General features: G+C 40.3%; 1 protein-coding gene across 1 annotated transcript; it reads left to right on the forward strand.

Annotated features, from left to right (window-relative positions):
• The first annotated feature begins 8,032 nt into the window (after nucleotides 1-8,032).
• ADAMTS5 (ADAM metallopeptidase with thrombospondin type 1 motif 5) lies at nucleotides 8,033-56,680 on the forward strand. The gene is made up of 8 exons (XM_010956847.3): nucleotides 8,033-9,658; nucleotides 20,710-20,842; nucleotides 31,113-31,280; nucleotides 39,764-40,047; nucleotides 41,878-42,061; nucleotides 42,429-42,604; nucleotides 44,968-45,143; nucleotides 49,990-56,680. Exons 1-8 carry the CDS (start codon nucleotides 8,555-8,557, stop codon nucleotides 50,555-50,557), a joined length of 2,793 nt encoding a protein of 930 aa, XP_010955149.2. The 5' UTR covers nucleotides 8,033-8,554; the 3' UTR covers nucleotides 50,558-56,680.
• Nucleotides 56,681-72,089: the final 15,409 nt, after the last annotated feature.

Consider the following 72,089-nt stretch of genomic DNA (forward strand, 5'->3'; position numbering starts at 1 on the left):
CTTGGGGTCGTGTCTACCCTATATTCCACAGCTGTCTACCTCCACCTTATGTCAGGTGGATCAATATGGCCAGTTATGCCAATGGACTGTCAACAGAAATGAAGACCGCCACTCCTAGGAAGACAGAACGTCTTATCTACTCTCTCCTTCTTCCTTTTCTAAGTCAGTGATGGAAGCAGCAAGTGGAGGATGGGGTAAGACCACAGGATGAAACATGGTTGAATTCTTGATCAACTGCATGGAACAGTGCCCCACGTGCCATCAATCCACAAAGAACTGTGCAATGATCGAAGGATAAAACATGATGATAAAAACACTGAGAATTTGAGAGCATTTACAATAGCAGTTAAAATATAGTTCAATTGTGTAAGACCATTGAGAATTTATGGATATTTCATAGTACTTAGAGTTCCATTTTTAATACCTGATCCTTATATCTTGTGATCAAGGAGAAAAACTAGACTTGGCTAATGACTTCACAAATGTCCCAAGTGGGACTCCAACACACAGAGCTCTTTCTGTCTATAGCTAGATCTCTGGGGTGCTCTGAGTTCCTGGTTTGTTATCAAGTACCCAGCCCTGTGGGAAGGGGACAGAGATGGAATTAGCTTTACTCAAGCACATGGATTGTGTTTCCTTGAAAAGGTGTGGTTTTATTATTAGAGAAAGAGTGGTTAAGAAAGGTGACAGACAAATACCGAACACATGCATAAATACTCAAAAAAATGGTTAACACACACATTTTGCATAGTTAACATGTATCTATTCATGCCTCCCATTTGCCAGTTACCAAACTAGAAACTGGCGTTACGAGATGATAAAGATAAATGTGGTTCCTGCTTTCATTGGAGTGGGCATTTTAATGGACAGGACAGACATAAAGAGAGAGGAGGGGAGGCAAAAAGAGAAAGAAGGATGAAAAAGAGGCCAAGAATAATTCCGAGACATGGAGTTATCTTCAGCATGCTAAATGCCTACTTGTGTCGGAGGGACCCAATCATTAGACTTGTCAACGATCAAAGGCAGAAGCAATGTCTATGAGAGAGACTGGAGAGGGAGGGAAACAAAATCAGAACACCTCATAGTCTCAAGACATTCTTTTGCATTTTGTGGGGAGAATACATTGTTTGGCTAAAAGCTCGCAGAGAGTCCAGTCGAGACAGTTTGCCCTTTAATCCTCTGGCTATCGATATTTTTTTAAATGATTTTTGGATTTTCTGAAAATTCTGTAAAGTTTAGCTGTGAAATATACATGAGAGGCTTTCTTGGTGTCAGACTCGACAAGTTTTCTTCCACGAATGCCTTTGCCTTAGTTAGTTTCCATTTGCACCATTTTCCTCAATCCACTTTTCTAAGAGAAAGACATCTTAGAAGCAAATGGATGGATAAAATAATGACCTGTATCATTACTGCTTTGGCAGAAATAAATGAGGATCTGAAATGCCAAAAAATAGGTTAGACATTATAGAGTTAATTGTAAATATGTGTTTAGTAATTCACAACCAACTACTGGTAATTAATTCTAAAGTCATGAGTCAAAAGAACTCTTTCAGGTATAACTCAACAGTCACCTAAAACATTGGGGCCCAGACTGACATGGACCATCCAGTCTGATACCCTTTGTGGGTAGATCTGGTGAGGACTCCCTGTGGAGGATGATTTTTGAATATAGGTTTGAGTTTCATGAGTGACAGCACCACAGCCTCATTCTCTCCTGCTCAGCTCTGTTCTCAAAAGAATGAGACTCCCCACCTGTGTGAAGGACAAGGGGAATCTTGCTTCATCACTTACACAGACTGGAAAGGGTGTAGATGGATTGGAAGAGGATCCAGAAATCAGGAAAAAAAAAAAAAAAAGGAGCAAAAGTAAGAGTCCAGCTTTGGGGAAAAATAAAGGAAAACGTGGGCCAAGATGAATCCCCTGAACTATAACTCAATCAAATTCCATTTCCTCTTCTTTTCCTGCTGCCTCAAGCCCATGTGCTTATATTTTCAAAGGTGAGAGGTAGCCACCTTGTTGGAACCCTGAGGTACTTCAGTAGAGGTGGAAGGGGAGTTTCCAACAAGCCCAGGACTGGATAATTGGAAGGAAAAAGAGGGAGAGTCAAAGGTGATGGTCATGTAATGGATTCCTTCCTGGGACTTAGAATAAAATCTTTATTCAGTCAGTCAGTACATAAGCAATGGTGGCATTGTTACTTCCTGTTTCTGCCATGATTGAGGGCTTGGGAAGATGGGTATAGCAAGACTCACCAAAGTAAAAGAAAACAAGTAAACACTGCCCAGCTTTTACCTGAACCCCTATTCTCATGTAAGATCCTAACCTGGATGACTGCACTTCCACCTGTTAACAGCTGCCTAGGAAATGTGTGTGTTGGAGCGGTGTGTGTTAGTCCACAGACCGCCGTGAAAAATACTGTGTATCTCTTTCTTAAACCATCTCAGCAACTTGCAGTGACCCCAGCAGCATGGGTGGAAGGTAAGCTTACTGATCAGACAGCCTCTGTCTCCATTTCACTAGCCAGTGGTGAGAGAGGCAGGAACAATTTGATGCTCATCAGCTCCATTTGCACTAACTTCAGCTTCTTACTTCACTGGCCAGAATAACACAAATAAATTTTAATAAGGAGAGATTGACTGGTATCCAGGGAGGCTTTCGACACTGCAGAGCTTGAACAAGGTGTTGTTGCTATTTAACCTTAAAACAAAACAAAACAAAACAAAACAAAACAAAACAAAACAAAACAAACTAGTTCTAGGGCTATGAAACAACGAAGCCTACCTACTACAATTACAATGGCAACTACTACTCATTAAGCAACTTGAAATCTTAGCTTAAATTTACCATCATGAAGGAAAAAATAAAAGCCTCAAATGTTTTGAATTACTCTGGGCTGGAAATTCCTGATTTTCCATGTGTTTCCAGTAATGTTTGATTTTGAGATGATTTCCGGAAAATAAAGGGGGAAAAAAAAAAAAGAACTCGCGTAACTCATAAAAGCACGTAATATGCACATAATTGTGTGAGAAAAGCTAAAACAACATTTCACAGCTGGCCAGCATAAAAACTGACTTGTCGGTCTTACTTTACAGATAGCACCTGTATGTCTTAAATAATACACATGTACATTATTCATGTGAAGACTTTTATACCGTATAAAATTTCTGGGTATAAGAAAAATGAAAATCTAGTTTTCCCCCAAATTTATTTTTTATAAAATTAAGTAAAACTGATTCTGAAACATATGTTATGTATCACAACAGATAGACCGTTCTGTAATATGTCCTAGACAGGGAGCAGAGAACATGGTTTTGAGTTATATTAGGAGTATTTCTTTAAAAACACACACACAGACACACACACACACACACACACACACACACACACACACACACACACATATTCAGATCTCAAGAAAGTTTTCTCTGCAAGGGGACAGGGGAGTTGGCATAAGCTCCTCTCCTATCATCTCAGGATTCTCTGCCCACTCATCACATCAGAACAGCCTAGACGGGAACTGAGTTAGGGCTGAGGGTTGTGTGCACGCGTGTGCGCATGCGCGCCGATTAGTGTTGCGTGTCTAATGTGTGTGCCATCGTGCACGTGCTTTGGCGTGTCAAGAAGCACGTTACATCATTGTGGAATTTATGGTAAGAGGGGAATAAAGGGCTAGGAAAAAAGAGAAGAAGGATTTTCAGGTAATAGTTTCACCCTCTATAATTTAGGATTCCTTTTAAAGCTAGCGTAGTACATAAACTCCCTTCCCTATCCCCAAAGTGTAAGCTTTGGTTTTTGTTTTGTTTTGTGTTAAGAATATTTAACGTAAAATCTACCGTCGATTAAATTTTTAGATGTACAATATAAGATTGTTAATTATAGGCACGATGTTTTACAGCAGATTTCCAGAAAATATTGATCTCTCATAACTGAAACTTTATACACTTGAAGAGGAAGTCCTCACTTCCCCCTCCCCCCAGACACTGGCAACCATCATTCTACTCTCTGCTTTTATGAGTCTGGCTCTTTTACGTGGACAACAAGACGGAAGCTGAAGGACATTATGCGAAGTGAATCACGCCAGTCACAGGAGGAGAAATACGGCATGATTGTACTTATTTGAGATACCTCAAATAGCCTTGGGTTTTGAAGCAAGTCTTCTCAGATCTAGTATTTACAAAAGGTGAGTGGCACTAAAGGAAAAGGCTGACCCAGAATCTTTAAAACATTCATATAGGGCCTTAAGCAGCAGTGAAACTGTCCCGCTCCCAACATCCACCATGCTGCCTCTCAGGGACATGGTACAAAAGGACCTCAGAATACAGCAAGACCTCGGGTAGGGATCTCAATGCGGGAAAGGAAAATTATTGCAGAGTTGAGAGACTGTGATTCTTCTACTTGGGAGGTAAGCAGCAGGTGTTTGGCTGGAGGAGAAAATTTTATTGTCAGTTATTTCCTCGCTCTTAGCATTAAAATCATAGATGGGGGAAGGGGAGGAAATGACACTTTAGCAAATGGAAATTTGAGAAAATACTACTTACAAGGATATACAGATCCTATGGAGTGAAGCTGTACTGGAAATACACAGCTCAGAGCACCTGCAGAAGTTGTTCCTTTGCTTTTTTTCCCTATTTGTATTTTCCAGTTTGCATTCCAAGTATCTCTTGGTACAAATGGCTTCATCGCTGAACTGTCAGTTTCTCTGAACATTAATCATGGCTTATTCATCTTTATACGTCTCCAGAGAACCTCCAGAACATTTTACAGTGGGCCCTCGACATATATTTGTTGCATTGGGTGGACTTTAAAAGATGTTGCAGATTTAGTATCACATTAGGGGGAAGAGATTTAGGTTAGGTTTCAGGAGAGCTGGCCAACAGTGGACTTTTGACCACAGACAAGTCACTGGGCTCTGTTCTTAGATAATCCCCAAGATATTTCCAACCTGTAATATCCTGGAGTGGAAAGTCTCTCTCCCTTTGGGGAAATGTAAAATTACGTATCAGGTGTGATCATATACTCTAGAAATGCAATGGAAAGTTCTCATTAAAAATGCAATAATAAAACTGCTACTTGGAATAATGAAATGATGAAGTAGCAATTAACCCACCTAAATGTTTTATCTTTCTGCTCTAAAAAAGAAAATAAAAACCCAAGCTACCTTCATCCAGAGCAAGTTATTTCTTTGGACTGACAGACATTAATTTTGAATGTTTCTGGAACAGTTCCTCCTAATCTACAAGGGTAATATTTAAAAAGTATTATGAAATGAATGTCCTAAAGTGCCCAAGTTATTCTCACAGCAAAAAAAAAAAAAAAAAAAAAATTATATCCAAGTACAAATTTTCTGAATATGTAAGAATTTACTCATTATATTTATGAGCTGTATTAGCTCCTGTCCTTGTGAATATATGGTTATACTTGATATTCACCTTTGGGGCTTGATCTGTTTCTACCCTATCCTTCAACATATTTCTAAACATCTGAATATTCTATCTGAGTACAAAGATCATTACATAATTAAAATGGAAAGCTTAAAATTTAAAGGCATGATTTATGTAAGACATGTAGTGTTTCTGAGAGAGGAGAAACCATTCACTAAGAAGAAAATTCAGCTGGATTTCTTTAAATGCTAAATAAGAGATCTGCTGTCTGTGAATCCAAATAATTGTAATTCGTAAATTTACACCACTGTCATCTAAAATGCCTGTCTACCAAAATGATCCTTTGAAATTAACAATAATAAAAAGAGTTCAAGTTACTGAATCAAAGTTATTTCAGAGATGGTATTTAGTGATAAATATTGGGCCACTTTTTACTGAAATTGGTAATAATAATAATAATAACAACAACAACAACAATAACAAATGCTACCAAAGGGCACAAGGCAATGACCACTGAAGAGAATGGCCAGCCCAAGACATGGAGGCTTTTGAGGGGACAAAGAAGAGTACAGGACTCTAGGTTCTCCTCCTTTATTTCTTGATCCTGATGTCTCTAGTTCCTCAAAATACTCAACTGGTAGTGTTGCCCTTGGACAACTGACCACTGAGAGACTGAGGGTTATGGAATTAAAAAGCAATGGCCTTCAGCAGTAGTGACTTCCTCCCAAATCTTGAGGTATTTCAGAATCCACCAGAGGTTGCTGGGTGGTCTGGGGACCCCAATGATCGGCTCATTTATAAACGAGAACTAACTCCCAGGACACACATCAGTCCTCGTCCCAGATGACTCCCGAGGGTTCTCCAGGCGCAGGGCAACAGGCATCATTGCTGAGCAATTCTGGGATTCCCTCCCAGGTTCATCTCTACTTCAGGGACCTCAAGCCAGTTCGGGACTCTCCTGATTCCCTGAAAAGTGATCAGATCCCCCAGCAAGGATAAAAAAAACCCACCAGCATCTTGGGGTGCACAGAGGTTGCCCTGTTATCCTTGGTATGCATCCCTGTGAACTAAACAAAGGTAGAAAGACATAAATGTGCTAAGTATGGTGGATTCGTTTTTCCCTAATATATTCATTAATTTGCCTAAAGAATAATGGGGCAGGAAGATGCTCTAGACCCTATACTAAACCTGACCATTACCAGCAGTGGCTAGAAAGGCCTTGGATTTTCCTTTTTTTTTTTTTTTTTTTTCCTTTTAGATTTGATAGTCTGAGGAAAGATAGAGGAGAGAGAAACCAAGGAGGAGTAACAATACCACTCACGTCCTAAAAAGCACCAACCTGCGTCCCCTCTCCTCAAATGTCTTCTTTTTCTCCTAAAAGAAATTTCTAGGAATTGGTCAGGGCCAAAGGTGATGAATGGTTGTTTTAGGAGATATAAATACAAAGGATACGTATTTATCATTTAGGTATCATTTAAGCCGAAGTAAGAAAAGTGTGGGCACATTTTTTTAATCTGGGGGGGTTAGGGGGATGAGCGCAATTCCCTTCAAGAGTTAACTCTTTCCCGCCCTGCCTTCTTAAAGCCAAGCAAAGGAAGTTCCAGTCATCCGGGATTAAGTGACAGATTGTGGGCGCCGGTGAAAGGCGCGCTTGAGAAAGGGGGGAGCCCGCGGCTAGCACACAAAGGCGGGAGTTCCCAGGCCTCCGGCGCCCCTGCCCGGGGACACCGCAGCCCTCAGGGCGCAGCGACGCGCCAGGAAGCGCCCGCGGCTCTCCGTCTGCTCGGCCCCTCCGCTGGTGGCTGGGAGAAGTTAGTCACCCGGAGCCCGAACCTCGCGTGCGTCGGAGCGCGAAGAGGCCGGGGAATGGGACGGGAGGAAACCGGGTACCGGGACGGCCGACGTGGGGCGAGAGGAGCGCGGGGCGAGGGGGAGCACGGGAAGCCGAAAGCCCTTGGCTGGTGGATGCAGTTGCAAGGTCGGCCGGGCCGGAGCGCACCGGCGTGCAAAGGGGCAAAACTTGCGGCAGGAACTTCCTACAGAGGCAAAGAAAAGCCGGAGTGAAGGAGGCAGGGAGAGACTTGAAACGTCTCAGTAACTTAAAAAAACACGCCAAAACACCCTTTCAGGAGATGAGGTAAGCCGAGGTTAACCAACCCCGATTGGTTGTGAAATATCAGACAAACCCCGAGCCACTGTGGCTTTAAATGAGGCCAAGGAAATCTTCTGTTTTTCTTACTCAAACACTTTCCCCCTACCTCGCCCTTGCTCCCTCCTTCGTCCCTCCTTCCACCTCGCCGTGTCCCTTCCTCCTTCGCGGTCTCCCTTTCCTCGATCACCCCCCTGGCCCGCCCTCCCCCTTCTGATTAGGCGCGGACCGGGAAGGGTGGGAGTGGTGGGGGAAGCTCTCCCTTTAAGAGGCAGCTTGCAGTGACGAATTGTTGAAATTGCCATTGCAGGATGGCATGCCGCTATAAATTCATTGTTCCACCTCCTCGCATCTTCACAGCGCTCGCGCTGCTCTCCGCGCTCGCAGCGGCCGACTGGGGATGACGGCTGGCAGGAAGACACTGCATCCAAAGGGACACGGACGCGCCTCTTCACCGGCTCGCCGAAGGCCGCCCCTTGCATCTTTGTTTTATTTTTTATGGCTTTTTTCCCTCTCTTTCTTTCCTTCCTCCTGGTTCCACTAGGGTCAAGGAAACCCACAAAATAAGAGAGGAAGCGGGCTTCGGAGCTTGGAACCCCGGCGGGTCCCGAGCAGCAAGGGGACTGGAGGCAGCCCGCACCCGTTGCCAGCCTGGTGCGCGGCACCTTCTTACTTTTCTTGGTGCACCGATCTTGGCCGCATTTGGGGTTGATTTGGGGTTTTCCCCTTTTCTCGTACTTGCTGAATCTCCAAAACCCGGCTTTTTTCTTTTTCTTTTTTCCCCCTCTTTCCGGAGCACGAATCCAAACATTTTCCAAACCAACAAAGAAAAGTTCGCACGTTGGCACCGCGGCCGGGACAGGCTGGCGCTGCTGCCGGGTCCCCTTCCCTCCGACACTTGACTCAACCTTGCAAGCAAGCAAGTGTATGTGTGTTCCCACCTCCCGCCCCGGTAACTTCCAGAGCGAATAACAAATTCCCATAAAGTCCCCGTCGCGCAGCCCCTCCCCGCGGGCAGCGCACTATGCTGCTCGGGTGGGCGTCCCTGCTGCTGTGCGCGCTCCGCCTGCCCCTGGTCGCGGCCGGCCCCGCCGCGGCACCTGCCCAGGATAAAGCCGGGCAGCCTCGGGCTGCAGCAGCGGCCGCCCAGCCCCGCCGGCAGCAGGGGGAGGAGGCGCAGGAGCGGACCGAGCCTCCGGGCCATCCGCACCCCCTGGCGCCGCAGCGCAGGAGCAGCGGGCTTGTGCAGAACATCGACCAGCTCTACTCGGGAGGCGGCAAGGTGGGCTACCTCGTCTACGCGGGCGGCCGGAGGTTCCTCCTGGACCTGGAGCGGGATGGTTCGGTGGGCGCCGCTGGCTTTATGCCCGCAGGAGGCGGGCCGAGCGCCACCCGGCGCCACCCGGGCCACTGCTTCTACCGGGGCACCGTGGACGGCAGCCCCCGCTCCCTGGCTGTCTTTGACCTCTGCGGTGGTCTCGACGGCTTCTTCGCGGTCAAGCACGCGCGCTACACTCTGAAGCCGCTGCTGCGTGGGTCCTGGGCGGAGGCCGAGGACCGGCGCGTGTACGGGGATGGGTCCGCGCGGATACTGCACGTCTACACCCGCGAGGGCTTCAGCTTTGAGGCCCTGCCGTCGCGCACCAGCTGCGAGACCCCTGCGTCCCCTCCAGGGCCGCGGGAGCGCCCCTCAGCGCACAGCAGCCCCGATCGAGGCAGGGCGCTGGCCCCGCAGCTCCCGGACCAGTCAGCTCCCTCGTCAGATGGGAGTCCGGGACCACAGACGTGGTGGCGGCGGCGGCGGCGCTCCATCTCCCGGGCCCGCCAGGTGGAGCTGCTCCTGGTGGCTGACGCGTCCATGGCGCGGTTGTATGGCCGGGGTCTGCAGCATTACCTGCTGACCCTGGCCTCCATCGCCAACCGGCTGTACAGCCACGCCAGCATCGAGAACCACATCCGACTGGCCGTAGTGAAGGTGGTGGTGCTGGGCGACAAGGACAAGAGCCTGGAGGTGAGCAAGAACGCGGCCACCACGCTTAAGAACTTTTGTAAGTGGCAGCACCAGCACAACCAGCTGGGGGATGACCATGAGGAGCACTACGACGCAGCCATCCTGTTTACTCGAGAGGTAGGTCCGGCCTGGGTGGGTCGATGGGGCACTGGTGTAAGGAGGTGTAGGTCAAAGGGGCAGTCTTGTTGACAGTCTGGTTTCTCCCACGAACCGCCTGCTGCCACGGATCTGCTTACCTGCCTCTTGCAGGAAACCCAGCCAGCCTCCAACTTTGCTCCTGTATTTGGAGTAGAGCCAGCAGCAATGCCCTGAATGACCAAGCACCTGCTTAGACGATCAATCCATCAATCAGGGCGGACACCTCCAGTCTGAGATATGGTGTCATAGATGCATGAATATGATAAAATGTGGCTAGAATGCTTGCGAAAATATGCATCGTTAAATGGGAAAAGGGGGAAAGCCAGTTTGTCTTTGGAATCAGAGATTTTCTACTTGCCAGTGAACATAAAGATAGAACTTTGTCCAACCTAATGGTCACTTTTATCCACGACCTTCCTTGGTAAATGTCCATACCTTCTTACTTAAATCCCCTTCTGTGACTTAAGCCAAAGGAAGAAATTATAAAGGAAGGACTCTTTTTTTTCAGTCTGACTTCCTAATGGACCTCTTACATGTCCAAGTGGGTGGAATCTGGGTTCTTTGGATGGAAGGGTTTTGGGAGGGCCAGGAGGACAGAGAAACCCAATCTTGTGAAGTTCCTTAGCAACTGCTTTGCCTGGTCCTCCAGTGCACAGTAAGCACTGCTCCGCCCTCCACAGCTGCTGGTGAAGGGTCACATCCAGCTTGCACGTTTGGGTTTTGGACAAATATGTTTCTGAAGCCCCAGTGTGGAAAGATCTGGGCAAAGAGTCAAGACATGAAGGAATGTTTTCCCAGGGTTTCCCTCTTTTAAGAAAGAGGGTTACAGGAAGGGAAAGAAACTGATATTTATAGGCCCAGAGGCTCTGGGAGGAACACAATATCCATCAAGACCACCACAGAAGTGTGACATCCAAACACAAAGTCTGGGTTGGTTGTGAGCTCATCTTGCTCAGAGCTCTGAGCCTCACTTTTCACAGCTCTACTTCTGATTGGCAGTCTTAAGTCATGCTCTCAGATGCCTGGTAAAAATGGACTTTTAAAGCTCATTCTTTAAGTGTTTGAGATCCACCCAGGATAGATGAAGGATCAGAAACTTTGAAATATTATGCAAAATCATGGTACAAAAGAGAATAACCAGAACCAGGACGGGAAATTCAGTGACAGCTTACAGGAGGTTTCAGAATCACACAGCTTCACCACCTAATTCTCCTATTTTTACTAAGGCACCCCTGGTATGAAGGAAAAGTGTTGATAAATTTGGAGTGGAGCAACACTTGTGGTTCATGGGGTGGACATAAATGTAAACCACATGTAAATAAAGACACTGGAGGGCAGTAGTTTAGGGAGAACTGGGCAGCACACTTTGCAAGATGGAAAATCTTTCTCCTCATTAAGTGATCTCCTGGAAACCATCCTTTAATTTTTCTGCACAGCATTAATCTTTAAAACAAAAGGACATCCATTTTTGTAGCCTTTCATATGAAGTGAAGTTCTCCTGTAAAACTATCCCTTTCTTATTTGGTTTCCAAGTGGTTTTTTTCTGGAGGGGAGGGTGATTTTCTTCTTCTTCTTCTTCTTTTTTTTTTTTTTTTTTTTTTTTTTTGGTAAGCAACTTTCCATGTCTGGATTTTTTGCTTTGCTACATCACAAGAGGCTGCCAAGAAGGAGGCTTCAGAGAGTTTATGGAAGGAAGTTCTCTAAAGACAGAGGAAAAAATACTTTTGTAGGCATACTACTCAAAGTGTTCACTAGAACACTTTGAACATTTTAATGGTTCACTTTCATTTTTTAATACAAATGCACATTCCATAATTTTTAAATAAATAAACATTAATAGGAGATCCAATTACTCCCTACTTCCTGCCCCATAATTTTCCCAACTGCTCCTTAGAAAAAAGGAAAACTAGTCATTGATTCTAAATGATTTGTCTGTTGCTTTTTCTGGTTTTGTTTTTTGTTTGTTTGTTTGTTTGTTTGTTTAGATAGTTAACAATTCCTGTTTTCCAAGCTCTGAGATATATCAGTAACTTTTAAACAGATAAAGCAAGGAGGAAATAAATTACCAGCTGTCTTAATTTTAATAAGTATTATAAGAACATTCATTTTTCAAACTAGTCCACCCATGGAAAATATTTGATCTGGGCCCTCCCTGGCCTTCTTGCCAAGCAGCAGCATACTTTCAGTAAAGTAAATCTCAGTTTGTCGTTGACCCTTTGTTATCTACATCTAACTTGATGAGAACCAAGTATCTGAAAAGCACATTATTATGAATATATGCACCTAATTTAAAGGAGTGCAATTAATTAGGGGGCTGAGAAAAACACTACGAGACTCTCATGCAATATTCAGGAGTACTTTAAAATGCAATATTAAACTCCACCTAATACTTTAGAATGTGGAAACCAAAAGGACTAGAGGAGGAATGATCTGGGGGCTTCAGTCTCATGGAAGTCAGATAGCTAAGCCCTGAAAAGAAACTTTCATGGCTATATTTTTTTTCAGTGAGAAATACCCAGAGTTGGCACCAGGATGCTACTTTTACAACTCTGTTTTGAATGTAAGAGGTACGTTGCCTAGCAGCCAGACGCCAAGCCATCAAATCCATGTTTTGATGGGCTCCTAGCACTGTTCAAATTCTATGTCCAGATGTCTTCTCCTAAACTACTTGTTTTTCAGGCATGAAGCAAATGTGTGAGGATATGTTTTCCACCCCTGTTTACCAGCCGCGGCCACCTTGAACGTTGTGTCTGGGTGTCAGCAGAATAGCTCTAGTAATTCATTTATCAAACTAACAGGCTTCACTGTCAGGACTGTGCCCCAGTGCTCCGTGCTGTTCTAATTAACGAAACTTAGCACCAGTCACTTTTCTGCAATCCGAGCCCTTTTCCTTCTGCAGTGGCACTTATGCTGGAATTCACACCACTTCTGCCATCAAACAGTAGAAATCCGATCTCCCCAGCATTTATGTTTGCTGTCCAGGATCCTTTTCTGGTTCCTGGCTTCCTCTTTTATTTTAAAATAGTTTCTTTAAAGGCAAACTCTCAGTCCCATTTTGGAGATGATGCACTATTCTTTAAAAACAAAGCACTTACCTGCTTGAGGACAAAACATGAAAATTGTTGTACATTCCCTCACCCCTGCACACCGTGAAGGAAAGCTTTACTTTTTCATGGATGGAAGCATTGGCTTGAAACTGAACCAGTTTAAGAGCTATATAATATAAAAGGTTCATTCACTTTCATTAACCATCCATGTGCCAGTTAACAGGCAATCCTGTCTCAGCTAACAACTCTGTTCTACATTCTGCCTTCTAAAGCTGTGGTTGGGACTCCACCCAGCACCACCAGCTGTTTCCCTGTAGGATTCTGACAGTGGGGGCCCTAGAGGAAGACTGGAAGCTTGGAAAAGGGACAAGGAAGTGCTTTTTCTTATTTGCTTGTAGGCTGGATTGACTAATTCAATCACCTGTTTGAGTTCAAATCCCATTTAAATTCAAAAGCGAACCCTTATCAAGGAATCCTAGCTGATAGGTCAATTCTAATCAATAAATAAGTTAGAAATAGGAAGACAGGGAGCAGATTCATCAGCTCAAGTTGACATTTTAAAAATAAATTGTACACACCAGAAACTGACACAACATTGTAAACTGATTATACTTCAATAAAAATATATGTACATTAAAAATAAGTAAATAAATAAATTGTGATTGAAAATTACTGAGAGTAGGTCGTAAAAGTTTGCATCACAAGAGAAAAAAATAATAACTATGTGTGGTGATGGATGTTAAATAGACTTGCCGTGGCAATTGATTTGCTGATTTCATATATACATACATTGAATCATTATGTTGTATACCTGTGTGAACCTAACATAGTGTTGTAAGTAAATTCTGTCTTAATTAATTAATCGTGAAGAATATTTTGCAAAATTTAAAGTCGATGAAATCAGAGACAGTAAACCATAGCACACAGGACATATTTCGCTGTCATCTTTCTCACATTCAGCACCTGTCTCTGAGCATTTCCTATGTGTGAGACACTCATTCAGGGAGCTGAAGTCAGCAAGATGGAAAATACCTGGTCTCTGCCCACCCCGACTTATTACCAGGGGAGAGGAAACAGATACATGCATAAATCACTCCAGTGTAAGGAAAACTCTCGTAAATGCTGTAATTGAGCTATAAACAAAGTCTGCAAAAGGAAAGAGGAGGGAACGGTCAACTGTGCCCCTGGATCTTTATACAGACTTCATTGTAAATGTAGAATTAAATTGCTCCTTGAAGGGTGGATAGATCTGATTTGGACTCAACCAGCTTTTCCTGAGCACTTCTCAAGACACTATCCACAGTCATAAACCATTTTGTAATTAATTCATTCAACAATCGGCAACCGTAGTAACAGTATTATGATTTGACAGATAAGGGCATTCATACAAAGATAAATGGAGATAAACTTCTGAGTAACAGCTGACAAACAGCAGAGAGGGAAGGTCGTCGTGTCTAGTGGTCTCTAAAGTAAAAACATTACAATGAATGTATTCAAACATTCAATATGTTTCTAATAGGCAAAGAGGGATTCAGAGATTTGAAAAGTGGCCCCTTTCCTAAAAATCTATTACAGGAAACAGACACGGAAATGAGTATTTGCTGTACAGCATGAAGACTTTTATAATAGATGTGGTCATTTGACATCATGGAAGTACATTAGAAGGTAGCCTAGCCCATCTGAGTTCAATCTAGAAGAAAGAGGAGAATTAGCTCAATCAGAAGGAGGAAGTAGGCATTGCAAACATGCCAGACTTCTATGTGCAATGGCCCAGAGGCAGCCTGGTGATTCTGGGAAATATAGAGGGTTAGGTGTGAAAGGACAGATGATATGAGAGTGGAAGCATGATAGATTAGTCTAGAGAAGATAACCAAGTTATAGAAGAAATTGTATGCCACGTGTATTAGTCTTTTTGGACCACCATAACAAAATACCGTAGACTGGGTGATTTAAACAACTGAAACATACTTTCTCAATTCTGGAGGCTGGGAAGTTCAAGATCAAGGTTTCAGCCTATTTGATTTCTGATAAGAACTCTTCCCAGCTTGTAGACTGTTGCTTTCTCACCATGTGCTTACATGGGGGCGGAGGGGTAAAGGGGAGAGGGGTAAGATGAGAGAGAATTCTCTGGCGTCTCTTACGAGAACACTGATGCTATCTGATCAGGGCCTGCCCCCAACTTATGCTTTTACTTAACCTTAATTACCTCCTTATTGGCGCTATCTCCAAACACAGGGACATCGGGGATTAAGGCTTCAACATATGAATTTAGACAGGGACAGGGAACACAGTTCAGTCTATAGCTTAAAGAGTTTAAAGAATTTAAATTGTAAGTTAGATTTAATGAGAATCTATGGAAAGAGCGTTGACAGGAAAACAGTGTGTTCTTAAATGAGCCTTCTGGCCCAAGTAGTTGGGCTGGATCCTGTAGGAAAATCTACAGGCTATTTCAGTAATCTTCAAGGCTTCAAGAAGAGATTCAAGATGGTCTAAACTAAAGCAGTGGCATTAGAAATAGAAAAGCAGGAATGGAGTCAGTAAGTGTTTTAAAAAAAAAAAAAGTGGATATGAGTAAATTAATCCTTTCTAGCAGGAGGAATATTTGGGCTAAGGTTTAGAGCCAAAATGTTGATGAGATATGCTGAAAACGTAGACAAGATGGATCACGAAGGAGCACCGAAGGCTGACAAGAAAGCCTAGTGGAGGGTTTTATATGCCAGGCTAAGGTTGGGATGCCTTTTAAGTTTTGGAGGAATGGTGGAATCTTCTAAATCTGGGCTTTAAAAGGAAACTGACTGCAGCATCTGGGTAGGGAAGTTACAGGAGACAAAAGGACCATTTCAAAGCCTTAGGTGATGGTCCAGGCAGGAAGGAATGAGAAAGAGAGGATAGCTACATGAGACATTTGGTTGATGGAGTCAGTGACCTCAGTGACCAGATGCGGCAAGTGAGAGACAGGCAAGTAAATGATGTCTCCAGGTATCTTATCCAGCCCTTCCAATTTCTTGTTCTATGGAATATCTTTCTCAGTGCATTTGATATTTTCCTGTACCTCTAGATTATTGAGTTTCACCAGACACACCACAGAGATAAAGACCATGCTGTATTGTTTGTGGCAAAAAAGGAATTTGCTTGACCAAGTACAGATTATGAATGCAAAAGATAAGAGTAACGTCGAGAAACATAAATGATGATTTAACAGCACCATGATGAAGTCAGTCCAGGAACTGGAGTGTTTAGATATCAGTCTGAATTTCAGCCTCACCCATCCCAAGTTTGCGATTTGGCCACTAATTGCCCCTGAGCTTTCATTTCTCTGTCTATAAATTGAAGTATTTCCCCCTAATACCAACACATGTGTAGCTGAAACAAACCCTAGAGACCACTTGGCCCAAAATTCTTATGCTGTTGATGAAGGAAGGTTGTCTCAAAGTATGTAAATAGTTTATGCAATGCTTCTTACTAACAGAGTTGAAGTTAAAGCCATCTACCTTCTCATTCACTGTCTCTAATCAGCTTCCATTCCCACTGTCCAAAATGATTCTTCTGAGCATCTGTTCACCTCCATCCCCAACTTCCTCCATCTTTCCTTCCCCTTCTTACTTCACATTTATCAGAGAAAGTTTCCCATCTTGGAACTCTGGGCCCAGACTATCTTTCCAGCTATCCCTGCACAGCTTCCACCAGGCATGTCCTGTCCTCTGGCCACCGCAAAAGTGTGGTCATTTCCAGAACAACCTCTCCCTGCCTTTTCCTACCCTATGATGCATTCACTAGTCTTTCCTTGTTCGAATACCCTTGCTCTTACACTGTCAGAGTTCTTTTCATCCCTTAAGATGCAGTGACCTCCTTTAAGACACGTTGATTCTCACAGGGAGAGCTCTTCAGTTCCTCCTTGCACTCCCTCAACAGTCTGTTCAATTGCTTCTCTCATGACATGTCTTGTTTTGCTCACTAGCTCATGGTGTTTCCTAAGGATCAAGATCAGATCTCATTTTATTTACTCACCGCAGTGTCAACGCTCAGTACAGTGTCTGGCAGGTTGTGGGCGCACAGCAGTTGTCGTAGGAATAAATTCCTTCCCAAGGAAAGCGCCTCCGATCCAGCCGAGCTCTCTATGTTTGGTGTTACCTAGTTGTATCCAGAACCATGGATAGAGATTGCATAACATGCATCATCATTAATGGGTGCCTAACAGACCCAGTCAATGTGGTCTCTGCTGAAATTCAGATCAGGACCTCTGTTGTTGGAGACTTCTGTTTAAGTATCCAGGCAAGCAAATGACACCTCAAAAGTCGGATCCTAGGACACATATGAATTCTGGTGTGTAAGTGTTTGTTTGCATAATACTTATGACTGAAATATGTACCCCACCAGATTCTTCTACCACTAGTCCCTCTTCTCTAGAAAGTGGGTAGACAGATAGGTAGAGACACCCAAGACTGGTTAAACCCTCTTCTCTGCCCTTCCCTTGAACTCCAGGCTCGTCCTTACCAGGTGGTAATGTCTATAGAAACAGCAAGTACTCTTATTTAACTCCAGATGCTCTGGCACAAGGTACTCATCCTTCGTTTTGACTGTGGTTGCTGCAGTTGTGATGATATCTGCTCTTAACAGCCTTTGTGTTTCCTTCAGCTCCTTCTCTCAGTACATTTATGCTGCCTGAAAGACCAATCTCCCAGTCAGGACTTGAAATCCTTCATCTCCTGTTATTTCTCCCACTTTGCACACTCATATCTGCTTAGTTTACTTTCCCCACCCAGTACTGACCACTGGGATTTTCCACGTTGTATGATTTTCTAAGCCTCTGCTTCTCAAGGTAGCGTACTTTGCTGACTCCTTGCCTCCAACTCCATCCACAAGAATAGGCCTGAGGTACCACGAGTCTGTGTAAATTCCATGATAAATCACAGATATTCCCATAGTCATAATCCTCTAAACAGCCACGCCTGTTCACCACGTCAGTGACCTCCCTGTCAACTCTCCGTTGGTCTCACTGACCATCGTGGCTCTATTTTTGAATTAGATGCAATGTCCCAGTCCTGTCTCCTGGCCAGGAACACACCACAATCCCACTAGTTAAATCTCTGCATGCTCTTGCTACCCTGACATTTACTAAGAATTGTACTAAATCTTCTGTTACATTGTTGTCCACACCGTTGTTGTCTATACGATATTAATATCGTGATATGGTATTGATCCTGAGTGAAAAGGACCATCTAACATAACAAAGATGTAACTTACCTTCAGATGTAGATTGACTAAGCAGAAAAATTCTTGTCAGCGCTTTTAATTCATTTGCCTCTTATGTGGATACTGCATGTGATTTACATTTCTTTAGTGTCCTCTGCCTCCAGATTCAGAAGGTAGATAGATAGATGATAGATAGATAGATAGATAGATAGATAGATAGATAGATAGATAGACAGATAGATAGATAGATGCTGTTGCCCCAATATTATCCTTACTCCTGTTCTGAATTAAAAAAAAAAATCCTATAAACTTCAAATAAGGATTGCACCTGTAAATGTCATTATAAATCACCATCAGAAAATAGACATGAGTGTGATGTGATGCACCAGCTGAGTTTTAACACATTGGAGTGAACATTGAATCACAAAGTACTGCAGGCATTCATTGTAAATCTTGAGGAAGAAACCATAACTGGGCTGCCAAGGTTTGAAATTGCATGAGTGAAACGGAAAGGTTGCCAGTTTCCAAAATTACAGTTACAGAAATGTAGACTATGGCTATGTACTCAAGGGGTTTAATCAGTGTCATTAAAAAAAAAATAACTGCTTCTGTTCATAATTTTGTCACATGTACATATTTCCATGGCAAAAGGCCAAATGCATTCAATGCAATTCAAGGATGACAAGGAGGGTTGATGGCCTCTAATGAGCAATTGATTACCAGTAAACAGAGCTCAAGAATCCACATTAAACTCTGTTCTGAGCAAGAGGGCCATTCCCATTAGCTGTGGCTCTTCATCTAAGCTCATTAATGAAGTAAAAAGTAAGAAGGGGAAGCAATTCTTGGGTTTTATTATTTGAAGATAGCAAACCCCAAATTTTGAAGATAAACATAAATCTCGATTTAAAAAAAAAAATCGGCATGTGCAGAAATAACCAACAGTGTCTAACAATTCACTTAAACCATGACCTGGTCTTTGGTCTTAAAGCTACTAAAATGTTTGGGGGTTAAAAATGAATTAAAACATGGATTGTACTATATAATTATCTCAAAGACTGATTGTTATGCAAAAGTGTGTTCCAATTTCAATTTTAAAAACTACTAATTTGTTCTCGACAGTTGCAATTTGAGATCCCACAGGATGACATATGAGGATGCACAGGACACTTTGGGAGGCTAGTATTGGTCTGGTGACTTGATTCACCAAGACTTCTTGGCTGAGATCTCCACTGTCTGAAGCTGTAATGACATGGTGGCCACAGTGCAATTCATCACAGCTGGGAGCTCAGAATATATGGAACACAATAAGGACCTGAAAATGTACTAGAGAGACCGTAGGGTATACCTTTTAAATATTCTTTACCATAGCAGGTCTTTTATGCAATGAAATAGAGAAGAGTTAGAAGAGTATGTTGATGTTGAGTAGGCGGCGTTGGTTATGTAGTAATAATGTCTTGTGCTGGCTTCCTGGAGTCTGCTGAGGTCTTGCTAGCACACAGCATATTAAAGGTGTGTGAGGTCTGCATTGCATCTGCCTGTATGTCATCAGAAATCATCTCAGCTGTAAGCAAATGTTTATTGAGTTCGTATCATGAGCCATAAGATATTGTGATAGCTGGGTAATAGCTGTAATGGAAAGAACACAGATTTCAAATAGTTAACAGTCATCTTTCATAGTAATTAATATTCTAAATTTTTTCTGCAATTTTTTTATTTACTTAAGGCTTACCAGGATAGTGTCATGTTTTTGGCTATAAATATACATACTTTCAATTGCTTTTCACTGCAAAAAGTAGTCAAAAACAAGAAATTCTAATGTTCATGAGTACTCAAGTAGTGTTTAAGAGAAAGTTTATCATTACAAATCTATCATGTCAAAAAATTTGGCATGTATTTTCTCTTTATGCTTCATAATTTAATATTGTCTTGTTGATTTCTCTTTCATCTCAACTGACAATTTGAACCATTTGTGAGGTGCGATAATGTTTCCCTTTGAAAATCTCTTCTTTTAGGGGAATGGAAAGGAATTTATTAGGGGTACGCTGCCATAGACGACAGTGGGCCACACAGTGTGAACCCTCATTTGAGAATCTCTTAAATGCTATGCAACTTCTCACCAGAAAAATGCATACACTCATTTATATTAATATTACACATATTTTCTGAGGATTGAGCAGGTTGAGAAACACTGCCTTCAATGCTACGGGAAAGAGCACATACATTTCTGAAGATACAGACTCTGAAATCACAACTTGATTTGGAAATGAAGAGATGACCTTTTGAGAAATTATCCTTATGGATTAAAATGGAATTTTCTATCCAAATTACTAATAAATTTACGTTCTGCCATAAATATGTAGTTGGGGTTTGCCCCTGGGATGGAAAATAAATTATTAAGCCCAGCTTCCGATAAATTTAGAATGAATTTAGGTCAGAATATTAAGGCTTTCCTAAGCATGACCCGCTGTGAAATTGATCATGGCCTAGCTATCTGCATAGACACCATACAGCTTGGTTAAGGCTGCGGCTGCTACTGCAATGGACAAGCTACAATCTTCTGACATCTTTTAAAGTGTAGTTGAGTCCAATCATCCTTTTTGTGCTTCTGGGCCCCAGAGAAGCTTGGAAGAGTCAATGCCGTTAGTTTGTCTTTGGAACATTTCCAGAGCTGAGCCAGTGACACCATACACATATCCCAGTGTTGACATCTGGGGAGAGCATGTGGCTCCACAAGGTGGCTCCTTCTGGATGGAAGTTGATTTTAATGATTTCTCTCTTTCTCCCGGGCAGGATTTATGTGGGCATCATTCATGTGACACCCTGGGAATGGCAGACGTCGGGACCATATGTTCTCCCGAGCGCAGCTGTGCTGTGATTGAAGATGATGGTCTCCACGCGGCTTTCACCGTGGCTCACGAAGTTGGTATGCGGTGCCCGTTCTCTTCCCTGGCCAAATCAAACACTTGTAACAGCTGCAATAGGAACCAGAAGACTTGGCAGTTAATCCCAGATTTCTCCTGGTTCAGATGTGCCATTGGGGATTACATTTGTTTACATTTGCCCTTTTAGGGTTAACTAATAAGAGAGAAGGAAAGCGAAGTCAGGCACACACAGTCGATATTTCCTTTCCGACAGTGCCTTTAAAAGTTTAAGAGAAATTCGCTACTGCCACTGGCTTTGTAAGCATCCGTAAGTGACTCTTAGAATTTGTTACAGTTGGCTATGGCACGCAGAGATGTTTCTGTTAGCAGTTACTCCATTGACTCATCCAGGGGTAATCAGTTTACACAGAAATGCATCAGGTTTTATTCCACTGTGAGTGAGAACAGTCTGCTCCTGTCAAAGGTAATCAATAGCTTATGGGCAACATTCCTGTCTGGTTTTATAGCAAAGCAAGTGGAACAAAACCTCACAGTCATCGGGGTTTGTTTTAAAATGTCTCTTCCCTGGTTTGTTTGTCATAAGAAACTCACCTAAATCCTAACACTAGTAATTTAGGACGGAGTTGATGGTTGAGAAACATCTCCTCAATTAGGAATATGTATTTCTTAACCATTGACCTAGTCTACTAGGTATGTAAGAAGTTTAGTACTTAGACACGTGAGAATTAGACGCATCCAGGTTCAGCTCTTTCTGAAGTGTCTTCTACCTGTGTCACGGTGGTCTTACTATTTAAACTCTCTAAGCTTCAGTTTTCATACCTGAAATATAAGAATGACAGTGTATATTTCATTGAGTTTTTAGGGGCCATGTGTAGGTTATAGTTATTATTTATATCCATATCCACGTCTGTTTTGGTTTTTAACTAGTTCATTTACTTTATATATTTTTTTAACTATAGTCAGTTTACAATGTTGTGTCAATTTCTCGTGTTCAGCACGATGCTTCAGTACTATAGAAACATACATATATTCATTTTTATATTCTTTTTCACCATAAGTTACTACAAGATATCAAATATGGTTCCCTGTTCTATACATTTACTTTTTAATATATCACCTTTTAGCATTATCTTTTGGGGGCAAAGTATGGTTTGATAATTATTGTACTTTTCTTTGCTATATTTGATTAAACAGATTTAGTTTTCTTCAGCCAAAATCATCATTTTTAAATAGAAATTAAAACTTTTTTTTTCCATATTCCTCATAAGCAGAGAAAGTTTCACAATGTGTTGATTTTGGGCTGCTATGTTTTCTTTGGGGACTTAAAATAACTTCACATCAAAAGTATAATTGCATAAGTCGGTGTATCAGAGCAGTAAAATAGAAATCAGTAGTTAAATTCCAATTCTCTTGTGTTAATCATGACCTTAGTTTTCTTAACTGACGCCCTTGGGCCATCTAAGCAGAAAAAACCACAAACATAACCACAAAACCACCAATAGCATCACTGATAATAATTCAGTTTAACCCTTTATTAATTGAGCACCTTTAGCTTCAAGATGGAGTCCCAGCTCTGTTTCCATGTCCTGTTTTATCAGAGGCAAGAGATTCAGATGCTCCATCTCCATATCTTCCCTAGTAGGTGGAATCAATGAGGCACAGCTCCCTGGTGGCTGCACTAGAAGACCTGGTGTGCCTGGAAATGTTTTTAAAACACAAACCCCATTCCGTGTGAACTTCAGGGTTGGCGTTGTGTCTTCACCTCTCTCTCACTCATGCCTGTTCAACTAACTGATAAAAATTCAGCCTAACTTTGATTCTTCATCAATGTTTATTAGATATCTATGTGTGTACAGGAATGAGTGGGAGAAACACAAGAAGCCTCCAAGACAACATTCCACTTTTGCAGCAAAGCTAAGAATTAGTTCAAATACTCAAGAGCATTGTAATTACGTAGCTAGAGATGATTTTAAAAGTGTGCCAGTAGTTCATCAGCATTATTCAGAGTGGGAGAAGTCCCATAGGAAAAGTTCCCAGCCCTGGGCAGGCAGAGGCTGGTTCGTCTCAGACCAAGCAGAGGAATGATGAGAAAGAAGAGACAGAGAAGAATTGTGGCGTCAACTGTCCATATGATTATGAGCCCTAAATCCTGACCTTCTAAAGAAGAGATTACAGATTCCATGAAGGAAGAGCGATTTTCTTCCTTCAATCCTCTAGTGATTTATTTTCACACATTGACAGCATCTGGGAGCTTTCTTTGTAAGGGAACCACTGTGGCAGTAAATATAGCTTCTTTGAGGCTGCATTGACCCTGAGGGCAACTGGACTGGAATGAAGAATCTTCCAGCATTTCCCAGCCCTCCTGAGTTCCTAAACCAAGAGTTCACATAGGCAGACAAAGCAGTGAGAGAAGTCGGAAGCTGGATGCTGGTGAGAACAGAAGTTTTATTAAAACTATGTACAATATGAACTTTTCTTCATACTATGAGGATATTGGACATAGTTTTAAGAGAACAATGCAGGAGAAATGTCGGTTTCTATGCAGAAAAAAATCTAACCTAAATCTTTGATGTGTAACTACGCTGTGTGCCCTTTCGTTTCTTGGTTGGATCATTTCTATTTACTTCTTTAGAATTCTCTGTCAGTCATTCTCCAGTCAAACAGTGCCTACTTAATGTCCCTTTTTGTGTTACGTATGGCCTAATCTGAGAAGTTTAAGGTCCGGGGATAGGGGATATGGATTTAATTTCCCTTTCATAAAGGGATCTGGCTTTCGTTCACTTCATTTTCTAATTGTTTTATTATTCTTTAATTTCACTTCTTGCCTAAATATTGTGAACATGTGTTATAAAGTATGAGCTTTAAAAACTTTAGAGAAGATAACCTTACAAAATATTTCCCAATCATCTGTATGCGATTACAGAGCTTTGCCTCTGCAGGCAGTGGGATCTTGGGTAATACAGCTCGCTGTTCTGTTTCCAGCTCTTTATTTTTAGCTCCTTGCTTGAAACCATCAGCTCAAATTAACTCTGCTCTGGATTCTAATTCTACTCTGTTCTTATGTAATTTCCTCCCTTCCCTTTTATTAGACATTTACTACTTTCCAGATTTGGAGGTTATATATTCAGGCTACATATGGTGATAAAATGACGTCGTGAAACCTCGATCTTGCTAGAGTGTTTTGAATTTGCTTGTCCCATTCCAAAATGAGCAACTTGCTTCATGCACACAGTATAAAGATGTTACTGTGTTCAATACATAAGTTGTTGAGAAAATTTCCAGACTATTCCCATGATTTTTCTACTTTATTTTTTCTGTAAGCAGTAAAAGGATATATTTGATGAAAAATAACACTTTCATCAGCCAACTTAAGGTTTCTCATAGGATGCCTCATTCCTGGCTTCCTCTTTCTATACACGGTGGTTTGAAATACAAAGTCATTAGAGTTGAATAAAAAGCTCTTCATCCCTTTACTCCCCTTTAACCTGTTCTTTTACTCCCTCCATTTAAAAATATCCCTACCCCGAGAATTTTCACGTAAGGTAGATAAAAGCAAGCCGGAAGCCCTTATCTTGCACCTTGTCTGTCCATGATGTTAAAGTCATAATGAAGTGACTTAAACGAACAGTTCTGAAAAGGGACTCTTCGTGTGCCACATGGCAATGGGAACACATCTCCTTGCCTGCTCACTCTTTCCAAAGGAGAGCTAGATTTTGGAGATACGGAGTCAACTGATGCCAGGAAAGAGACTCTAATGAGTCTAGACTCTGCATAGGGGCGACAAATTGCCTGCCTTTTTGTTACGTTACATGTATGTCAACACTGCGTAAATTGTTAGGACGTTTAAGAAAGCTGTTTTAAACTATCAAGAACACAATCCCCATCCCTGGGCCTTGGGTTGAGGTAAGAACATGGTTATAGCCATTTTACAATCCAAATGTGAACCGTAGCAAGTTTCAAGTGAATGTAAGTTTACATTTGGAGTATATACTTTTAACTTGTCGAACTTTTATTATCTGCTCGTAATAATAAAGATTTCACCTGCTGCCCACATGGTTCTTCAACATCATAATTTTATTCATGTCGGGCCAGCTTCTAACATGCTAGAGGGAACAATCTGATTTTATTTAGACTAATGGAATACATGATTTGCCAACATGCCGAAGCTTGGCTTTAGATTAATTAGAAAATGTGCTAAGTGAATCTCCACCGTGAAAGATTCCAGAATGTCTCCTAAGCTAAAGTCAAAGCCAGGTTTTCAGCTGGAAGCTGAGGAAGTGGTCGAGACACAACAGTATGGCAGCCTGTGTTTTGCTGTGGTTACAGGGAGTTCTCTGGTTGTGCTGATCTACGTGTGACTGCCCCCACAGATGATTAGATTAAACAAGGCCATGTTTTGAAAAGCTGCAGAGGCCCACGAAACACCACAGACCAAAGGCAAGTGCACAGAATCAGATGTCAGGACTGGCTGTGAGATGTGAGGTAAAAGGAAACTCGGATTCAACTGGGTATTTACCTCCAAACCCATAGCTTTAATCAACATAAACCAAACATGTTTTTTTTTTCCTCCAGTTTGGAGCTATGCCACATTCTGGCTTTCTTGGCCCCCAGATGAAAGGCGTTTGCTACATGTCCAGTGGCAGCATTGAGAGATTTGGTGTTTTAGCATCAGTTTGTTTGTTTGTTTTTAAATCAAATCCCAATTTTATTTCTCTAGGGGAGGCCTATAGGTTTTTCTGCCACACGTATAGAAACTCAACAGGTTGAAGATGGCATAAAATAAATATATCACACACTCAATGTGTGATGTTTTTTCCTCTTATGATTAGAAAATTTTCCCTTCTCTCCCAAATCAAGAGTCTCTAATAATATCACAATTTATCAAAAACCACTGAAGACTAGATACTCGTAAGTCAAGTTATAACAAATCCAAGTTTTCAGTGAGAACAATAAAGTCAGCTAACAATCACTGCCCATTTATATTTGTTAAGCATGTATTCTAAGCACTTTGCATCTTTTATATTCTTTAAGCTTCACAAAATCCCAGGAGCTAAGTACTTTAAATGAGTCATCCAAGAGAGGAGGACACTGCCATGCAGAGAAGTTTCTAAACTAATCTAAGGTCAAAAACTAGCATACTGCTTGGGTATAACTGGAACCCAATTCATCTGACTCCATTGCCCAAGATTTGGGTATTATCCTATAATGACTTGACAGTGTTCATTTTGAAGGAGATAATCCTGAATTTGATTCACAAAGATATTGACTCAACTATTTATAAGGTGAAAAAAATGTGTTCTCTTCCTTCCAAATTACATCATTGATGTAAAGTTTTGCTTTTATGTTTAATGTTTTGAAATGAGGGTTTAAGAGTTTTCTCACTTCTACATAAGGACTTGTGTTTGAATAGACGTGTACCATCCAATTGTTAAGAGTTCCTGGTCCACTTCATCGAGGATTCTAGATTCTGATCCCATGTGAGCGTTTGACTCCCTTTTCAACCCCTGGCAAGACCTTCCTGCCCCCTTAATAATCCCAGCTGGAAAATTAGGTAAAATAAAAACATGACCTCATTAAGAAACAGATGTTTCATCTGAGCTGGGCTTTCTTAAGTAAACACATTACAGAGCTTCTTGTGACATTTTTTAAGGATGTGGTGCTATGTCCCCTTGACCATTGGTCAGTTTGGGGTCAGGAGACAAGAACTTGTAATCCTGTTTAATTTACAGACCAAAGTCTAGAAAAACAACCAAATTTACTTCCTGAGGTTAATGTTATAAGTCAGCCCTAGCTGTAATACCTGAAGCTGAGTAAGAAGCTGAACCAACGTTTTCCTCTAAAGTATTGTGCCTTTGCTCGGGGGGCACATTGTCTCAGATTTTCTAACACCAGGTTCACATGTGAATTGAAGGAGGCGAGACGCTTTTTGAATCCACATTGTGAATATCAAAGGTGAAATGTATTTAATGAAACGTCACCCGCTTGCTAATTGAAAAAGATGATTACTGTACTAGAAAAATTATCAGGTGACTAACTGTCTGCTATTTCTGAACTAACAACATGACTCAGACGCTTCCCCTGCAGACTTTTCTGTGACATAATTTACCATGAAATTCATTTCCTTAGCACAATTCAGATAACTCCTTCCTGGTGTTGCTTTGTGTGATGGGCACTCCTTAGCAGGACTGCCGTGTTCATGACATGGTTTAGTATTTATTAAGAAGACATCAGTATTTTCTACAGACACACTTATAATTTACACCTTGATTTTTACTAATGATTTCGAACAAACAAGTTATAAGTTCTGGGGTCTGCATCACTTGAGGAAAATACTAGATTAGAGCCCTGCGTTACTCTGTACATTTCCCTCTGACTTCAGTTGTGCCTCTTTTTTTTTATTAATTTAGTAGATAAATACAAGTGCTGTTAACAAGTGCACCCTCTTCACAACTGTGTTGGGTCCTTAACTGTGTGAGGTGAGAAGTATTTTAGCTGAGAAGTATTTTGCTGAGAATTATTTTCCAATTACAGAAAGATGCACAAAGAAAGGTAGCATTGTAAATAAGATTGCTTAACGTAGCTAAAGCATACAAACCTCTCTTCTGTCTTTTGCATGCCTCCTGATTGCAAATGGTTCCAAATACAAAAGCTAATTCTTCCTTAAAGCCAGACTTTGGCATCTCTGCTTTAAACCCTGACCTTGAACCCTGGTTCCCTGTATCTGTATCTCCCTTATCCTATCACTAGAAGTTTTCCCGTCCTGTTTCACTCAGGGAGCTTGGCTGAACTTCCTCAGATCTCTTCATTTACCCTTCACAGTTGCCTTGACTCCTCTTCACCCTTTTCCTATGCATGGACTTGAGAAAGAAATATCTCTCGGGAGGAGGGTATAGCTCAGTGGTAGAGTGCATGCTTAGCATGCTTGAGGTCCTGGGTTCAATTCTCAGTACCTCCATTGAAAAAAAAAATTAAATAAGTAAATAAACCTAATTAGCCCCCTCCACCCCCCCTGAAAACAAACAAACAAAAAAGAAATCTCTGAGTGCCTTCCTCCGTGGGGTTTTGGATTCAGTCACTCTGACTCCTTCAAAACCTCACCCCTCAACTGACTGTTTTTCATTGCTCTAAAAACTCATCATAAAATACATTTTGATGAAAACAACAATACATTATTTTAGGAATTGTCAACATTTTCTCCAATGCTGTTTTTTATTCTCTGGGGCACGTGTGTTTAACCCCCCACTGCACTAACCCTGCCAGAGTCTGTTTGTGGGAGAAACGCACCATCTCCCATCCACACCTGTAGTTTTAAACATCTCCATGGGTGACTTAGGAACAGACTCTCACTGGTAAAAGGACAAGGTCCTAGGCGATCAGCGACATCATGATAAATTCTGATTCAACCCTTCACAACATGAAATGTATTGTTGTTTTCTGTGACGTTATATTTGACATTTCCTAGATGCTAGATTTTTCTCTGCTCATAAGCTTTTAGTATTATAGCAAGTTGTCTCTAATGTGAGTGTCCCTTTGAAATAGTTTTTGCTTTTAGATGTGTCTTGCCATGTCAAGGCTCAGAGATATGGGCAGATTTCAGCACCATGACTGAGGGATCACATTTGAAAAATCTCACCTCTTCGGCTGTTCACAGCCTTTAGTATGCCTGTCACGTCTCTCCTGAAGAGCTTCCAAACATCCCTCACATGGCTTTTCCATTTCAATTCCTCTCCAGCCCCTGCAGGGAAATCACACAGGTCCCTCGCTGTGCCTGGTTCCAGCTACTGTGGAAGTGGCTGCCAGTTTCTCTGGGCCCTGAAATGTTCCTCAGTGGCCATGACTCTCATTGTCCTTGAGAGGGCACACCTCTCCCAGCCAGCTGCCAGACTTTCTTCATGGAGGACAGAGCATTCATCTTCCCTCCAAAGAGTCCGTCTCTCTTAAGGGACTCTCAAGCAGTCCCTTTCTGACCGACTCTTGGAGGTTCTTCCAAAATTCACATCACCTTTCAGCTCTTGCTAATGTGGAACTAAGATTTGTTCAGGCCCAGAATGGCAATCTTATGGCCATCTAAGAATTTCTTATGTGTCTTTAGTGGCAAGTAAGATATATTGATAAATTAGTGATTTAGGGGCCAAAGGACATGCCAAAAGAATCATAAAATAGACCGAAATATTTTAAAATAAATTGTCTTTGCTTGCAGTATTGATATTTAACATGATAGACTCTACCTTTCTGTATAAAAGAAAAAAAAAATGAGATACTTGCTTAGATCCCTGAAAGAGAATTTAGTGTTTACCACATGGCTTGTATTTTATATCAGAAATCTAAAATTTAGCCTCCAAATGAAGTGAAACTCCCTGGGTACAATCATAAAAATGCATATGAAAAACACTGTTTATTTAGATACACTTGGGGGAAAAAAAAAAAAAAGACTGTTACTCCATTAAATAAACATGAATATCTTATGACATAGAAGGCAAAAATCACAAGTCTTTTAAATAGAAAATCTGGATTCATGTTGCAGAGGTCCCCTTAGGCCACGTTCCCTCTGTCTTCTATGCCAAGGTGGGGAAGAAAACTCAAGTGTGTAATTTCCACACAAATCCCACAGTCAGCTGATCAAGATTTTACCTTCTCAACAAGTGTTTGATGTACTAAGTAACTTTAAGCAGTTTTGACTAGGACGTGAATGAAAGGGTCTATTTTTCTGTGAGCTGTGGATGCCATGAAAATCTCAGCATACCACCCAAAAATTGGAGGATCCCCTGCCAGTCTTCTTTGGCATGTGATATGGGAGCTACTTTACAAACTATCATGCACGTTTATGGTCCTGACCAAATAAAGTGTGAGTGGTGGCGGGAGGGTTTCCCACAACTTGCTAGCCTTGTAAATGCTCTTGAAGTAAATAACTGCATAAATAACCTGAAAATGTGGAGCCTTAAAAGGTCACCGAGCCCTGGCCACTGAATTTCGGCCACAGAAGCAACCAGCTGCTCAGTGGACAATTTTGTTACAAGGTGTTAGTGATTTAACAAGTTGGCCAAAAGCAGTTGGAATTTAGCATACAAAATTTCATCTCTGTTTGGGTTTTACTGTTGTACACTGGATTTTTTTCTTGGTGGAGTGGCCAAAGCTCCTGCCTTTGGCATTCAGGAACCCAGGGGGCATAGAGTCATCATTTTTCTGTAGTATTTCCCTCATACAGTTTTGGTGGTTTGTGTATAATTCTATAAAACTTTGCAAAAAAAAAAAAACACTACTAGAATGACTTGGCTACTTTTTAGAGTCTCTACAAACTGATGTCCTGGATTTTTTTTTTTTAACAGCATTTTTAATATATTGGAGGCTGCATTATCTCCTTAGACTATGTGCAAATGAATCTTATGTAATTAAAACAAATTAGTCAGATTATAAGAATGGGGTTGAGTATTCTGTGAAATAATACCTGGCTTGCTAGAATGGAAACAGCTGTGATGGGTCGCATGTTGAGTAGTCTTAAGAACAAACACCACGCGCCGAGTGGTTTTGGACCATCACTTACCTTCCCATATTTGTTCTCCCTGCAAGCACTAGCACACTAGCTTTGTGTCCTTGACATCTCTTAAGTGTAAATGGGTATGTCTCCAAAATATACCTGTGGAACTAGTAAACATTCACAGCTCACTAAATAACTAAAAGAAATGAAAGAGTGAATGAAACAAGCTTACATTTGCATGGAACCAGAAAGTTACTAATTTCACTTCTTTCTTTTCCTCCCCTGGTCATCTCTTAGATGACTACCTATTTACTTAGCCAAGAAAGTGGAAGTCACTGACATTCAAAAACCATTTATTCAGTGTTTGTAACTCACAGAACACTGAGTTAAATACAGGCTTTTCATACAGTGAGGGGGGGGAGATGCTCTCTGATCTCATGGGGCTTATGGTTGATCAGAGAAGATGGAAAATTAGACAAGCTTTCAAAATAATATGTAGTGAGGGCTATGACATAATCCCACAGTTGCCTTGCAGATTCTAGATTCTAAATAAGGCCGGTTTGTATGTATCTTTGAGCATGTGTGATCCAGATGGATTATGGGAACATCCACTCCAGTGTAATTTTTCGGTTTTCCTCTAAATGTTCACCAGAAGTGACTGCCCTAATTCCATGCGGCTTTAATTTCCCTGGGGGCCCAGTCACTGTGTGAAAATGCAGTTAAAATGAACTCATGTACGATTGGGAGTTAAAAAGCCAAGGGCTAGTATAACTGCCACGGAAAAGGAGAAATGCAGACTCCCTCATTATTTGTTCTTCATATATTCTCTCCCTTAGGACATCTCCTTGGCCTCTCCCATGATGATTCCAAATTCTGTGAAGAGAACTTCGGGACCACAGAAGATAAGCGCTTAATGTCTTCCATCCTGACCAGCATCGACGCATCCAAGCCCTGGTCCAAATGCACATCTGCCACCATCACGGAATTCCTGGATGATGGCCATGGTAGGTAAAGTTCAGGACAGCATAGGCTCAGAAACAAAACTTGGAATTATTACAAGTTACACTTTATTATCTCCTCATGACATCCACCTGGCCCTCTAAGACAGTAGTTACTTGGATAGTATCAGAAGAAGGATAAGAGACTGTCTGTGGGTGTGCAATGCCAACACCCTTGGTGGCATCATAGCAATGGTATTTTTGCTTTTGAATCGCAAAGTTCAAAAGAGAAGCAGTGTGGGAGACCACACAGAATGCCTCGCTAGTGCCCTGAAAGCCTGGCTTTTATTCCCCCTTTCACCACGAGCTTCCTATGAGAACGCTGGCACGTATCTTGCTTCTCTGCTATTAATGTGACTCTCAGAATTATTTGTTACATGCCTATTATAGGGGTGTGGTTAAAATGTAGGTGACAGTTCTGTCGGATTCTCTTTATGGCGACATAAAACCAGGAGAGGAAGCTCTTTAGATTTGCATTCACTAAAAGATTTGGTTTCATCCTGACAGCAGGTTTTCCTGAAAGCGGAGTCAAAACTGCAGAACAGAAATAGAAAATCAATCTGAATGGTGAGAAAACAGTTTAAGAACTTCAAAAGAAAATCTTTGGCTTCACTCTTTAAATACAGTTCAGGAGCATAGCGTACTTTATTAAGTTCTGTAAATCCAGGATTAGTGCTGTAAATTATATAAAAATACTGAGGAAGTCACAGTTTTTAGAAATAATAAATTCTGACCTTTAAGCAATCTTTGAAACAAGCTCTTGCTAATTTCCTAGCATTCTTTATTACCTTAAAATACTAGAAACACAGGAGAATAGTTGCATTAGGGTTGGAAGAGATCTTTGGAGACCACAGAGTTCAAGTTTCTCGTATTACAGAAGAGGACATATTCTCATGTCTTTTTTTCTTCCTCTTAAAATTTACCTCTTTAAAATTGGTGGTTGAATACGAAATTCTTGATCACGATAATCGTTCACAAAATTAGCACATGATGTACAATTCAAAGTCGGATAAAGAAAATCTGTGATAACTGTTTTTTTCCTAGTTCCACAAAGTTTAAAGCTTAATTTTTTTGTAATTTCTTAGTAAGTTGGCCACCTTGAACTTTGGGTACATAATTACAAAACAATTGATAAATTCAATTCTTTTCAGACAAAAAGAAATTTTACCATGCAGTTCTTTGGCATCTGGTAGCCAAAATATTCACTAACTCATTTCTTGCTATGTTAATGGTGAACTGATAATGCTAATTTAGCTACTTGGGGCTGCTTAAATTTCTATTTCCTATTCCTGAAAACAGTCCACACCCAGCTTGCTTTAAAATTTCCCTCAATACAAAATAAATGTTCTCTGTTTGTTGAAAGGATGGCCGAATATCTCAAAGATTCAGAAACAATATCAAGAATTGATGTATGAGGTTTTTCTATTCTACTACTAATAAAATGGTAATTTTCTGTTTTGCTCAGTTTAAAATGCTGATAAAGTCCTGAAATGAATGTTCACCTAATTACCCGCCTATCTACATGGGTCAAATCCCTGTTTAAGAAGCTTCCTCTTGGGTGGAATCTTAGTTTCCACTCTTAATATTACGTTCACTGTTTTTTCCCCCCAGGTTTTCTGAAAATGGAGTAACATTAATATTTTATTTCCAAATCACACATACACATTCCAAAAGGTTGAGCTAAACTCTGAATCTCTAAATGAACGAATTTAGTTGCTAAGGCAGCAAATACTTATGGCTAAAATGGGACCAACTTTTTTTTTCCCCATATAAGTATTAGGTCAGCTAATTACAATGCTGTGCAGAATTCTGTTCCTTATTGCCATCATTCTGGAATGATTCATTTATTTCATGTTTGTGGAATTCACGATTTTACTTTCCATGCAGTAAATAAGCTCCCAATATTGTTTTCACTTTTTAAACATTATTTCTGTATTTAAAAGAGTCTACACTCAGATTTTTAAAAATTTTCCAGCAAGTTTTCTGTGTCTATTCTAAGTGATTTTGTGGTAGATGGCAACCAAGCCTATACTTTTACTAGAAATAGATCTTACTCATTTGCACGGATGAAATCTTATCTGAATTCCCCGTCTGCATGATAAATAAATCAATAAATTCAGTTACCAACGCTTGTTGGACAGGAAATGCTCATCATTAATTAACTAATTAATTGTATCAAACCTAGACTCTCTCACTTTTGAATGTGTTGGTTAGACAGTCTTGTGTTTTAACCACACCACCACCCTTACCCCCCAGATTTGAGTTTATCAGTAGCCCGTAGTGAATGAATTTCAGAATGATGAGAATCCAAGGCAGGCACAGTGGCCATGATACAGTGGCAAAGCTCAGCCGTACTCATTTCAGAAGAGCAGGCATAGACACAGAGCCAAAGGAGCAATAAATACTCCCTGTAGGGCTGTCATTTAAACTCGAACTTACATAATTTAATAATTTTTAGATTGCAACCCAAGACAGACTTAAGTCAGTTTAAGTAAAAGTGTGGTGATGGGAACTAGTTGACATGACTTTGAGAACGGTGGAGGTTCTCACATTGCAACCTCCGAGCTTAGGAGAGAACCAAAGGGAAATCAAAGCCCAAGATGATGGGAAAGCAAACAAACATAAGTCTTTGTTCGAAGGTCAGCCTGATGTCATGAAACCGTGTCATCAAACCTTTTCATTTTTACTCACCCTTTCGAGCAGAGCCCATGCATTCACATTTAGTAGAAATAGTTCTGCTCTTTTTCTGTTCGAATTTTCTAGGCCCCTCACAATTTAGAGCAATAAAATGGTCATTTTGGTGGGTAGGGCACTTCAGAAAGGTAAGCTGAGAGCAAGAAGTAAACTGACTTGACAGTGAGAGAGAAACCAGAACAGCTGGAAAATGTTAGCCCTAAAACAGTAAAAGCACAGTGGTCTGGCCCCATTTCCCAGAAGGTCAAAAACTCTCTCCCACCATCACAGTCCCTCAAGGAACCTCTCTCTTTCAGCATGATACAATACTCAGAAAACTGATACTCAGTTCAACTGATACTCAGAAAAAAAAGTGATTTTCAGTTATTTAGGAAGATTAAATTCTGACACGCCCATAAAAGGCAACAAAGCCATTGCTGTTTTTAAGCAGATAGTCTCACAAAATTTATACAATATTTAGGTCGTTCTTAAAGAATACCTTGCCTAGAAAATCTTTGTATGGAATAGCTCGTCGGTGGCCTTCCCACCTCCAGCAGTGCTGGAGAAATGTGACCTTAGGGTACAATTACATTCAAGTCATTGGATTTGTTTTTTACATTATTAGCCATAAGTAGCTGGACATTGTAGCCCTTTATCACTGCCAAATTTAAATTTATTAATCTTGAGTGTTTCCTGATTTAGGTCCAACAAGAAGTAGGCAACACTTAGGTTATGGTGGAAAAGTCAATGTGCACACTCGAAAATCACTGTGCCTGCAGATTTGTGATGCAGAAAGGAAAAAGCCAGGTCTCACAGGGAATTCTCTCCCACCCCAGCCTGGCCAAGATACTTGTAGACTTTCTGCAGTGTTTCTACAAGTTAGCTCTAGGCAAGCTGGCCGGGAGGATGATCCCCCAAAATAAAGGTAAGCACTTGGCAGAGAAACTGCTCAGCAAAAGCAGGTTATTAAATTTCCTTTCTCAAATGCTTCATAACCTTGAAGCCAAAAACAACAGCTGTGTCCCCTGGATCCCAAGTCCTCAGCACCGGTTGATAAGAAAGGCCACTACCTACGTAGACACAGCTCAAGAACACCCAAGACACGGGCTGCAAAGGAGAATCTACAGACAGCTGTGAAAAATTAACAGGTAGCATATTTAAAGAACTAAGTTTACAGCCACTTGCTAAACACAGAACTTTGGAGATAAAATGGTATTAGAAAACCAAGTCTCTGAATCCTTGGTAAGTGTAGACAAGAGAGCTAGTGATATGACCTTAAGGTCCAGTTTTCAAGGTCATACTCATAAAATTCAAAGCTCCTTGTGGAGTGTCTTGATTTTTACAATAAATAGGTTCTTTAACAGAGTCTGTCAGTAAGATGTATATTTGAAGTCCACGGTGACCTGTATGTTAAAAAACTATGCTTTATCTTTTAACACAGAGAATTTTTAACCTAATTTCCTTGGCATGACACCTGCTAAACTGTACCGATCTTCTAACCGTTTCACAAAGAAATGCCTTGAATTACTTTGGTCGGCAGCAGTCGTCATGGCCCGAGTTAGTTCATCCATCCCTGAGCCCATAAGGCATCAGTGTCCCTTCTAATGTTAGACGTTCAAATAAAGACCTAAAAGGAGAATCGCAGGGCCAGAGAGGTGGCAGGAGGAAGTAAAAGAAGAGACTCTGCCGTGTTGTGAGGCATCTTGGAACGAGTTTCATTAGGAATATTAACTGATATCTCCTGAGCCGTGGCTATTTGGGCCAATGCTTCATTTCATTCCTGTGTATTGAAAAGGAAGAGGAAACAGAAGTAACTATGGTGCTAGAAATGGGAGGGGAGGCGGAATGAAATGAATAAAGAACAACCAACTTTAATCCGATAATTTTCTTTAATCATTAATATGAAGGCAAACAGGGCTAGAAGTCAGATATGAAAAACCAAAGATTTTTCTGCTCCATTTCCTGGAGGCAGGGCTTACTGTCCATCACCCCTTAGTGTACTTTTGGCCATGGAGAGACTACCACATTCTTTCTTTATTTGTCCATCACAAATCCCTGGGCCTTACTTTTTAAAAGTAATTTTTCACCTTACTTATAGCATTTATCTTAATTTAACATGGGTGGTAAAAACAAACAGGTGATGTGCACACATTTCTATTGTCTTTCTTTTGGAAACTCTCCATCTATGTACACAAAATGCTGAACAAAAGGAAAGACGAAGGAAAGTGGGGAAAGAGAAAGAGAGAGGAAACGGAAAAGAACTAGGCAATTGTGTGGACCAGGGCAAACAGACAAAATGTCGGCAGTGAGGCCTAGATAGGAGTTCAGGCTGAGATAAATTTAAAAATACGTGAGTAGATGTTAAGAAATGGTTGAGAGTAAAAGGAAACAGATTAGGAAAGTGAACTAAAGATTAGATGCTTTTAGAGGTCAATATAAATGGTGCTAAAAGATTGATCAATTTCTTCTCTCACCCTCCTCCCCAAATTGTACACCTTTTTTTTTTGTAGATGGACAATGTTCATCCAACCCACTATTACTTAGATCTTAACTATTTCATATCATGAGATTCAGAATCAGGATCTATACTGGGTTTTGTTGTTGCTGCTCCCTGGCACAAATCTGCCACTGGGTAGCGATCTCTGTACCTATTTTATTGCAAAAGGACATAATTCAACACAGAGATGAAATCAGCAGACTGTCTATTTCAGGGTTCACTGAAACTAATGCAGCAACAAACCTTAATGTTGAGAACACTGAAGTGAAAAATCAATGGCAAATCTGAAAGAAATAATTTTACTTTCAGTGATAAAAGATCGTCTCCAGATAACCTCTGAGGGAAAACCATAGCACTGAGATAACTTTTTTTTTTAAATAGAGAAGCAAATGTGGTATTCATGTTTAAAACATACTTTGGTGTTGAGCTCTGTAAAGAGATGCCACATCTTGAAGTCTACTTGTTGTAGGCTGATTGCAAATTGCATTACACCTTTCTTTTCCCTCATCATCGGCCAGTAAGGCAGAAAGAATCCCGGTGACCACATGTCCAGGGACAGACGGTGAGTGATTTGGGCTGGAGATGATCAAGGTAGACCCAGGCTGCGTGCACCCACACACGTTAAAGACTTCAGCTAATATTTAGTTACACAGTTTCACAGTCTGTGCTTTTCAGTAAAATTAAAAAAAAAAAAAAAGTTTCTTAAAACAGCACTTTTGAAGAACTGGAAAGCGTTCTTGCTGCCTCAGAGATTTGTTGACAGTTTTCTACCATCAGCAGATCTGCTAAGCGTTCCCTGGTTTATACAAGGTTCTTTTTTTATGGAGCAAGGAAGATAATGCTTTTCCTGGAGTTCTGAAGTGCCTCATCTCGTTTTATCTTCTAAACAAAGCTTAGTGAGCTTTCACTGTCATTCCTTCCTATTGCCTTGGTGTTGATGCTTTTCTTTTTACTTGATGTTTTTCTCCCAAAGTTCTCTTTGGCCGGATACTTATTTTTAATGCTTTTTCTGGCTGGCCTTAAGAAGCTTTACCTCTTCAAACGTTCTGGCTAAGAAGTTAAATAGAAACTTTTGCTCTTTATTCATTTTCATAGAATGCCTCCATCACAGATTGACAAATTTTAAGGCATTCATTTTGAAGAAACTTGAGTGTCGTTTTAAAAACATTTGCAGTAGGCTGTGCTGACTTAAAATGTGCTGAATATTCCATGTCTCAGTGGAAAATAGGATTTAAATATGCTTTTTGTTTGTTGAATAAAAAGAATAACTTGAATACATCTGAAATGTTGTTAAATATGGGAGTAGTCCCAACTAGGATTGTTTTGTGTATTTCTGGGTTCCCCTTATATCTCTGTGAGCTGATTTTGCCCTTACAGTGTCACAGTGAGGAGAGAAACATTTCACAGATCTTGAAAATAAATTAGGGAGCAGTTAACTAACTTGGCCAAGCACTCAGCCATTTAGTGTTTTGCCAGAATTAGACTTTAGACCGGGTGTTTCTACCATGAGGCAAGCTATCTACCACTTAAAGGATCCTTCTACGTGCCTGCGCTGGAGCAAGAAAATAAGAAATCTATCCACGTTGCTAGGCAGAGGCAGGATGGTATAAGATGAGGAGGGGAGGCTCTGAGTGGAAAACCCTGACAGCCATGTGACTGACCTTGGGTAAGTGGTTCATCTTTATGTGCCTCAGTTTCTGAATCTAGAAACTAAAGAAAATAATAGAATTCACTTCATAGAGTTCTCATGAAGATTGAATAAGCTAATACATTTAAAGACCTGAAGGTAGTGTAAGTGTGTAACAAATATTAGTTATTTTTAGCATCGTTCATAATCAGCGTGTCAATTGTAAAATCAAATAAACAGAAAAATACAGGAACTGATGGGCAAAAAGCAAGCTCCCCTATGAAGAGAGAAAATTAATGGCGTTAACTCACTGGATAGGGACTCTTAAGGAAGCGTTTTGGGAGCACCTACTTGTTTGGGGCAGACCCACTCCAAGGACCCAGCACGTACCAGTTAAATTCAACAACTGACACAAAGGGAAGAAAAAGGAAGAGATGAGTAAAAAAAAAAAAAAAAGGGCCTGATCCCAAGTTTTCAGAGGTGCTTTCTCCCACTGCTCCTTTATTCTGTGATGCTTGAAAGCTCTTTATTAAAATTCTTTCAGTCTAGGAGAAAGACTTCATCTAGTTTATTGGGAGTCCTTGAGAGGTAGAGCTGGATCATTTTTCTATATTCCCAAAATCTAGTACCTTTGCTAGAACATTGTAGGTGCTCAGCACATGCTTGTTGAATGAGTGCAAGGATGAACGAGTCATCGCCTTGTTTATTTTTTACAGAATTAATGAAAAGATGACATGGAAGGGTTCATGAAAAGGGAGTAAAATGGGGCAATGGGAAGTAGAGAACGGGGTATAGAAAGAGTGCAAGGACTCAAAGTTGTATACACTTTATTATTATTATTAATTATTATTTATTATTATATTCACTATCTCATTTTCTCTATGTCCAGCCCAATTTCTTTTAGTCCCTCACCACAATGGCTCTTTTCACAACCAATTATTATAAAATAATTTTATTTAATCAAACCACTGCCATCATTATGGATACCCCAAGCACATCATCCATTGGAAATCCGGGAGGAGGTTGACAAGCTCACGGAGGTGCCCAGCCTGGTCCCCCGTGGAGTCGCTTCTCCAGGACATCACACTGCAGATCTGTCTGGATGCATCGTGTTTCAGCACCAACCCGGGTCTTGCATTTTCAGGTCCAATAATTTCAGAGATTTGAAATAGAAACGCAGAACAGTGGTCAATCTTGGTTATTCTGTTACCCCCAAAAGTAAAGACCCCAGTTCTTGTCATACCTGAAAGACAAGTTTACAGTCGGGAGACGGTGCGTCGTGTAGTGAAAGATTTTTAAGATTTATTTAGAAAAAGGAAAGTGCACCTCCAAGAATGGGAGGCAGGCTGATCTAAGGGGGAAAAGCAGTGGTCTTTGTCTCTCCTTCTCTTACAACCTTGCTTAGAGATGGTCTTTTAATTGATTGACATGATGCTTTGTCATGTTTGGCCCCTTTTACAAGTGTCTTTACCCCTGGTTTTTACAGAAAAACCCATGGGGGGGGGGGGCGCTAAGCCGCAAAGTTAATTATAATACAGTTGTGTTTTAACCAGTTTCTTGCTGGCACTCATTCAGAGGAAGTAAAGCCCCTTTATGCTTATGGGCATAACCCCATCTTCCAGACCACCCTCCCTCTCCTCCAGCTATCTGCTCCATGCCCCGACTTATCTAACCACCTAACACTTCTTTTAGGTAACTGTTTGCTAGACCTACCACGCAAGCAGATCCTGGGCCCCGAAGAACTCCCAGGACAGACCTACGACGCCAGCCAACAGTGCAACCTGACGTTCGGGCCCGAGTACTCCGTGTGCCCCGGCATGGATGTCTGCGCGCGCCTCTGGTGCGCCGTGGTGCGCCAGGGCCAGATGGTGTGTCTGACCAAAAAGCTGCCAGCCGTGGAGGGGACACCGTGTGGGAAAGGCAGGATCTGCCTTCAGGGCAAGTGTGTGGACAAAACCAAGAAAAAATATTATTCAGTAAGTGATTTTCTTGTCACGCAAAGCCTGGAGACCCAAGGTCTGAAGTCTATTCCTGGGACATATGTGGGGCCTGTCACCAGAAAGGCTTTATTCCCTAGTTAGAATATTTTTTCCTGGAAAGATCTATATACAGATTCCTCCTTTACCCACAGGAGCCAACCTCAGTCCTCAAATAGTGGAGAAAATACAGATCTCAGGCTATATACTGAAACAAAAACACAGAGCCCAGATTCTGTCGAATGGAGACCACAAGTAGGGCCCCAAATCAAGGTTTGGGAGTTTACTTTTGACTTCTCTTAAATGTTATGGGAACTTCACTAAGGAAATAGCCATAGACGTGATCCTCACACATACTTGGTGAGCTCCAAAAGGGTCATGTTTTTCCCCTTAGAGCAAGTTAATCTACCTGTAGGAATTGAAGTACACCTGCTCCAGGGAAACACCTCCTGCTGTTTCCAAACCAAAAAGTTCTTGTCCCCGAGGCACAGCAAGGCCAAAGAAACCAAAACGTAGGAGTTTCGAGCAGAGAAAGGTTTGTTGCAGGGCCAAGCAAGAATGGGTGGCTTGTGCTTGAAAAACTCAAACTCTCCATTGGTTTTCTGGGAGTAGGTTTCATAGGCAAAATTTAGGGAGAGGGCTGCAGGGTGTGTGACTGTTCTGATCGGCTGGTGGTGGGTAGCAGAGCAGTGCTCCAGGGATCTTGTGCTCAGCCAGAAGTTGCCATCCTCCACCTGGGTGGGGCCTTAATTCCTGCAGAAGAACTCAAAAGATATTGTTATGGATACTCCTTGACGAGGTACCAGGATCCTGATTTAATGGCAACACTAGCCTTTCTTGACTGCTCCTCCTTGGACACAGAAAAGATTTGTACCAGGGAGGACCCCACAGGGTCCTGCTCCGTTTCACTGCCTCCCTGTGCACCCAGTCCAGCTTCAGGTCAGCCATCGCCACCTTCGTTTTCAAGGCCCACACAAAGCATTTGTTCCCTCTCAATCCAACATTTTCAGAGTCCCCAGAAGAGTGTTGCCATGTGCATGTTTCCTCTGCCCTTCAAGACTGTCATACAACTGAGCATTCTCAGGTACCCTGACCCAGGCAGCCAGAGGAAGTTCTTCAGGAATTCCCTGGACAAAGGAGTTTCCAGTGTGCTTGCTTTTGGTCTCTCAGCTTCCTGCTGTAGTGTTTCCAGAGCAAGAGGCCTGGGGTGTCATAGCAGGGCTCTTCATTCTCTGTGGTGTGGGTGCATGTGACAGGTGCACGTCAGTATCTGTCTGTTTCCTCTCTGTGGGGTATAATGAAGTCAAGCCCAGGTCAGATACATTCATGCATGTGGCAGAGGGTCTGTCACAGATGGGATGTGTGATGTCCACCAGGGGACCGCAGAACTTCAATGCCAAAAAGGGAGAAAATATGTAAGCACTATCAGCTAATGCCTGAGTCATGCAAAACCTTTAGCATCATACTGTTTGTTAAACATGCGAGATTAAGAGTGGACACAAAGTGAACTACGCTTCAGTGGTTATTAACCGAAATGCGCAGTATCAGAAGGCCATAAGTAACCCTTGCAGTGTGCTCAGAGCTTGGGGTGAAGTATTCAGACTCTCTGCTGCTGGAGAATGGAGAGGCAGACAAGGCGAGTTGCTTAGAACTGGAACTGTGTTGTAATTCCAGAGCGTCCAATACCTGTGGCCATGTTAAATTCAGTGACAATGTAACTGTATCTAAGATGAAGTTTCCTCTGAGTCATTGAATGCAAGTGATCTCCAAATGTATGTTTTGAATGCTTTCCTCCCTTCTGAGTTAAAATATCTTCTATTTCTCTTTTAGACTTCAAGCCATGGCAACTGGGGATCCTGGGGGTCCTGGGGTCAATGCTCCCGCTCGTGCGGAGGAGGAGTACAGTTTGCCTATCGCCACTGCAATAACCCTGCGCCCAGAAACAACGGCCGCTACTGCACAGGGAAGAGGGCTATCTACCGTTCCTGCAGCGTCATACCCTGCCCCGCTAATGGTACGCCGCTCCCGAGTGTCAGTAACCACCATGTGTCAGGTGTAATTTGTATTCTACCAGTCATAAATAGGGAGGCCGGAGAAATAGCCTATTCATCTTGTCTGCACATTTCTACCAGTGTGCAAACCAATAACAAATACATGAGTGATTTTTATATTATTACTGCAAACAACTGAGGATTCAGAGCGTAGAAAGAAAATAATTACTGTTTTCGATTTCGATAAAAAATCTTCCAATGCTGGTGTGTTAAGAGACTCTACAAAGAATAATAAGTTAGCATTTTCTCCTTAAAAGTATTTAGATGGATAAGAATATATCTAAGTTTCAGAACAGATCGCGTAATAATGCGATACGTTTGCTTTTTTAGGTAAATCTTTTCGCCATGAGCAGTGTGAGGCCAAAAATGGGTATCAGTCTGATGCCAAAGGAGTCAAAACATTTGTGGAATGGGTTCCCAAATACGCAGGCGTCCTGCCGGGAGACGTGTGCAAACTGACCTGCAGAGCTAAGGGCACCGGCTACTACGTGGTGTTTTCTCCAAAGGTAACTGCACACAGACTGCCACACACAGCAGGTGTCCTTGGTGGAGATTGTTTAAGAGAATGGGCCGTGCTCATACCAGATGTAAACAGTCATTATCTTGGGGGGTGGGGGCAGGATTTGGGGAGGTTTTTATTTTCACCTCTGTCGTTTCTATATTTTCAAACTATATACAATGAATCAAAATCATTTTGTAAACATAACGAGTAAATGTTTTAACAACTATATTTGAAGAGTATGACTCTCTGTCAAGAAAGGTAAGAAGTGACCTTAACGTCACAATAATATTTCCCGGGTGCGTTTGTCAAGGAGACTAGGAGGCAAGGAAGCTTTCTGTTTTTCTCCCATGTAGTTAAGAATTCCTTTGTTGATTCATGAAGATAGATTTCAAGATCATCGTCTCTGACTTAGAATTTTAAATGTCTTGCATCTTTCATATGAATCAGTGTCCCTCTAGTTCTACACATTATAACGTGTGCATGTGACGTTATCCCTTATTTTCCACAGAAGAGCATTTTCTAAATTACTTAAGTAATTCTCACAATCAACATTACACAGCAGTTTAAAATATTGTTTATCTAATTTGTAAATAGGTGCTACATTTGAAACCACCTCTGTAACTTAAGCTTTCAGATATTTATGACATACTATTGAAAAATTAGTGAATGTCTAACTTACACAACTTTTAAAATATTTTATCTTTTTATTGCAAAATAGTTTTTTTTCCAGTTTTTATTTTATTATTTTATTTTATTTTTATTGAAGTACCATCAGTTACAGTGTGCCAATCTCTGGTGTACAGCACAATGTCCCAGTCTTGCATATACATACATATATTCGTTTTCATATTTTAATGCAAAATAATTCATTTTTATTTAAAGTTGTATAGAGAAATAAAAGCAAAAATATTACTCGGAAATATAATCATCTAGAGAGCTGTTAGTCTGTTGCAGTATACTCTACATCAGTTTACACACAGGTACACACACTTGTATCTTCACACACTTATGAAGAGTTTGATATACACACAAATACAAAATACGTGTGCTTATTTGCACGTATGGCTACATATGTTATTTGCACGTATGGCTACATATGTTATTTGCACGTATGGCTACATATGTTATTTGCATTTACCAACATGCACAAATCATAGAGTCCATATACATAGTTTTATAATGAGCTTTTAAAATATATACTAATTCTTTTATCCAAATATATTCAGTCCCTCCCAGTAACTACTTTTCTTTGACTTCCCCAGATTTCTGTTTTACATGAATTTGCCTCTATCTCAGCATCTCACAGTTCGACACAATAGGAAATGCTTTCCAACCATTGTGAGGTTGTGAATGTCAGACGTAGATTTTCAGTTTATTACTGTAATAACAATTATGCAACCAAGGATATCTGTGTCCTTGAGCCCACCCGTATTCTGTTCCCCACATAAGTGACAGACAGTCCCATACATGAAGTGAAAGATGGACTCTGTCAGTAAAAAGGCAAGACTGTACCATGGGAGCTTATCATGCACATGGAAATGGAGATCAGGACCCTGGGTCTCCTAATGTTACCCCACAAGGGGAAGGGAAATACCCTAGTTCTTGTCGTAACCGAAAGATGGGAATACAGATGGGAGACAGAGCGTTACGTCGTGAAAGATTTTAAAGGATTTATTAGTAAAAGGAAAGTACTCTTCCAAGAACAGGAGGTGGGCTGATCCAAGGGGGAAAAGCAGCGGTCCCTGCCTGCCCTTTCTCTTATACCCTCGCTTAGAGATAGTCTTTTGACTGATTGACAGCTCTTGCCCCTGGAGTGCTTAGTCATGTTTGTCCCCTCCGCACATGTCCTTACGCGTGATGTACACAGAAAAACCCACAGAGGGGGCCTAAACTGCAATGCTAATTATATTACAACGAGCACTGGGTCACGTCCGGTTAGGTCCTTGTCGGATTCTAAGCGGTTTCTTGCTGCCACTCATTTAGAGGAAGTAAAGCCCCTTTATGCTGGAGGCAGGCATAACACCATCATCCGGACCATCCTCGCTGTCCTCCACCTGTCTGCCCGGTGCCCCCACTTATCTGCCTACTCAACACTAACACATTCGGAATTAAGCTCAAGAGAGAAAGGGCATAACCCAGATCTATCTCAATTCTTTCTGTCAATACATCAAGGATTTGTCAGTCGATACTCCTATTAACTAGGGGTGTTTTGGGGTTTTTTGTTTGTATGTTTTTTGTTTAGTTTTCAGTGTACTATCTCTTCCAATCAAATTTAAAACTTCCAAATTAGAACTTGCTGTTTTATCAAAGAAACCACGTTCACAAGCACAGGTATTTCCCACGGCTGACGTGTTTCCCATTGTTCAGGTGACTGATGGGACCGAGTGCAGGCCATACAGTAATTCCGTCTGCGTCCGGGGGAAGTGTGTGCGGACCGGCTGCGACGGCATCATTGGCTCGAAGCTGCAGTATGACAAGTGTGGAGTGTGTGGAGGAGACAACTCCAGCTGTACAAAGATTGTTGGAACCTTCAATAAGAAAAGGTAATGAGAGAGAACAATTGTCCTTATCTGACCTCACCAAGGCTTTAGATGCTTGCAAAATTGATAAAGGAGGACTCACGTTACATCATAAGCTATCTGTAGGAGGGGGTCTGTCTAGCTCAGCTCTAGGAAGACATGAATTGGAGAAGGGAAGGAGAGGAGATAAAAAAAAAAGCTCTGGATGCCGACTGGACACTAATGGCACCTCTGAAAGCAGGTTAACTTCAACGGCCATGGGCTCAATGTTTTACAAAGTGTGGAAAAGGAAACAAAAATGTCTGAGACGTTCCACTTTGGCAATATCTTGCAGATCTATTATTCCTGAAACATGATTTAGGAAAGGATGGCTTGGTTCCATCTTAACTACTTTCTTTTACAAATAAATTCTTCTTTGGTTGTCTTTTTCTGGAGAGAACATTTCTCATGGCAAAATGTACATTATCTGCAGTGGTGTAGTGGCAATCCCGTTTTATAGTGAATTATCCTGATTCATATCGATAAAGAGTCATGTCTGCTTCCTGCTTCCCCTCCTGGTCTTTGATTACACACTTGCTTTAACTATGTGAGTTTATAAAGTACCAATTGCTGGCATAAAATATTCTGCTATCAGCTAGGGTGGCTGGGTTGGCTGAAGAGTCTGTTGAAATGCAGCACCGTTTTTCCTCTTCACCAGACCACTCCTGTGCTGAGTGGTTTTGGTCGGGTGCACCCGCACTCCTGCTGTATGTGCTGTGTTGTCTTTGTGGAGGGGAGTATGCAAACTGAGTCAACAATAAGGACTTAGTAAAACAATTGCATGCCATGTTAATGTAAAAAAAAACTAGAAATCATCTTCCGTATGATAAAAAAAAGGTACGGCTGGAGAATTTATTCTGAATTAAAATATGCATTGCTAAAGCCTATTTGCTGGTGATGGAATAATTATTCATCAAATTGTGTTGGGCCATCTAGGTCAAAAATCCTACAAGTCCAATTATACACTGCATTTGAATGTACTTCAGAGATGCATGGCACCTTAGAAATGATTGATCTAAACTTTTGTTTTACAAATGAGGGAACTCGGACTCTGAAAGTTTAAGAATCTCCCAGTTTTACATGGCTGATGAGTGCGGGAGTAGAGGCTGTAGCTTAGGTCATAGGAATACGATGCACAGGCCATTTGTAAAAAAAGACAGGGAAAAAAAAAAAAAGGAAGGGAAAGAAAGAAAAGAACCAAATGAGAAATACCATAATTTTTAAAATAAGTGATAGCTTATTTACTATATAATATGCAGTCTTCCTACATAAACTTCTAAACCTCTTTTTATAATGCTTAATTTAGCATTTTAGGTTTTCTGAGTTTACAACAAATATCTGCACATTTGATGTCACAGGAAAAGATGAGGAGATTCAAGAGAGTAGCAAGGGGTACACAGCGTAGATGCTTGCAGATTGATTTGAGCAAGATTGTATTATGTGGTGCAAATAACCTGTGTGAGTAACCCAGATTAATGTGTGATGGATAAAAGAGAACATTGACCTTGGAGCTGGAATGTTTGCAGTCAAGCTCTGGCTCAGTAATTCACTAGCCGTGTGGTCTTTGCAGAGTCACTCAACTTCTTTACTCTTAAGAATTCTTGAGAGTAGAATGGAAATACGAATACTTACCTTTCAAATTAATTTTGCTGTGTAGGTCAAATGAAATAATGCATATTAAAATATTTCCTTAAGTTCAAACTTCTTTGCAAATATGATCCAATTTTAATTCACTGCTCCCTTAATATTCTTCACGTCAGTAAATGGCAACTCAGTCCTTCTTCTGCGTAGGCCCAAAACTTTGCAGTCATCTTTCACACTTTATTTTCTCTCACACACCCCCTCGATCCATCAGCAAGTCCCGTCAGTCCTTCCTCCAACATAGCTCCAGAATCTGGGTGCCCCTCACCACCACGAGCACTGCCACCCCAATCCAGTAGTCATTGTTTCTTGCCTGGACCAATCCAGCCATCTTCCCAGGGGTCTCCCAGCTTCTTACCTCTTCACAAAGCAGAGAGAGCCATCACCTCATTACCTACATCATTCCTTGGCTCTGTGTCCTCCAACGGCTATCATCTCATTTCGAGTCAGTTTCCAAGACTGTTCTGTAACCTATGAGAGGCTAAAAAATTGGCCCCTGCCCTGCTCTGGGTCCCTTCTACACTGTCGCCTTCTCTTGCCCTGTTCTCAGATACTGGGCTTCCCAGCTTCCTAACATTCCTCCAACAGAGCAAGCAAGAGCATGTGGACTGTTTTCTCTGCCTGAAGCAAACCTTTTTTACAGTTAACAACCAATGCTTCTAGAATTCCTTCCGCTGTCTGTTACATGTCACCCCCTACCAGGCAGTGGTTTCCCTAAATGAATCGGAGGATCTCTCCCCGATCCTCTTCATTCCTCTCTTACTCTGCTCTGCTTCTTCACAGCTCTTACCAGTAGATAATTTGTGGGTCTCACTTCCCCCCGCTAGGATGTCACTTCCATGGTGGCCTGCTTAGTATGTATGAATGAACGTATTCCTTCGTGGCAGGTACTGTTCTTTGTACGGTAGGGAGAGCCCTGAACAAGAGAAGAGTCCCTTGCCCTGCCAGCCAGCCGCACATCAGATCTCAGTTGTAGGAGAACAACCGCATTCATTCATGGTAGCCAAGGAAGCTGGTTAATGTCCAGAGTTTAAATGCTACCAGGCAGGATGCAAAGAAAATGAATGAGCACAAAGGGAATCCTATTTCACTAAAGCACCAAGAAATCTGGGCTCTAGCCCTCAGACTTCCCAGTGCCTGGGAAGCTCAGTTTGCAGACCTGCCGCAGAGCTGACAGTTCCCACTGATTCTCGTAAGTATGAGACAGTCTCTAAGACAAGGATTTAAGACAAGAAAAATGCTCTCCTGTCTGAGTCCCTTACCCTTCATTCTTTATTTTCTTTATACTCTGGTATCATTTAAACTCTGAACATCACCAGAACTTATTTCCATTTAACTGTGACAAAATACAGCTGGCAGAGGATAGGGTTTCGTGCCTGGTGGTGTGGGAAAAGGAGCACACAGTGGGAGGCAAGAGGCCCGGCCCTGCTGCTCCTTAGCTCTCCAGGGACCCTGCGCACGCGCTTTACTGTATCTCCACTTGCGTACGTAAGATGGAATGTTTTCTCCCAGCTTTGTTTGAAACCATTGTAGAAGCATCTCATCTCAATATTAGATATTAAAAAAAAAAAAAACACAATCCTGTGACAGAATCGAATCCAACGTGTATTACAAAAATAAAAGTGACTCAAATTCAACATCGTCAGCATTGCACCTTTTCGCTTCAACACAGTAGGAAGCTCTGACACCTGTCTGGCAGTCACTGTAGGTCAGATGTCCAATAGAAAAGGCCCTTCCCTGGGGACCAGTCTCCTCTCCAATTCCGAGGAAATGCTCGAGCGGGGGAAACAGACTTGGATGTTCAGTCTGTGAATCAGTTACCCCATAGTCTCTAACCCCAAGTAAGAATTTGAAAGTATATAATTAAATTTCACACACATCCGTCAAACTGCACAAGCAAAGTATTTCTTTCTATTTAAATAACTAGGAAAAAGGAGGGTGTAACTCAACGGTGGAGTGAGTGCCTAGCATACGTGAGGCCCTAGGTTCAATCCCCAGTGCCTCCACTAAAATAAATAAATAAATAAACCTAATTACCCCCCCTAAAAAAAAGTTTTAAAGTAATAATAAATAAATAAATAAATAAATAAATAAGATAAATAAATAAATAAGATAAATAAATAAAAGGAAAACAAAATACACAGTTACCTTACTATGAAATTACTTATACAGGCAAAGATTTTGGCAAAAGATGACTCCTTCTCAGTCCCTTGGTGCTGAATCAATGCTTCCGCCCTGGTGTTTTCTGCAAGTTTATTGCTATCAGAGATATTGAAGCCTTTGCCCATTTTCCTGAGCAGATGATGGATCACTAGAGAGCTATCTCATTCATCGCTCACCATAAAGCCTCACTCAATCTGTCATAACACTTTATGGGCCCTAAGCATTTGGGGAAACTTGCTAAGGCATTAAAGATTCTGTATTTTTTTCTTCTGATGATACTAGTAAGCTATGGCTACCCAGTTACAGAATGTTATGTTCCATTTTCTGCCCCAGGAAATCCAGAGTTCAAGTCAAAATGGAATCAGAGCCTCTACCCTGTCTCTAGTCCAACAAATAATTAAATCCATGGTTTCCCAGCTAGTCTGCCCGTGTGGAACAACGTGAGGAACTCTGAGAGCATTGCTGCCCATGACCCGTCCTGAAAAATGGGATTTGACTGCCCGTGTGTCTGAGGATCTAAATTTGTAGGCTTTGGAATTTTTTAAAGATACTCATGTGATCTCAATGTGCAAACAAGTTTGAGAAATGTCACCAATTTCTATGAGATTAACTGAGGGTAGATTTTTATTGGTTTGTGTTTATGTGTGTCCCATTTTGTGCCAGAAGGAATCTTAGGTAGCTTTGTAAAGATGAAAGGGCTTGATAAAGATGTGTGATTTTTCTGTAAATCTTTAAATAAAGGTGGTATAAATTTTTAAAACAAAGGCAGGTTGCTAACATTGTCCTAACTTTGAACATTCTAATGCAAAGGTATACAATATGATAGTCCAACTGCAATTCTATTTTGTTATAAGAAAATTAATTTTGGAAGCCAGTTTTAAACTAATCTCTTTCATACATTAAAACTTTGTATTAAGATAAGGTGAGACTTTTAGAGAATTTCTGTTGATCTATTTATTGTTTACTTATTTTTCCTTCTTCCCATTTCTCTCTGTTTCTCCTCCCCTGCGGACATTTCTGCTTCCAGTAAGGGTTACACTGACGTTGTGAGGATCCCCGAAGGGGCAACTCACATAAAAGTCCGACAGTTCAAAGCCAAAGACCAGACTAGATTCACTGCCTACTTAGCCCTGAAGAGGAAAAACGGTGAGTATCTTATCAATGGAAAGTACATGATCTCCACTTCAGAAACCATCATAGACATCAACGGAACTGTCATGAACTACAGTGGTTGGAGCCACAGGGATGACTTCCTGCATGGGATGGGCTATGCAGCCACGAGGGAAATACTCATTGTGCAGATCCTTGCAACAGACCCAACTAAAGCATTAGATGTCCGTTACAGTTTTTTTGTTCCCAAGAAGTCCACTCAAAAAGTAAACTCTGTCACCAGCCACAGCAGCAATCAGGTAGGATCGCACACTCCGCAGCTGCAGTGGGTGACGGGCCCTTGGCTCGCCTGCTCTAGAACCTGTGACACAGGCTGGCACACCAGGACGGTGCAGTGCCAGGATGGAAACCGGAAGTTAGCCAAGGGATGCCTTCTCTCTCAGAGGCCTTCTGCATTTAAGCAGTGTTTGCTCAAGAAATGTTAGCCTGTGGTTATGAGCTGATACAGAGATAACTGGGTTGATTCTTCACTGATACGGTCCTGGTGAACAGAGGTCAACCTAAAGCACAGAGTCACACTTCAGTGTCATTAGCAACAGGAGTCCAGTCATGGGCAGAATCTGCTCTCAGCGACCAAATGAAGATGTGCACTGCTTCACAGGACAGTGGTGACCTTGGAATAGAGAAAACCTTGGGAGTACTGAACATGCCCTGGACCTACAAGAATGCAAAAACACTGATGAATGTAGAATCAGGGGACATTGGAAGCTGGCAGAGCAGTCTCCCCCTTGTCACCTACCTCTTATGGAATGTCTTCAAAGGCATCATAGTCATTTTGATGCATATTACACAGTAGCTTATTTTTACTGTTTGTAAATACATTCTTTCTTGGTATGTCACTTTATATCACTTGGTTCTATTAAATATATATATATATATATATATATATATATATATATATATATATATTTTTCTATAAAAAAGTGTTTGACCAAAGTAGGTCTGCAGCTATTTCAACTCCCTCCAGTTTCCAGAAAGAGCTGTGGATGTTTTACTGGAAATTAAGAACTTGCTGCTGTTTTAAAGAGATTTACTATACTTTCAGACTACAGGAGATACAATTTTCGTCAAAAACCATTTTGACAGCAAGCATCTTCTGAGAAATTCTGAAAAGAAAAAGGATCTCCGTGTATTTAGTCACTGAAATATATACAGGGGTCCATTTATTTATATCTTTGACTGCCTGTATTTTTTCAGGCAGCCAGCCAAATTAATGCATAATGAGGAGGTAGAAGTAGTGTGTGCGTGTGTGTATGTTGTCTGTATTCAAGAGTCTAAAAAATAGTTTCCTTCTGTTGGGATTTAAAACGAAGAGAAAAAACACCCTTCACCATATTTTTAAGTTATATCTTCACCACTGCATTCTCTTTCTGTAGCTCCCATCTGATATTGCACAATGTGTAGTACACGTACAGAACACACGGCAAAGTTTTCTATCACCTTCAACACTGGTATACCTCTTACCAGCAAGCCTTTAAAATGCATTTTTGTTTTCGCTTGTTTGTTTTGTTCAAGGGTCTTATAGTAACTACTATGTTTTATACTTCTTGTTGACTTAGCATAATAGGAATATTAAAGATCACTTGGTAACTAGCCACATCTAGACGTGGTTATTGTTAATGTGGCTAGTGCAAAAAAAAAGTGGTTAATATTAACAAGACTGTTTCCACACCATAGGCAATAATTTCTTGCATTTTTTTTTTAATCTAAGTATACTGATACTGTACTTAAGATTTTTCCCAATTAGAAAGCATTTGGTTGTGCCAGGAAGTGTTTGAGTGATGAAATGTGATGATTTTTGCAGTTTGCTTTTATTTCCATAGCCTGTCTAGTAGGTTGTAAGTTGGAATAGTTAGACGTGGAAAATTTTTACAGTCATCTGCATAACAATCTCATAGACAGGAGACCTCATCCCTCTATCCCACAGCTGAGAAAATCTAACATATTTCATTTCATTGGTTTTTCTTTTTCTTTGTGAAATATCACAAAGCTATTTGTTTTTATAAAAGTTTATAATTATCATACCAAATGTGCCTATTGTTAAAGACTTGCATGTAAGGATATTAGGGAACTATTATTTGAGTTCCCCTAAGCTCATGAGAGTTTATTTTTATTATATGATATTTTTAATATAAAAGGATTATGTAATTGATCCTGCTGAAGCACATTCATTTCAGTAGGCCAAGGAAATGGATGTCTCACTAAGTATTTTCTTAAGAAATCGTTTGGTAAAACAAAGAATTGTTTTACAAAACTGTTAATCATCCTTTGGATTTTCATAGGCTGACTTTGCTTTAGATGTGGTCATTTTTCTTAATAAATGATCAGCTACAGAAAGGAGGCCTATACAAGACTGGTCCCCTCCATTTGACAGAGGTCACCAGATACCAGGTACTGGGAGCAAAGCTGTTCATATCAGTCAGAAAAGATAAAAATAAAAATCACACTGACCATTTGACTATGCAGAGAAAATTAATGGAAAAGCCAACCTTACTGTTTCCAGTATTCAAAATAACTTGAATCAAGTAATTCCACTATGACAAAATTTATGTTTATCTTTTGCAGTATAGTGACAGCAACATTAAATAATCATTGAAAAGCAAACATGATTGTCTCCTACTCTGCTTCTCCAGACTGTATTTATAGATTTTTTAATATGAGTTATCAATGATTCACTTTTTCCCCAAATAATGAAGTTTTACACTTCTCATGGGAACAGTCCCGGAGACCTTAGGACAAGAAACCACTATTCCATGCTTTTAAGGAATTTTCTTTAGGTTTCTTTTTTTGTATGGGTATCAATAGATTGACTAACGAAATGTATGTCTAAACTCCTGAGAAAATACATAGACTGGAAACTGAAGTTCAGAGAAATGGAGTGTTTGGCAGAACATAGAGAAAGATAAGCAAAGGGAAAATCCTATATAATGTAAAATAATTTAGCCCAGTTTCACTCTGGATTATACTTTTTACCTTTCCATAGTTACATCTTAAACCACGAGCCTAGGATTCAGGATGTGAGGGGCTATTTCCTCAAAAAAAAAGTTTGTCTGAAAATGCTCAGGTTAGTAAGAATCTAATCTCACTCACAAAACTAAACACTTCAGGTTGAGTTTCATTAAACACAAAGAGAGCCTAGAAGAAAATAGCATTTATTTCTTCTAGAACAGAAAAGGTCAAATGAAGCCCCACCTTGTTGTTTAGAAGTTTAAGGACATTGTTTTAATTTATTCAGAAAATTCAGCTTCCTCTGCCTTCCTGTGGAAACAGTTTTAGTGCATTAAGAATGAAGGGATTAATCACAAACAAAAAAGTTGCAGCACTGAAAAAAGAAGTAATTTATTGTCTTTGCAACTGGTATGTGAATTTGTGTGATAAAATTATTTATTCTTATTTAACAAAAATATGTGCAAATTCTTCTATATTTAAAATGTTTTGCTATTGTCCTACTTTTTAATTTATGCTTCATGTTTGTGTATAAAGTACACTTTGTGAGTTTACATGATATACAGCACTGGTTGCTTTTGTATTTTTTTTACAGAAAGCTTTCTGTGTGAAACAGGTGTATGTGTGTATATTTCTCATGTGTTCTTATGATACTATCCTTGTCCTTTCTAAGGAAGTTTTAAACTTAATCTTTCATGACTAGTAGTGTTCATTACTTGTAAGTTACATTAATAGGTCTTTGGGTTCCATTGAATGCTAACTTTTCCAAGTCACAGATAAGAAAAACACGTACTCAACCAACTGAGGTCTAGAAGTGTCCCACAGAAGCTAAGACTCAGCTCAGAACCAGGTCCATGCACTTCACTGATAAACTTGGACAAGGAGCTGTTGATACATCATGACCTCCGAGTGACAGCAACAATGTAAAATTAAATATTGTCTTTTGCTGCTTTAGAAACACTCCTTACAATGACTATCATTTAGTCTCTAGTATCTTTAAGGTTCTACAGATGAGAGTAAACAAACTGGATTGAATTATTCAAATATCTGTAGTCATAACAGTTTCTGCAAGTATGGGATGTCCACTGATATAGTGTGACTTTTTACTACTACAAATTACTCTCATGGAGAGATAATAGGACTTGGGAAAAGCAGGGACCCCTATGATCACACCAGCTTGCCCCTGACTGTGATTGCACGGTCTGATCACAGCAATAGGGCAAAGCATCTTTGGATACACAACTGATCGGATCAACCTCTGGCTCTGAAGTTTCTCCCATTGACTCCTTCCTTAGTAACAAGGTCATTGTAGTGGTTTACATGGGGACAGCAGCCAGATTCAAAGAAGTTCAGGACTTGTGCTATGGCTTGGAGTTCACTTTTTGTGAAATTAGATTGAATTCAGTCATGACTGAATTTTGCTAATTGTTTGTGGCTGAGTGAAGTCTCATTGGCATGACTGATCACTATTACTAATCTATTTATAGTTAAACTGAGGCCATAAAAATACCTAATTTTTTTTTAACATTTTGGAGCCACAAAATAAATGAATGACCTTGAGGACAGAAATGGTCATCCAAAGAACCAAATGCACAGTCAAGGTGATCTGTCACTTAGACACCCAGAATAGGAACTTGTATGTTTTCTCTATTTTTTTTTTTCACTTGCCAACAACATGTAGTTCTAGATGGTCGAATAGGTAGATCAACTTAGCTCACTAGCCCACTGAAAAAATACAGTGTTTTATAGTTCCTTGTTGACATCAACTACAGAAATGACTTCTTAAGTTATATCACATGAAACACATCACTCTAAACTGCATAATTGTGTATTCTAGTCAATTAATGTATGAGAACATATTGAAACACCAACCCATGCATTAGTGAGCTAGAAAATGGGAATGTATGTAGCATTCAGATCAGAAAACCATTCGATCTGTCACATATCTCCCTGGCGCCACGATATCATAATTCTCAATGTAGGTTTTGTAGAAAAAATAAAGGAACATGTTGTTAGAAAATGTTGGTTTTAAAATGGAATAGAGCTGAAATGTACACATTTGTTAACTCAGTTGACAAATTGCACCCTCAATTTCCTAGCACTAACAATAAGTTTGCCGTCTGTGGTCCTTATCTCATAGCTCCACCGCCTGATCCATGTGCACAGACATAGGTTAGATGAAAAAACAAGTAACAATGGCCCGTCACCCTATAAGGCACTGCCACATCAGAGTGACCCAAGTCTAGCACTGTGAGGAAAACTGTGATTTGTGAATAAAACCGAACATTTTTTTTTCCTTTGGCACGTTACAATTTACAATTGTAAATTTATCAAGGTGCTAACATCCTCAGTGACCAACTGTCAAATGTGATATTTTGGACTTACTGTTTTATTATACATGAGTTTTCAATTTGCAAGAAAGAATGCCAAGTGTTTTGTCAAGTTTGGGCACACCTTGAAACTCAAAGTTTGGGAAATTGAATCTAGCGGTCATTCGGATCAGCAGTGTTTAGTGACATAAGCTACATGTACGCTGAGGATGTTTAAGGTGACATCAAACTTGAAGAGCATCAGGTTGAAGCAGCAGACTTTAAATGAGTCACGTTCCATCACTTACTAAGCCATTAGTCATGTTCCATTGCTTACTAAGCCATCAGCATCCCTTTCAAACAAACTTGTTTGTTTCTTATACGCAAACGCCTGTGTATATTTAGCCTGATTTTGTTTAAGCTTTGCAATATTTTATGTTCCTGGTAAACACTTGGCCACTATATCTCCATCTTTTCTGTAATAATTCGCAGCATATTAGAAGCCTTTCAACCCATACAGAGTATATTTACAGTAGAGTATCATACTGTGTGTGACTTTGTGAAACTAGACTTTAGATTAAGAAATTTATATTGTCTCTGGGTGGTATTCTTGCATTACACACTCCAGCATGACATAAATGTAGGACTTGACAAATACTGCTTACATTTTAGTATAACGCATTAATTAGAGGAAATCACGCACATGCTTTGTAAATAGAGCAGATAACTAAACAGATTGCGGAAATGTGTTCCACTTACTCTAGGCCGTGGCATGAATATTTGATTTCTATATTAGAGTCTGGGAGTCAAGTCAGGTAATAAACCTAAATAGGTAGAACTGAGATTTTTAAATCTTGAAAGATGCTTTCAAAATAGAGAAAAATACTGAGAATTTACATGCCAGACACAAGCAATATAAGCTGCTTTTTACCCTCAATTTTCCAGGAATGATGGCTTTTTTCAGTCAATATAATGCAGCTGAAAAACCAAAAATATATCTTGGAAAATTAAGATGGGTCTTGTTTAAAATGTGTCTTCAGCTTTGGCAAATTTCAAACCCGAATCGACTGTTGAAAGCATTCTTGTGTCTTGTAGCTCGCCCTCCACAACACTGCCCTCCGGCATCCAGGTAAACCACTTGTACTGAATCGGTTGGGACCTATACCGTAATATTTTTCATTAAGGAACAGTATCCTGTTTTGTAAAGCATTTCCCTATGTATGACTTTAAACTGTAAAATTAAGCATTGGCTTTGTGATTTCAGTGGGCATAATAAACGTAAATTGTAAACTAGGTTAACGTATGTACTGCATAGAATATGTTTTAGAGTTGGAAACTGTTGTCCATTTATTTTTAATTTTCTCATAACAGCAGTAGGACCAAGCCAAGTCTTAACGAAACCCTAGGCTCACTATAATTTCTATCATCTCTCATCCACTTTGGCACAAACAATTAATACTTTCCTTAAATTATTATGGAACTATTGCTTCAAGTTCTTCTTACCAGACCATCATTCCCTGAATCTGTCTAGCATTGAACTTCTGATGTTAAATTAGAAGCAGCAAGCAACGTAATCTACCTGCTTCATCCTTACTTTGTAAAAGATTAAACACATCCTAGATATAAAATTAAAGAGCCAAGATAATAATGCACGCGCAGAAATTCAAAAAGAATTGACACCAGCAAAAGCCTATGTATTTGCTAACAAATTTAGAGTATCAGGATTCCAAAGGACATTCATTCCTTCTAAACCTGAAATCATTACTGTTTTGTGTACATGGCAAACATTGAATTTCTTTCTCCTATCAAATAATATTTCAGAACTGTGCCTTAAATTTTCTTCTTGGTAGGCTGTAAACTTTTTAAAGAAATAATTGAAAACACTTAAATGTTTGAAAGCATGATACATCATAATTTGGCTAAAATATGTTGAACATCTCTTTGGGTCAGGCCTTGGGATAAACACCTTTACATTCTCCCAAGTGTTTTTCTCCAACAACCCTCATGACATTGGTCATCAGACCCCAAAATTGCAGATGACAATCACATCATAATAACTAATGGTCATCTAGCTGTCACCAAGTTCCAGGCACTGTTATAAGCACTTTAGATATTTATTATCAATTATTGGCTTCTTGTAGCCCCAGGAATCTTAAATCTATATGGACTGTGAGTCTGAGGGAGGGACTGCAGAGTGGATGGAGGAGGGTGTGAGACTGGGGAAATGAGGGGGAGTGATTAGATGCCCTAATATGTGGGTGAGTTAAAGCAAGAGTGATCTTAAAATTCCAATTAAAATTGCATGGAAACTGGAGAATTGGACAAGCCGTGAGAGTAGAGACAAGAGCTCAGAGTGTACAAAGAACTATTGTTTAAGGAGAGAGAACTTGATTTAGAAAACTAGTAAATGGCTGGGAAAGGTTAAAAAAGAAAAATACTCTTCAGTATTTAACCTTAAAATTTCCTTCACAGGTAACAATGAGCTGATTCAGGCAAGGTCGAAGGTGTAAAAATTGTCCTGGGGGTAGTTTTTAGATTAGGAGTAGAGTGAATAAAGATGGTTAGAAATTAAACGATAGACATTTGAAAAGTTCAACCATCTTTAGTTCCTAGATTCTGTGGGGGTCTTTCTTAGTGTATTATTGTTTTATCTGTTCAGGTAAACTCATTTTTCCCCCAGAATGTAAGATTACATGTCTTAATGTAGACACAAGCAAGGGAGAACAGCTCTGTTTTTCTCAATTTCTTCCATGTTCACCTCAGAGGTAAAGAGAATTGAATCCCAGAATGATTCACCAACTGGGGCAGGTCCCACAGATGGAGAACGTTAAGAAACAGTCCCAGGACCTCACTCTAACATGAATTCATTAACTTTGCCATAATATTGACCTCTCTTCTTACCTCTGCATGTCCATAGCACTCTGCCACCCTATTTTAGCTCTCATTGGAGTTTGCCTTGAATTGGAGTTACAGACATTTTGTTGTTATTATTTACTATTAAAAGCATGTAAATCTTGGAAAGCAGGAAGATTTCTTAATCACTTAGAAGTACTCATTCCAAAAACAATGGCTGAACTAGTTTTAGGTAAAAAGAATTGTTCATCTACAAAAGTAGATGAACCACTAACACATTCATCTTCCAGATAAGTCTGGCGCCTACTAGACGTTGTAAAGAATTTATCCAGATTTTTTTTTTTTTTTACTGTTGAGTCTTTATACTATCTCTTTGCCTATTCAGTGATGTTTTTTCTTGCTCCCAGGATCTTAGCTGTGTTGTTTTAGGCAGTTTGAATGTGGGAGCTCGTTTAGATCTGGATAGGATCAGGCAGAAGATACAAAGACACCAGAGCCTACGCAGATGGAACCCGAAAGAAGTGCCTGGAGTGTGACCACTGTGGGTATGTCAGACAGAACATCAGTGTATAGGAATAAGCAATGGACATCTTTACTTTGAGAAGATGCTAAGAATAGCCACTTCTCAGCTCCTCTGCTGCTGCCAACTTAGTCCAAACCACCAACATTGTCCACCTTAAAAAGTAGCAAATGCCTTCTAATGGTGCTTCCTCCTTCCTTCAGCAGCCAGGCCGATCATGGAAAGCCCAGATCATTTACGTCCTTGGCTGAAAATTCTCCAACACCATCCTATCTTAGTCAAAGTGAAAAATAGTGTCCTTTCCATGGCCTTCAAAGCCCCAAGGATCTGATTCCTGCCTCCCTCTGACTTCCTTTCCTCTTTCTCTCACCCTGGTCCAGCTACTTGACCTCCCTGCTGATTCTCATGGTAACAAGCACGAACCCTGTCCAGAACTCTTTACCTAGAACATTCTCCCCCACATAAGCACTTGCTGCTTCTCTCCCTTCAAGTCTCTGCTTAAATGCTATCTCTCAGAGAAACCATCCCTGACCACTCTAGATCAGATAGAACCATTCTTCCTTCATTTTTCCTCAATTTATCAACAATTGAAATTTTAATATATGCTCATTTGTGTACATCTGATATCTATCTATGTATCTAAATATCTATGTATGTATCTATCTATCTACCTACCTACTTATGGATACAAACATACATACTTTGAGGGTATAGTCTTTGTTTATTTCTCTGCCACATCATCAGCTCCTAGGAAGGTACCTGGCATATAATAAGTACTCAATAAATACTTGTTGTATGAATGAATGAATGAATGAATAGATGGCAATCAAGGCAGGTAATTATCATTAAGGGGGTTAGGGAATCGTCAAAGGGGTCTTAGCAGGCGGGAAAAAATATGGTAATGAAGATATTTTAAACGGGTAATACTGACATTCTAGACAAAAGGCGAGCCTGGGTTAGGCCAGGGAAGTAGGGGACCAGGGCAAATGAACGGTAGCAAGAACTCAGCTCCTTGACTCCAAAACAGATCTATAGTTCCTTGGATGACATGTTGTGAAAGACAGAATTCTAAAGATGTCCCTCCATAACTGCCATTCCTTGACCAGTCAGTCAAACACTAACCCAGCTACTGCTATACAAGTATGGTGCAGATGGAATTAATGTTACCAACCCACGTAACTTAAAATAGGAAGATTACCCTGGACTAACTGGGGCACTCAATGTAATCACACGAACTCTTAGAAGCAGAAGAGAAGGGCAGAAGAAGAAGCCAGAGAAATGCCAAGTATAAGGATGCTGTGCACCACTGCTGACTTTGAAGGTGGAGAAAGGGAACCATAAAAGACAACAGGAAGACACTGGATTCTGGCAACAGCATGAAGGAGCTTGGAATCAGATTCATCCTCAGAGCCTCCAGAAAGGGATGCAGCCCCTTCGTCACCTTGATTCCAACCTGGTTATACCCAGAGCAGAGACCCAGTTGAGCAGTGCTGAGCCTAGACATCTATAGAACTATGAGATACAGACTGGTGTTGTTTTAAGATGCTAAGTGTATGGCAATTTGATAAGGCAATTATAGAAAATGAAAACAAGGAAGGATGCCAATCTAGAGTGGAGTATTAGAAAGGCTATCAGTTTACACCCTTAATCAGAATGCACAAGGTTAAGAACCAGTTACTGGGGTTATAGTATAAGAGGAAGGACACAAGAAAAACACAGAATCAGACTTACTAGAATGGGCACAAAAGCTTGAGATCAGACCCCCATCTAAGCTAACTTTGATATGGAGTCACTTGGTCTGCTGGCCAAGAGGTCCACATAAACCCCCTGACTCAAGGACAATGTTAACCGAAAGCTTGACGGCAAGTAAGGATCTGTCACCACAGTGATGAGAACAAGCAAAACAGGTTGAAAACAGGGGCAAAAGGGATGAGTCCATGGGGAGGGAATCTATTGCCTGGAACAATGTTTTCCAAGATGCAGCTAAGAAATCTTTTGTTGGCAGTAGATGAATGCATAAAGGCTTTGATCAAATAAGTTAAAATTTTAGTAAGGATGTTCTGATTTTATACTGCTATTAACAAGCCATCCCAAAATGTTGTGGTTTAAGACAACAGTTTACTGAACCTCGTAATCTTGTGAGTCAGGGCTCAGTTGCGGCAATGCATCTGCTCTGCACGTCAACTGGAGTCATTTGATGAAATTCTTCTGGTAGCTAGACTGGACTGGAGGGTCCACGACAGATTCACTCACATGCCTGGTGTCTTGGCAAGGACAACCAGAAGGTCAGCCTCAGCTGGGGCCCTTCTTTTGCATGTAGTGTCAGGTCTCTCCCCATGGTCTTTTCCCCAAGTTGTAATCGGTCTTATGACAAGGCGGCTCAGGGTTCCAGAGTAGGTACTTCCAAAGACCCAAGTGGAATCGACAAGATTTCTTACATCCAAGACGTCAAAGTCCCAGAACATTCCTTTTTAACGCAGCTAATTAAAAAATTTCACAATGTGTGAATCAGCAGCACTCAAAGATCCTTCCTCAATTCCTCCAAAGTCGAAACATTATACTATACTCCATCTTTGTACTTATCAACCTTTTAAAGTTAATTTTTCTTTGCAACCATGTCATTTCCACACACAAATAAATGGAGGTTTTCATTTCAGGAACAACAATGTTTAGAATTACAAAGGCATAATAGTTAACAATTAAGTGGAAATCATTACCCTTTATGTTCATTTGAGTATAAATCCAGCGAGCTACAGACAATAAGTCACACAGTCTTGTAATTAACTTTGTGTACCAGCCCTGACTCTGGGGAATCTTTCGGGTTGGGTGGGGAAGATGAATTGATTTTTATTGTTTTGGGGTTTTTTTGTTTTTGTCTTTGTTGTTTTTTTTCCCCACTCTGCATGCCTTTCCCTGAATAAAACATTTCAACATGTCTAAAAAGTTGTCGTCATCCTGTGGACCAGGAGTGTCTGACTTAAAGAGGTCTCAAATTTAAGACTGTAAAAATGAGGCTTGGGTATCAGCTGTATGTGTGGAATTAAATAAATAATACATAAATCTTTATTTTTCTAAAATATTAAGCCAGATATGTACAAAAGAATAATAAATTGTTCAGTCATCTATCTGTAGGTCATTTTACAATCGAGCAAAACTCTTCTACCCAGGAAGATGAAGACTTCGAAAACGTGCTTGTTAGGAAACGTGCAAAGCACCTTAATTTGGCTCTATTATGCAGCTGTGACCAAGTTCCAGCTCTTTCAAAGTGATAGACCTCCCTCCTAATTCTACCAGCTTTTCTGCCATTGGTCCTCCCGGGGACCAGCCAGAGACTGTGGATGAATAAATACACACCCATCAACACAGATTTCAGAAGGCATCTGCTGCTGAAAATGGGTCAGGAGCCTATAGAAAGGATAGCTTGTATGTTGCATCTTTCTCATAGTGAAAGAACAAAACTGTCTTAATATTGGTAGAGTATGGAGCTCACAATTTTAATTTTTAAAATCCAATATATGTAGAATCTTAAACCCTCTTTGGATTTTGACATTGATAAGACTCCAGTATGTGAGCTCAAAGTTTGACATGAAATCCATGACTGTCATGGCAGATGCTTTTATCTTTTTCCTTTTCTTTGTTTTTTTTTTTTTTTTTTTTTAACTTTTGGGCCATAGGAAGACACAGAAATCTCTCCAAAATAGGCCCTTTTGGGTTGTCCTATTTTCCTGAAAATTATTCTTCTCTCAGAATAGTTTTCTTTTGATATTTCATTTTTTTAAATCTACATTGTAGAAGAAGTTAAAATTTCGTGAGCCAAATATCACTTCAAGAACCTGATTAAAGCTTTGATTTGCTTAATACACACACACACACACACACACACACATGCACACAAAGTATTATGCACAATTTCTAGAGAATTCATGGGCCTTTGAAGCTAAATAAGAAATTTCAATGCAACAGAAAGAAAAATAAATATGTTGTAAATGGAAACGTACTAATAAACAGTGAAAATTTTGCTCTTAAGATTATCAGATATTTGGTATATAATGATAATTTTTAAAAATTTATTGATGTCTTAAATAATATAGCCAATAATGATATTAGGGTGCAATAGTAAATAATTCACAATTTCTAAGGACCTAAAGCCAGGGTGATGCATAGAGATGACCAAGAAATTACACTGCAGTGTCATAGTTTCTCTGATACAGTTAAATACAGGGTTAATCAAGTAATGCAGTTACCAAAGAAGCAATTAGACTCTTGAAGTGTGTTGCTACAGTTATATACAGTGATTCTCTCCCTATTCTGTGTGTTACAGGCACTGTTATGTTGACACCATTGCGCCCTCCCTCCTTGCTCTGTGCTAACAATGGTAAGGCAGAGGAGACTAGGTCATTGAGAAACCAAAGCCAACAATCAACCATCTTTGGAATACTTGTTTTGTGAGAACTATTTTTTTTTTAAGGTTTAAATCCCTATTGGATTTTTCTCTCTGCTGTAGACAAAAGCATTTCTAATTGATTCAAGTTCCCATTTCAATCCTGGGAATCCTAATTTAAAAATAATATAAACAGACTGAAGCTCCTTTAAGGGAAAGAAGTTGGAAAGCTGAAAGAACTTAAAACTATGTCCTATTTGGTGTGGTTAAAAAAAAAAAAGGTTGGAAAGGGATTTTAGAACAATGTAATATGTGTTTCAAATAGCTGATGGGCTATAGTGGGGAAGAAAAATTGTAATTACTTTGCACAACAAGAAAGGTAGAATTAAAACCGATGAGCTGGTCAAAATAAAGGCAAATGTCGGCAAAAGTTTCTACCATTCTCACATTCTAACTTCTCTTCCAAACACAGGTGCCCCAGAAGTACCATAACTACCGACGTTTATTTTTACTTCTCCCCTCCCCCAATGAAGTGTGCCAAAATGTCAGTGTATGCTTTGCACATACACACATACACACACACACACACACATATATATGCTGCTTTTTAGTCTGCTTAATAAGTATCTATCTTATTATTCCCTTTCATCCTATAGACTGATACATAGTTCATGAATTCATTATGCAATGTTGGCCAATTATAAAAGCCTAGTTTTATTTTTCCCTAATACAGTAGTTCTCATTCAGGAGAAATGTTGCCCCGCAAGGGATGTTTGGCAATGTTTGGCGATATTTTTGATCGTCACTATGCAGTGGCCAAGATGCTACTGGTGTAAATGAGGTGACTGAGAAGGGCTTAATTTCCAGAATATACAAACAGCTCATACAAATCAATAACAAAAAAAAAAACATGAGCAGAAGATCTAAACGGACATTTCTCCAACAAAGATGTACCAATAAGCGCATGAAAAAAAAGTTCAATATCTCTAATTATCAGAGAAATACAAATCAAAACTGCAAAGGGCTTCACCTCACACCAGTCAGAATGGGCATCATTAAAGAGTCCACAAATGAAAAGTGCTGGAGAGGGCATGGAGAAAAGGGAACCCTCCTACACTGCTGGTGGTAATACAGTTTGGTGCAGCCATTATGGAAAACAGTATGAAGATTCCTTAAAAATTTGAAAACAGACTTACCCATGATCCAGCAATCCCACTCCTGGGCATATATCTGGAGGAAACTCTAATTTGAAAAGATATATGCACCCCATTGTTCATAGCAGCACTATATACAACAGCCAAGACATGGAAGCAACCTAAACGTCCATTGACAGATGATGGGATAAAGAAGATGTGGTATATAGATAAAATAGAATACTACTCAGCCATAAAAAAGAATAAAATAATACCATTTGCAGCAACATGGATGGACCTAGAGGTTATCATACTAAGTGAAATAAGACAGGGAAAGACAAATATCTGATATACTTATATGTGGAATCTCAAAAAAAAAAAAAAAAAGGAAAGATAAATGAACTTATTTACAAAACAGAAACAGACTCACAGACATAGAAAACAAACTTATGGTTACCAGGGGGAAAGGGTCGGAGGAGGGATAAACTGGGAGTTTGGGATTTGCAGACCCTATCTACTATATATAAAATAGGTAAACAACAAGGTCCTATTGTATAGCCCAGGGAACTATATTCAATATCTTTTAGTAACCTATAATGAAAAAGAATACAAAAGAGAATATATGTGTACATATATATGTGTGTGTATAACTGAATCAGTATGCTGTATACCAGAGACCAACACAACATTGTAAATAGACTATACTTCAATTAAAAACAAAGGATGCTACTAGTGAGGTGGGAAGCCCCATGATAAAGACCGGCAGGACACCCCGGCAGGGCCACTACTCTCCTGCCAGCACCATCCGGTTCCCAGGCCTGGTGGCATTATCTCGCTTCTTGCCTCTGAAACGGCTTGTTTCTAGGAAAGTGGAACTTAACCCTAAGATTCTATTGGTTCCCTGAGCTAACTCCTGATTGGTCCATTTGTAGCACCTTATTTGCATGGAGCTCACTCCTGATTGGTCCATTTCTACCACTCATGATTGGTCCATTTCTACAAAGTTCGTTCCTAATTAGTCAACTTTGTTATATGTTATTTGCATATGATGTTGCAAAGTGTAGACTGGCAGCCTATAAAAGCCTGTGTAGCCCTACAGACCGGGTCCAGAACTTGGAGTGTTAACTCCTCTGGGCCCACCGGAGTAATAAACCTGAGTTCTCCAACCCTCCGAGTGCTGCTTGGTCTCTCGCCCGGATCCAGGTTACTGTCACAACTGAGCTGTCACAACTGAGCTGTCACACTTAGCTGTCACACACTTTGCTGCAACACTAGCATCTAAGGGGTAGAATCAAAAGATGCTGCAATGCACAAAACAGGCCCCTGCAACAAGGAACTATCCCATCCAAAATGTCAATAATGTTGAGGCTGAGAAGCAGCACTTCAGTAGATCACGCCTGTCCCGCTCTGCCTATGGGATACACATTCTCAGGAAAGTACTTCTTACCTTCTAATTAGATGTGAGCCAACATGCCTGTGACTCTTCAGTGCTGTGAAATTTGGAGCAGCAGGAACTAGGGGCCAGTGCTTCATTTTCAGAACATTGGCACTTGGTGTGTGTTTCCTCATATGAAAACCAAATAACCTCAGGTAGGTTATGAGCCCTGGGCATTTGGGAGACAACTGATGGATTATGCAGGTGAGCATGGCATAGACTGATGACAGGCAATTACTATAAATCACTGTTACTCTGACTTCCAGCCATATGCAACCGATTGCGGGAAATGTGCGGAAACTAGCCCATCCAATTGAGAAAATGAGTATTGTGCCCAAAGCCAGGTTTGCACATTTTCTGAATGAGCTAAGTGGAATATTTCCCGTATAGCCAAATGAAAAGAATTGAGAAGAATGAAAGTTTTGTTTTTCATGGGCATTTTTAAACAATATTTTATTTTAGGTGAAAATAGCATACATATTTAAATAGTAACTGCTGTAAATGGGCATGGTTTAGTTTCCAGAGAATTCTAGTAATACAAAAACTCTAGGAAATACAAAAACAGGGTAGTACAACAGACAATCCGAATTCAATTTTCCATGAGTCAGAATCTACGGATGTTGGTTTTTTGTTGAAGAGTAAGAGTTATAGAAAGGCTTATATATAAAGATCTAAGCCAAAATGTACATTCTCAAACTTAGCTATTCAGAATAGCCCCAATAATATTCTAATTGACTATAGAGGGGGAGAAAAGGGTTTTTGGTTTTTTTTTAAATTGTGTTTCTTTTTTTAAACCACAGCTTCCTAATTTAGAAAGGAAATCACCAATACCACAATAGCTGAAAATTTGATCAAAACCAGAAAGAAGCCACCATCTCTGAGAGATTAGGAAGAATGAGAAAGAGGGGGTGGGCGGGAGAGAGAGAGAGAGGGAGAGAGAGTTTGCAAGCACTGTTGTTAAAAGCAGGTAAGATCAAGGGAGGACACACTATGAAATTCTGCTTCCATTTTCGTGAGGTTACTGTTCATTTTTAGATATATACAGTGTACTTGCCACTGGATCCCACCATGCCAAACCAGAAGGATTCCTGAGGTTCTTGTTTATTTCTAACATCTCATGGCATTACCTTCCACCTCCTAAAAGACTCAATGCCACAGCTTTCAAGTTAAAGCCAAAGACACTCCATCTCTAGAAGCAAGTGTACAATTTGAAAAAATGATCACACTTTGATGTGCTTTGTTTTTCTCTCAGAGAAATGATTTTCAATCATAAGAGTCCATCCTGGCTCAATGCAGAACCTAATACATGATCACCCTGGTATGTTCAGACACAGCCATCAAAACGAACAGCCAACTCTAAAAATGCATTACCTTGGTTTTGCCTGACTGTGCCCATGATGCAGACAGGGGAGTGAATAATGCCTTTTGTCAGTTCAAAGCTAAATTCTGGAGGCAGCCTGTTTTCCTGGATGTTTACCTAAACCTTCTTGGCTAAGTTGACTAGGTCAGAGCTACCAATCTCCAAAACACTTGTTGTATTTAGAAACACAGTGGGTTCTCATTTGTGGGGATTCTGAGCTTTGAAGAGTATTTACAGCTCAGTTCTTTACCCTGGAGGGCCTGAGTCTGGAATCCAGCAGATGATGGCTACTCAGAACATTCCAGTTCCAACCAACTTTTCCAACCACACATCCAACCATCACATCTGATCAGACACACTTATAATTCTGTCCCCAAAAGCATATTCTCTCTTGAACTGTTTTCTCTGTGCCCAAGTTTCTGCCTTTGCCATGTGGTTCCTTCAGCCCGGGTTGCCTTTCCATTATGTCTCCCAATAAAATGCTCCACGGTTAAGAAGTAACATTTTTCGTGTAGACTGCCCAGATCCACACACACACTCCCAGTCAAAATCAATCACTGTGTCTTCTAAATACCCACATTATGGGTAATTGCATTATTATCCTCTTCTATTTTTGCTTCTTTCCCTACCTCACTGACTTCACCACCCTACATTGGACTCTAAGTCTGTTGAAGGCAAAGAGCATCTTTTCAACATGTTTATATTTGTAGTATAAGGAGGCAATACAACATAAGGACTGGAAGCTTATTGTACAAATGATTGCATGAGCGTGTATTTGAATATTAGCTTGGGCAAACACTCTAAGACATGAATTTAAAATACTAAATAAATCAAAAATTTTAAATGCAATGTTTTTATCTAGATTGTTGATGTTTTATGCTTATGGACTTTTCATTTTCATTTTGATTTTTAAAAATGGAACAACAGAGATGATTTTTCTCGAGTACTGAGTCTTTTATGACACCCCTGCTCCCTCCTTAAATTGGGGGCTGCAGACAAGTTCTTCACTCATCTCATCAGAGACCTGGTGCTGGGACGGAATACCCAGGACATCTAAAATAACTGGGGAAAAGTTTGTAAAATGTGTTTTTTGTTTTGTTTGTTGTTCTCAATGCTAATGAGCTTCTGTTACTGAATAATAATAATAATATAATGTATAGATTAGAGAATTAAGGGAATTTCAAATTGTATTATCCACCATCTTTATTATATAGATGAAGCCCCTGAGGGCTGGGTTGGCTAGGAGAAAGCAGTCCAGGTTCACACTCTTACTTCTCCTTTATGTTGGAAATACTGGGTCTTCAGGTGGCTGTTGGGGTCTATGGATATGAACAAAGTCCAGTAGGCTTCCTTGCGCATGGGACCCAGCATAAAGTCTTTGTCTTTATTAGTAAGGCTTTCTAGCAGCCTGAACTCAACCAATCTTGGAATGACAACACATTCTAAAATGAACAGGGTACAAGGAAGCCATCTTAGATTATATGCAATTTCAGTTTATCTCATTTGCTGTTTGGCTCTCATGTGGATATGTATTTCCTCAGAGGATTTTAGGATATAAACATCACAGGAAAGTAACAGCATTTTCAAGGAGGTAGGAGAAATACAATGACTCACTGCCTTATCAGAAGTTTCTCTTCTACCAGATAAGGAAACTGAGACCAAATAAGAGGCGAATATCTGTGGAGACATGTTCTTGCACTAGCTTGCTCTAACAGGTTCTCAGTCTTGGCTGCATTAAAGTCACCTGGAAGCACTTTTAAAAAGTACCAATGCCAAGGCCTGGCTCCACACCAATTACATCTGAAGTACTGGGTCTGAGGCCCAGGTGTTAGTATTTAAAAAAAAAAAAAAAAAAACTCAGGAGATTCATCATGACTCCAGGGAAGTAAAGTATTTCCGCACATCTTTGTGGCCATGTTCTCAGTCCTAATTCTGTATTTTTTTATCATAGGCCAAATGCTTTGATTAGTTTTGTTTTTAGGTGCTCATCTTTGAAGTCTATCCATACATGATTTTTGAAACAAAGAGGACAACCAGCCCCCCACCCCAGACCACTTGAATTTGGGGAGTTTGCCTCTCTGAACCTAAAAGCCAAGAGATGGAACATAATGCCTTGCTCATCTTGTGGCACATGATAGGAATTTACCCAGTGGGCACCTGGTGGACTGAGTCTGCTTCTTCTAGAGTAAGTTGCAGTGCAAGAATCAGATGCAGTACATCGTTCTTCTTTAGATCTTCAGTGAGCTGCATTTTCCCATCTCTACCTGTCTCTAGCTTCCTCTACTTCCAAGCCTTTTGTGTGCTGAAACTTATAATCTCTGAGTGAATGTCGAGAGAGAAACGGGTGCATATAAAAGAAATGAGGGAAGGAACTGGGCTCTGGATTTAATTTGTTTGGACCTGAACATGCTTACAAGTCAGGAGTCAATGTGCCTACTTGCTGGGGTGGCTCCTTTCTTGTCCGAGTTCAGAGATTGGAACCTAGAGTATACAGACTAAGACCAGCTTTTCAAATCCACCACACTAGAGATCCAATTAGCGAAAATTCCACCCTTGTTCTCTCCTTGTATTTGATTTATCATGCTCAGTTAAAATGAGGTATATCACTAAGTATGTCTAGTGTGCTGACCCTGAAATCCTATTAACTTTGATAATCAGAAAAAAATAGAATAAAAATAGAATTCTGGTGTCTGCTCTACATTCTGTACCATTAGATTTAGTTTAGGAGGTTGACCTTGATGCAGGCTAGAGGCTCCCATGAAGTGTCCCCGACCCTGGTCTCTTTGCCTTGTGCCAGATCATTGGTTCTGAAGAATCTCTTGAGTCTTGTCACTATTGAAGCTTAGGCTTTGTTCACTCAACAACGCTGGATCCAAATACTCAATCTACAGATCTCAGCAAGTTTTCAACATCCTGACCCCTCGTTTCCCTATCCATCTGTATAAGGGGAAACTTGACAAGCTTGTGTAATATACAGCACAGGAGAATAGCGCCATAAACTTGTGGTCTTGCTTCATTTCTTCTTTCTAGCTCACCCACTTTCTCTTCATGGAGCTACATACTTAACACTGTCCATGTCTACCAAGTGCCAATTATCCAAATAAAACTCTTAGTCCTGACATTCTGGGGCATGTGCAAGTCTAATTTTCCCACTTTTTCTCCCCCTTCACCTTTGTCCTGAACCATAAGGTCATCTCACTCATCTAAAATGACTTGGCCCCCTACCCTTATCCTTGCATTCAAAGATCGCTGTCCCTCCATCTGGGAGGACTCTACACCATCCTTTTGTTATTGAAATTATGCCCTTTCCCTAAGGGCCCATTTAATTGCCACTTCCTCCAGGAAGCTGGCAGGACCTCACTCCAAAGACATTCTTTCAAATTTAGAGACTGAAATTCATCCCTTGACTTTTAAAATCAAAAGTCAAATAAACCAAGAACACACCAAGAACTTATTTAAATTCACGGTGGAGTCAACAAATGGAAGAAGGAAATAAATCTGGCCCTCCGAAAAGAAAATATTCTAAAATATGCTTTTAATAAAAAATCTGATTCCTCATTCATACATTTTTTCCCCTTCTAATTTTAAAAAGTCAGATAAGTGAAATGACATTTGTTTCATTTTAGCTTAACCTTTTCTCACTCTACAAGAAAGTCATGTGTTCACATTAATTCTCTATGTTGATGAAATTCTTAGATCCTTGAGGGGTCTGGTATACATCCTGTTTGCAAACTAAGATTTCTTTATGAATGAAGAATAAAATGTGCACACACAGGCCTGAAACAGAAACCTTGCTTTGGGGCACTGCTATTAGTTCCAATCTCTGTAATCGGCAACTCTGAAATGTTCCACTTTGCAAAGTACAAAGCCTGTTTTCATAGTTCTCTCATAATTTGTTTTCCTAATGCACTCCAATCAGTTTGATGCCAGTGAGTTTCTGTTGTGTTTATTATATTTTGTCTTCTTTCCACCCAGGCCCCCACCCTCAAATCCCACATTGTGAACAAGCCTTTGAGCAATGAAAAGCTTATTAGTAAATTTTCCAGCAAATAGATTTTTTGGAACTTTTTCCACCTTTGGTTGATGGGCTTACACTGAAATAAACCAGTCATGTTTGTCCTAAACGTCTAATGGAACTGCACTTCCAGCCACATTTAATGAATGACAAATTGAATATACCAACAAAATCAACTCATAAGTGAAAATAGAGAGACGGAGACACACTGAGTAAAACAGAAAGAATGCGCGAAGGGAAAGTCAGGAGAGAGAATGAATGCTCACTCTTGTGGCTCCTGTAACAAAAACTTCAAAAATATTGCTTTCCCTGAATTGGGTATGAATATATGACTATATGAGAGAATTAAAAATTTTAGAAGTTAAAGCCATATTTTATTTCCATGTAATTATTCCATAAAATCGTTCTCCTCTAGTGACACCAAAACATTGATAAATTTATTGTTAATGCAAGTGTTAAAAGTCACAAAATGAACATGAGGTTATAATACCCAGCAATTCCACTCTTGGGTATATATCTGAAAAAAAAAATAAAAACACTAATTTGAAAAGGTATAGGCACCCCAGTGTTACCATATGATCCAGCAATCCCACTCCTGGGCATACATCTGGAGAAAACTCCAATTTAAAAAGCTACATGCACCCTTATATTCATATCAGTATTATTTATAATTGCCAAGGTATGGAAGCAACCTAAGTGTTCGTCAGCAGATGACTGGACAAACATGATGAGATATATGTATACACACAGACAGAGAGGAATACTACTCGGTCATAAAAAAGAAAGAAATTTTGCCATTTGCAGCAACATGGGTGAACTTGGAGGACATTAGTCTTAAGTGAAATTAGTCAGAAGAGAAAGACAAATACAGTATGAAATCACTTATATGTGGAATCTGAAAAATATCACAAACTAGTGAATAAAACAAAAAAGAAGCAGGTTTACAGATATAAAGAAAATATGAACTAGATTCAAATACTAAGTAGACACATCCAAGCAAGTCAG

Source organism: Camelus bactrianus, chromosome 1, assembly GCF_048773025.1.
Source record: "Camelus bactrianus isolate YW-2024 breed Bactrian camel chromosome 1, ASM4877302v1, whole genome shotgun sequence".
Taxonomy (NCBI): Eukaryota; Metazoa; Chordata; class Mammalia; order Artiodactyla; family Camelidae; genus Camelus; species Camelus bactrianus.

Coding starts and splice junctions, on each gene's coding strand:
- ADAMTS5 (XM_010956847.3), top strand. CDS start 8,555: ATGCTGCTCGGGTGGGCGTCCCTGCTGCTGTGCGCGCTCCGCCTGCCC. Junction 42,062..42,428: donor CATACCCTGCCCCGCTAATG/GTACGCCGCTCC, acceptor TTGCTTTTTTAG/GTAAATCTTTTCGCCATGAG. Junction 42,605..44,967: donor ACGTGGTGTTTTCTCCAAAG/GTAACTGCACAC, acceptor CCCATTGTTCAG/GTGACTGATGGGACCGAGTG.